We start from the raw sequence: 72089 nt of genomic DNA, 5'->3' as shown, positions 1-72089 counted from the left end.
GAAGAAAAACAAAGGGAAGAAGAAGAAACAGGAGGAATCATCACCTGAAAAATCTTCTGCAAACCCTTCTGGAGATAAGAAACCAAATCGTCCATGTCCTATATGTGATGAGGATCATTGGACAAGAGATTGTCCATATAAAGCTGAGCTTAGAAAATTCTTCAAGAACTCAAAAACTTCGGCGGTATTGACTGATCCGTTTCCAAATCCAGGAACAAATTTGGTTGCTAGTGACAATGCTTCCCCGTCCCAAGTGTTGATGTTGTCGGCTTCAAAACAACAAAATAATGCTTTGATAACAACAAGGAATAAATATTATGGGAATCCACAGCTGTTGAACAACAAGGATAAAGATCAACCTACTAGTTCGACAACAACTTCAACAGAAGTTGTGCCACCCATCATTCCAGAGCTAACAATAAAACCGCCAAAGGGAGTAGTACACAAATCGACATTTAATCCTTGTGCCAGAGCAGCACAGCATTATAATATAGTGGAAGATCTGGCCCAATCACCATCCGTTATGTCGACACTTGAGTTACTGCAAAATTGCCCCTCCCAAAAGCAGGCTTTATTGTCAGCAATAGGTGGGATTGACCCAAAGGATACTAATCTTGTGTCCTTTAATCACAAAGGATATGATCCTCAATTACCAGCTCAACTAGCTTTCCTCATTCAAGTGAAAGCCCTCAACAAAACTGTTCATTGAACAATTATTGATGAGGGGGCATCTACATGTATTATGTCGATGAGTTGCTGGAAAACTTTAGGATCTCCAACCTTGTCGCGATCTTCGACGACATTAAAAGCATTTTATGGATGAACATATACCCCATATGGGATTCTAAGTAACTTGCAAGTTGAACTGGGGGGGAAACAGTAGAAATAGATGTCGAAGTAATCGACGTAAACCTCAATTACAACATCCTACTAGGAAGGCCCTGGATATATGCTATGGCTGCGGTTGTGTCAACTACTTTAGGAAGATTGCATTTCCTTTCCAAGGAGGAATTATAATGATCGCCGACCAACAAACATTTCTCCCCAATAGTTCCCAAGTTATGGGAATCATTCTAATGATCCATGGAAACCCCCATTCTCTTCAAAATATCGGAGTAGGCCTACTAAAAGACCCTATATTAATGGGGACTTTTTCCCTCCCGCCACCAAACAATCTGGAAGAAGTGGCGACGGTAGGAACCTTCAATATGATATCTTCCATTCAAAAGATCTCAGAAAACGATATTAACATGGATCATCTGCAGGTATTGCCTCCAAGCCCAATAGAAATATTGTAGAAATCAATGTTTTTTACATGGGAGGAAAAACCAAATCAACGCTCATCAAGCATTTGGATAGATAGGTCTAAGGAATATGGCACCCCTTCAGATCCTTGGTCGCAAGTGCATTACACCGATGAAGGAATTGTTCAGTCAATGATAATTGAAGGGGCGCCATGGGAAGATTACCACCATCATTCCCATCTTCCGGATTGTCAAGAAGATACTCCTAATGACCTTCATCATCCTTCAGTTTTTGATTTCCTATCAAATACTGTAAACACGGTGGATTCTAAGCGAAACTTGTTTAATATTGAAGAGACTATCGCCATAAATATCTCAACCAAAAAAGATGTTGTAGAGAATATTTATGTCAGCAAATGTTGTTCACCTTCAGAACTGGAAATATATAACGCTCTTTTTCGCGAATTCAGAGATGTCTTTGCTTTTTCATATGATGAAATGCCAGGCATTGACTCGAGTATTGTTGAACACGAAATAAAGATGTATCCAGATGTCAAACCTGTACGACAACGGCTATGGCAAGTGCACCCTAAGAAAGCCGCTGCCATCAAGACAGAAGTTGAGAAAATTCTCCATGCTGGTTTTATTTACCCGGTTCCTCTAACCGATTGGGTATCAAACATTATTCCTGTAATGAAAAAACAAGGAACGATTAGAGTGTGCATCGATTATAGGAATGTAAATCAAGCTTGTCCAAAATACAACTACTCTACACCCTTTATTGACTAGATAATTGATGAATGTGCCGGATGTGAAATATTTTCATTTATGGATGGATTCTCCGGGCATAATCAAATAAATATCCGCCCATAGGACCAGTCAAAGACTGCATTTATTTGTCCGTGGGGCACATTTGCATATCGTAAATTACCCTTTGTTTTAAAGAATGCAGGGGCAACATTTCAGAGGGCGATGAATTATGCCTTCCATGACATCAAAAACATCGTTCAACCATATCACGACGACCTTCCGGCTCATTCGCGAAAGCGGACCAATCATCCGTAGAATTTGAGAGCGATATTTCTATGTTGCCGACACTACAAGATACGACTCAATCCAAACAAATGTGTGTTCTGTGTCAGTTCTGGTCATTTTCTTGGCTTTGTAGTCTCAAGGACGGGATCCGTCTCAACCCTTGTAAGGTTCAGGCAATCATAAATTTTCCTCCACCTTCAAATTTTCTTTAGATTCAGAAACTCCAAGGGAAAGCAAATTTTTTGAGGAGGTTCATTCAAAATTATGCCAAACTTGCTAAAGGTTATACACGTCTATTGAAAAAAGAAGTACCCTTCGTCTAGGATCAGGTCGCGCAAGCATCCTTTGATGCTTTAAAAGAATCCCTAATGAAAGCATCATTAATGTACGCTCCTAATTATCAAAAAGACTTTAACGTGTATCTGGTTGTAGCGGATACAACCATCGCAATGGTTTTAGTTCAAGAAGACAGCGGAATTGAACATCCTATATATTATTTGAGTAGGAACTTAAATGATACAGAAAGCAAGTGTTCCTATGTTGAAAAGCTGGCTCTCGCAGCTGTTCAAGTGATACATTTTGAAAAACTACCATTTTGTCAGATTGCAGCCCCATGACTTATATATTGTCACGACAGTTGCTCGGGGGCAAATATTCAAAATGGATAGCAATTCTTCAAGAGTTTAATATGGAATTTGTAAAATCCAAATCAAAGAAATCCCTGGTTTTCGCGGAATTACTATGCGATCTCCCATCGTCGTCCAACGATGAAACATCTGAAGAAACCATCATGGACGAATCTTTGTTTCTGATATCTTTAAGTAATCCATGGTATGGAGATATAATCATCTTTCTCCAAACCCAAAAATATAGGTCTAATACCTCTCGCTCGAACAAAAACGTATTCGATACCAATCAAAAGACTACATGATCGTCGGTGATACACTTTATCGTCATGGTGTCGATACAGTTTTGAGGAGGTGCCTCGCCCATGAGGAGGCCGAAAAAGTCCTGAATGATTGCCATTCAGGCGCGTGTGGGGGGCATCAATCTGGTTACGCTACGGCCCAACAAATTTTATGAGCAGGATACTTCTGGCCAACAATGTTCAAAGATTGCATAACCGCAGTCAGAAGTTGCCATGCATGTCAAATTTTCGATAACAAAACCAGAAAACCACCCGCACCCGTGAAACCGATAGTTTCTATTGGGCCATTCACCAAATGGGGCATTGATTTCATGACATGTAACCCCACCTCGACTGGGGGGCATGAGTATATCATAGTCGCAGTAGACTATTTTACCAAATGGGCCGAGGTGATGCCTACATTAGATAACACTGGTGAAACAGCTGCCCTTTTATTTTTCAATCATGTAGTCGCCAGATTCGGCATTCCACAGGCTATAGTCACAGATCGTGGATCACATTTTCGCAATCACATGATGGTCGAATTAGCTGCCAAATTGGGGTTGTCCCACAACAGCTCTACTCCATATTACCTGCAGGGCAATGGACAAGTTGAAGCAATCAACAAAGTCCTGAAGCAGATGCTGCAAAGGATGATTGGGGTCCACAAAAGGAGTTGGCACCTGATCCTGTACTTAGCCTTGTGGGCATACTGAACATCGGTAAGGAATGCAACCGGGTTTACACCTTTTCAATTGGTGTATGGCCTAGAAGCAATCTTACCAATTTAGTGTGAAATCTCGTATCTCAAACTCGCAGTCGACCTTCTCCCCAGAACTTCAGAAGAGGAGGCTCGTTTCTTGGAACTAATCCAGTTGGATGAAACCCGTTGTGATGCAGCTTTGGCTAACGAAGCCCATAAGAAATGAGTCAAGGCGCAGTTCGACAAAAATGTCAAACCCCGCATCTTCTTAGAAGGTGACTTGGTCTTACTTTACGACCAGGAATCCGATAAATTGGGAGCAGGTAAGTTCAAGTCATTGTGGATGGGCCCCTATATTGTTAAGCATGTATTAGCAAAAGGATCCTAGGAGTTAATGGATTACGATGGGATTCCACTGGTGCAACCCCGTAACGGGTTGTACCTTAAGCGTTACTACGCATCATTCAATGTAGTAACCCATATGCTTTTGTTACATTTTTGTTTTCGCTAAGGGTAATCGTTTTGGTCAAGTAATCCACTTTTTATATTTATTTCAGATGTCAAACCTATTGGAATCATTTGTTGGATATGCCGACGGAGCGAGTCATAGTTTGCGGAACCTATCTTCTGCGGCCTGGGCCATTTTTTATCTAAGCGGCAAGTTAGTAAGTTTCAGAGGGGTATGTATTGGTCAGTCAATAAATAACATCGCTGAATATAGCGCGTTGATAGAACTTCTCTCTGATGCCATCACACATGGCATAAGCTGACTTGTCATCAGGCTAGACTCACAACTCATCATCCTACAACTCACTGGTATCTACTTCGTCCGAAATCCAACTATCTATCGCATGTTCCTAAGGGTCAAGATTTTGGAAAGGCAATTTGATTTTATTCAATATCAACATATTTCCAGAAACTTAAACACATTAATGGACTCATTGCAAATTATGTGTTAGATAGACATTTGCAACATTTATAAAAAGAAGCATTTCATCAGTATTTGCATCAGGATCATGTAACTTAACCAAAATAAAACTCCGAAAATCAAAAATATATATATACAACTGTTTATGGTTTACACATAATGTTCTGTAACCAAGACAAAATTGTTTAGATGACCCAAAACTCAAAACGCTAGGGGGCACCCTAGTCTAATGATGCTAGTGATAACAAGTCACCGCCTATGCAATCATGCGTAAAATCCTAGCCCATCGACTCAGCACGCCAGTAGTATGTCGCTGCAACCTCAGAGGCAGCTCATCAATCCTCACATCTGGAATACCAAGAGTGAGGCCTTCAACCTGATCCTACAGTGCTGAAAGAGTCTCGACCACATCAACGTCGCGAAGGATAGACCTTCCCACAGCCTCTCCTGCTGGAGCGACATCTGGCACTCTCAGTTGTACTATTGGCTGGACTGGTCCAACATCTGCATGAGTACATGAGTTTTGATTAGTCCTGATAGAAGAAAGCACAAGAAAATTATAAAGAGAAATGATAAATAGAGATATGGTCAGAGAATTTACCGATGACACCCCACTGCCCGCCAGCCAGCAGTACCAAATCCAGGTCACCCCGGAAATCCATATCGGCATATGGATACTCGGAAAAAACCATCTCCTGATGGTTGAACCACTCAAAAAAGGTATCAAAAAAGGAAACCTGGGACTGACTAGCATGTCTAGCCATAAGGTCGACCCATCTCTACATCTGTGGCTCAGTCGGTGGAGGTAAACCAAGTGAAACATATTGCGGCTGCATCAGTGGGATCTTTTCCAAGGCGAAAGTTGTCAAGATAGAACCATATCCAAAGTTCTTCAATCTTCTGTTTTTCACCTTGGTCAATTGTTCTTTCATCACATATTGTACTGCATCACACCAGTTGAACACCTTTGGTTCAATGCATTCCAAGGCGTACTGCATATAAGACCTGTTGGCCACGTGAAGTGCCACACTACCAGCCAGTCTAGCAAAAGTGAACAAAATGGTCCTCAGGGACCTGTCAGTGACATCTCGGATAATTATATTGATGTCCTTACTCGGCTGAGATCCCTCTCTGCAATGCCTGCGAATGTAATCTCTCACAGATTCACCCCCATGGGCCAAGCCTGATAATGAGATAGGGGCACCCCACCTCGATAAGCCGGTCAAAAAATAGATGTCCACAACAGTCAAGGGGATGGACTTGCCCCTAATCTGGAACACCTGGGTGGTAGGATCCCATGCATCGAGAAAATATTGCAACAAGTTGATTTGTTGCCTCATGCTAGAGATGCGGAAAAACTTGAACAGGCCACAGTTCCGCAGTGCATTTACCGTAACCGGATCATGTAAAGCAAGCATGTCCTCTTCTTCATGCTCGCGTTCTCGCCATGTAACAGGCATTTTGCTCCAATGAATCTCTGAAACAAACAAGAGAAGATTCAAGATCCTGATTTGGTGAAAAACAGGCAAAAATTTCCATGAAAAATTGTGCATAAATTTCCCTCTTTGCGCCCATCGCACCCCTAGCAGTGTTCTAGGTGGGATGCATGCTGACTAGCCAATGGCCAAGCCAGCATGCATCGCACCTTTTGATATAGAAGAGGTGTGATGGAGCCAGGGCGAGTTTTTCAAACCCCAAAGGCTCAAAAAAACAACAAAAATTGCTCAGAATTCAAAAAGGAAAGGATGAAATTGAAGAGCTCAGGTTTAGCTCCTACCTGGTCCAGACAGTGCCAAGAATCGTCCACAGAATCTCCCAGAATCAGCTGGTGAAAATCAAGGGGGAAAGCACCTCCAAAGCTCCAACAAACCAAAGTTCAAATGAAATGGTAAAATGAGAGGTAAAAAGCACTTTTAAATTACTTTTCACGTAATTCAAGTAAAATATTAGTGTTTTAACTCATTTTTCAAACATATATTGTGCGTTTGTAACTAGTTTGATGAAGCAATTGAGAAAGCAGTACAAACTTTGAAGGAACAAAGTTTTCAATGGTAAAATCAAGATAATCAATGACCATTATATCGAGCAGTTTTAACACGGAATTCAAGCTCGTTAAAAAATAAACATAAGCAATGAGCAAATGTTCCCCCAGAGTTTAAGCTCATTAAAAAATGAACCAATTTCCGGTAAATAACCATTGTGAATGTATTATCATCAGCCTTTGAAGCCTTGGTCGTGTTCTCATCATCACCTCCACTCTGTATCGGCTGATCATTCACCTCCATTTGATTGTTTACCCTTTTTGAGGAACAGTTGCGAAGAGTGATCCTGTTAGCCATCCTTGTGACATTGCCTTGATTGGAAAGTTCCAAACCTTACCTGGAATTAGCTGCTACCCGAATTTATCACTCGTTCCTCAAAAAAACAAGTCTCCTTTAAGCTCTTTTCAACTGACTCGTAAAATATGAAAATATTGCCGAGCAATTGGCCCCTCCATCTCGTTAAAGTGACCGGAAGTGTTATCCCTCCTTTAGATTTTAATCTTTTTGGACTTGAGGGATTATTACACAAAAAGATCGAGCGCTTGTTTTGTTCGGCTCGTTAAAAGTACCGAAAATTCATCCCTTTTGTATTGTTTTATACTTTTTCGGACTCAAGGGATTATATGACGAAAAAGGATTATTGGAGTTTTCTTTACGTCCCTTTTTCAGACTCTATAAAATTGAAAAGGACCGAGTTATCCTTGTCGTTAAACTCGTTAAAACCAAATAGCGACAAAATTGTCCATATAGACAAGAATGAGTTTCACTATCTCTAGGCTCGTTAAAACTTAGCAATGGGTTTGCCCAAAGGGAAAATTATAGAAAAAGCATATGTTATCCTCCTCAAGCTTGACAAAAATAAAGAGGTATTGGTCAGCAATGACTGGGGAAAAATTGGGAAGAAAACTTGAAGAAACTTTGTTTGTAGCAAGTCGCTCTTGAACATGACACTTTCACTCCGCATCCGAGTCGGGTTGGGTTGTTCTGTTCACTGGTCATATCACCATGGGTCCATCACACCATCCATATTTGGGGTTAATGCTACCAATCCATCATGTCAGTGTCGCCGATATGTTCAAGAGAAGTCGCTCAGAGAATTCACCTGTGTCTCATCCGCTGCAATACATTTACGCTCCATTCTTTCATGACCACCACCTTGAACCTTATATCATCATATCATTTTCACCTCCATTAAAATCATTTGCTCCGTTCCGTGTCATTGATGTGGGATTCACTAAGGCCCTCCTATGACGGATCGCTTCTTGTCGACATCAGCTCATTATCCAAGAAGTCGATCTAGGAACAACCCTTTCAGTACTTTGAAGCTTGCATGCCTCAATGGCATGTTTCTCACTTCTGGCGACAGGTTTACATCAATGGCCTTCGACCGAAAGATTTTGCATGGTGTTCGATGCCAAGTCCATTTATTCACACCACGTGAATTGTACTGTAGTACCTTGAGGGTCATCATCATTATCGGTGATTCCTCTCGCGCCTGTTAACAGTTTACATCATTGGCTAGTAATTAGGCGATGTCTTTCCATGTTCGACTCCAGAACATCTCTCACATGGATCGACTTGTACTTTGAGTGAAGATCGAACGAGATTGAAGACCCCGGATCTAGTTTCATCCATCCGGGCTGCGATATATATTTAGGAAAATAAAGACATCAAATGTACATCATTACTGCACAGATAATCATCCAACCTAAGGGATGATGACTCTACCAGAATCATCAGTCTACACTCAGACGATTGTCTATCTTATGTACATGAAAATGAATTTATAAAGTTGAGCATGGGAATTCCCACCTCAACTAGATCATGAAAATATTATGAATATAATGTATTGTATTGTATCTTATTACAGGTCACCTTCCAGCTTGAAAACACTTCAGATCCTCATGATAAAGCATTTCACCCGACATCAACAGATTAACAACCTCATGCTTTAGGGGGCAACTGTTATAGACATTTTTGGGCACTGCAACCCCAATCATAAATGTCCATAAACCAAGGGCTCTTAAGTCCCTAAAAGTGTTGTTCCAACCTCTAAAATAATGAGATCAACTGATTACATTTTCTCCCAAAAGTTCTCCATGAAAAACTACTCAGAACTGGTCAAAACTGGACCATCTCACCTGCTCCATGGTAAAAGTGCGTTGCATCCCACCTAAATACACACGAGAGGTGCGATACATACTAAAAAGCCCTTCTATGGGGTGCGATGGGCGAGAATGGACAAATGGCTGGGTCAATCTACAAGGTGGAGGATCATGGAATCTTCCAAAAACTTCTCCTGTGACACTTGCCTCTCTGCATTCACCCAACGATGAGTAAGAGATCATCAATCTCCAAGTAGAATCAAGAACTCTCAGAGATAGGACACTAATCAAATCTCAAAAGCTGACTCACCCCCCTTGCAAACATCTATATATGGATCCCTCATCCCAGAGATCCAGAGGCTGGAATTTTGTATCTTGTAAGGAAGTGCTGCTGGTTTCTTGGTATAACATCATAGTGTTGGGTGATCTAATCTTTTCATGAGGTGAAGAAGGGCTTTCTTGCTGAGAGGATGATTGTTTGGTCAATTTAGTGTTATCTAAATTGCTATCATAAATTGTCAACCCGGGGCTCGTAAGCTGATGAAGTGAAGTGTACAATATATACTTAAGCAGCCTTTCCTAGTTCTTTTTGTCATTTTTAGTTTGTGTTTGACTTATCTTCCTAAGATGGAGTGATGGATTTATAAACAAATGAGTGCGTGTGTGTGCATATGGTGGTTTCTAAATGCTTCTAGAACTTTTTAAAGAGAAAGCTTGAAAAGTGACTTGCAATGGAATTGAAACTTCAAATGAAAGCAAAGCATTAAACAAAGTGACTAATGGCACTAGTCCACTATCTATGCTGCTGATAAGAACAAAAATAGCATCTATGTTAACTCAATGGAAAGTGAAAAACACTACTTTAACTGCAAAACTTAAATGACAAATCATAACACTTCATTCTTTCTTAACACTCTGCCTCTAGCTGAAATTGTTCATGTGAAAAACAGTTAAGAAGGAATCAGTAATATGAGTCAAAAAGCTAATCAAACCAAGCTGCCACTCAATGATATTTTGGTCCAATAAAGGTTAGTCAATTATGATGAGAAGACCATCAAAAGGTTAGTAAGCAACTTGTCAAAAACTTGATAAAGTAAACTAGCAATGAAACGAAGTAAGCAAGGTAAAAATCAGCAGCTAAGACAAGACAACTTCAAATACCATCAGTGATAAAAAGAAATAAAAACACACTATCCCCGGCTCCTAACACACCTGCATAAACAAACTGATCAGTTCTGAAAAGTGCTGGAAATGTAAAGGCATGAAATCAAACTGTACATTATTATACATGTTCAAAGAAATGAAAAACTGCAGAAATCAAACTATACATTATTGTACATGTGAAAATGAAAACAAAGAAAGGCAGGAAAATAAAGTTAAATGCTACTGTACATAGGTTGTGGTAGATGGGGGCCCTCCATCCACTCAACCAGCTAAAGATCAGCTACGCAGAGATGAGCAGAAACAGTCTTCTTATATTAAATCAGCATCTCAAAATACAGTCAAAAAGTGCTGTAGAAACAGTCTTTAAAACAGAGTTTGATAACCAAAACAATTACAACAATTACAATATCAAAAAGCTAATCTCTAAGCGTTGGCAAACGCTTTATTTATAGGCACAGAGACAAACTGTCCTCTGCGTAAACTAAGCAACTACAGTCTTAACTAATTAACTACGCAGCAACACGCAGGCAACTCCGTGCACGTTTGGAGGAAACGGTCATTATGGGGAGTAAATCTATGGTTAGATCCTGTCCCTTGCTGTCTTCGTGGCGTGGAGGAAGTGCCAGCTATGGTTCCATGTCTCAGTTGCTCACGCAGAGTCGTGCCACCGTCTGGAACTTAACTGTTTGACCGTGGGTACTCCTGCGTTGACCGGGGGCATACGTGACTGATTTGGCCCAACCGATAGCATACGAACCATGTATACATCCATACCAACGTGCCCATGTGGCCCGTTCCTGGAGAAGACACGTGGAGTATAGAAAACAACAAAAAGGCTGCGGAATCTCTGAACAGCTGCGGAATTGCTGAGTAGCTGCGGAATTGCAGAACAGCTGCGGAATTGCTGAACATGTACCAAAATTCTAAACAAACAGTCAATCATTAGCACAGTCAACAAATCATGTTAAAAAGACATATAATGCAATGAATTGAACAAGTTGATGGAGGAAATGATGTCAGAAGAGAGAAGTGAATAGGGAAAAGCTGTTGGGAGGACAGGTAAATGAGTGCAAGGTTGAGGCTCAACATACCCCCACTGTGAGGGTGTTGCATGTCCTCATGCAACCAAAATTTTGTCATAATCTTTCAGTTCACATGTTCAGATGCCTCTGCCAAGACATCCAACCTTCTCCTTTTCCTTCCTGTTGCCAAATTTGTTCTTGGTTTCCTAACCAAGCACCTGAATTTCAAGTTGACCAAGGCCCTGCTTAATTTCTTGCATTTCCTCTTCAATTTCTTGTTCTTTCTTTGCCAAAGACCCAAATGAAGCATTGTGTTGTCGCAGACCATTTTGTCCACTTTGCTCTGTTGTCTCAATGCTTCGTTTTCCTGTTTGATATGGCGATTGAGGACTTCTAGCTCAAATATTTCTTGCTTCAGAGATTGAACCTGCTGTTCAAGGGGCAAGACAGTGCTAGGACCAGCAACAGATTGCTCTAATGTTTCCAAATAGTCGTATGCCTCCTGCTAGACAGGGTCAATGTCAGGTATTTGTCTTGGCCTAAATTCAAATCCTTGAAAACTGCTTTCTCTCTCTTGTTGGAAAGGACTTTCCTCTCTTGGAGGAATTAGCTCAATATCTAGTTGCATTGGAGTCTTCTCAGGTGTGCCCAAATCAATGAAATGGGACTGTTTCTCTTTAGTCACACTCTTCTTCTCTATAAGTCTACTGCTTCTTCTTACTTGCAGGCTAGTACTTTTTGGTTCTTGCTGTTTTTGCTTTTGTTTCTTTTTGAAGATGGCAGTTTCATGAAGCTGAGCAAGCCTATGAGCTAATGTTTGGGTATCTTCTTCACTTGAGGGTTCAGGTGAAGGGTATGACTCTTGCAAAATGGCTTTCCCTTTATTCCCCTTTTGTCTTTTTGTTCTGCTTCCCTTTTTATTTTCCTTTTGAATAGTTTCTTGAACAGTTTCTTGGGCAATTTCTTGAAGAGTTTTTGTAACAATTTCTTGGGAAGTTTCTTCAACTTCTACAGCAGTGTCTTGGGCAGCAGTCTCTTCTTGGGTAACCATTTCTTTCCCTTTTCTTCTACTTCTTTTTGGCACCCTAGGAGAGCTAGTAGAGGCTTCTGCTGCCTCTTGAAAATGGTTTCTAACAAGGAATTTCTCCCATGTATCCTTTCTAATTTTTAACTGCTCCTCAATCAAGATTTTAATGAGTCCATGGTGATATAGGTGGGGCTCAATGTTTCCCACGTGTTTCTGAACAGTGGCACTCATTTTTCTTAGACTAGCTAGCAAGAAATAAGGAAGATTGATGGTATGTTCACCCATAAAATGCATCATTATCTTTGTATGATAAACATACATTATACCAAATCTGCCTTCACATGTTAAAAATTTCTGAACTAGCAAAAGTAAGGCAGTCCATTCCTTTTTAATGACACTTACATGTATTCCTTTGGTGAAGATAGTGGTATCCATACCTGGATTTTTCAACATGTTCTTCCACTCTTGGCCTTCAACAGTTCGATTTTTGAACCAACGTTCCCCAGTACGAGGCAAAGCAGTTGCTTGAGCCAAGCTGCTCTCTGTGACAGTGAATTGTAGGTCTCCAATCTCCACAGTATTTGTTTTTCCATCAAACAACCGAGCAAAGGCCTTGGTAACTTCCTTGTGATATCCTTTGAACTTCTGAATAAATTTTAACCACTTGGCCTTCTGCAGGGCATTCTTCGTTTGTGGGTAACCGTCTAGAAATTTAGAACCTTCCGGCTCTGCTCTTAATAACTTGCCCATTTCGGTTACCAGCTCTCTTGTTGCTCTGTCAGCGCTGTTTTGAATACTGGAGGAGAGAGCTACACGGGAAAACAGTGCTCAGCAGTGTGTATTACGGCTACAACAGAATGGAATTACGGCTATAACAGAGTGGCCGTGATGCAATTACGAGACTAGTGGTCAAGGTTTTGAGCGGAGAGGTGAGGAAAATAGAACAGAGTATGTTCACGGTGAAACAGAGTAGTGAATGAAACCGAGAGTGAAAAACGATGAAATCGAGGGAGTGAACGGCAATAGAAATGGGGTTATGCATGCGTAGAAGGGTGTTAAAGGATGAAACGGCTGAATCCCATGGACGTCGGGTGGCTGTGTACACCTGGTTGCGGAATGATTAATTGGAGAGCCGTGGTACAACAGTACACGTCACTCTGGTACGAAGAATTAATGAGAGAGAGCAGGCCGTATTAAGTTCAAATCAACAGCAATTAGGGAATTGTTAGGAAGGTGGTGAGGTGGATTACGCAGCATAATGGATGAGGAGTGGACGGGGGTCTTGTCAATCATTACATTACGTGCCTCCTACCATAATCCGAAAACCATACATAAATGATATAACTGTTAGTTAGAAATTTAGAACATACCTTCGTGTATTTGCATTTTGATCCCTTTGCTAATTATGATGCTAACCTTTGATTGATTGCTGCCTTTGTATATGCCATGTGTCCTTTCTCTTTAATGATGCTGGTGCTTTTGACTACAGATTTTCTTTTTGAAACAGAGTTTGTTTTTGTTGCAGGAACATAGTGTATTAGCTGCGGAATCTTGATATCAGCTGCGGAATTGGCTCCTAGCTGTGGAAATTGCAGCAACACTTTTCTGCCTGCACAAAGAGGATTAAAACAACTTGACTGAATGGAATAGTCCTGAGAGGGACTTTATTGGTGAAAATGAGATGGAATGAATGGACTGGAAGAAAATGAAGTGGAATGAAAATGATGAGATGGATGAAATGGAAAGAGAAAGAGAGATTTTTTTTTTTGGAAAATATAAAGTGTCAGGTGACCCTGATTTTCACTTCATATTTTCTGCATAAGACCGCCAATCCAAGATTGGTTTTCAGGCTTATACAAGAGATTTTTTCTTCTTCTTCTTTTTTTTTTTTTTTTTTTTTTTTCAACTGAAAGAAACAAAGATTAGGCTGATGGAGGAGAAGAATTCTTCTGCACTAGCCTCATTGCAGAATCTTCTTGGAACAACTTAACAAATTCCTTCCTTGAGAGTGGCTTGTGGTAGACTTTCAATCGGTGGCCATTCACAATGAGAGGAGTCTGAAGCTCGTCAATGGTCTTCACTCGAACTACTCCATTGTTAAAGACTTCATCAATCTCATATGGCCCAAGCCAATGAGTTTGAAATTTTCCTTTGAAGTCCTTAAACTTGGAATCAAACAATAGTGCCCAATCTCCCTTCTGAAACTTTCTTTCTTTGATGTGTCGATCATGCCATTTAGTTCTTTGGTGCTGAACTAGATCGGTCCTTAGAATTGCATCTTGTCTTATTTCATCTAGCTCATTTAGCTGGTCCATTCTGTGCTTTTGGGCTTCTGATAGGCTCATCCCCAATTGAACTGCCATTTTGAAGGTCTTGATTTGGAACTCAATGGGGAGCAGGACTTCTTTCCCATAAACAAGTTCATAGGGAGAATGTCCTATTGTGTTCCTCCATGTAGTTCTATAGGCCCATAAGGCTTCAGGAAGCCTTTCCGCCCAATCTCTTCTATGAAGATGAACAGTCTTGGTGATAATGCCTTCAAGGACTTTATTTGTAGATTCCACTTGACCATTTGATTGCGGATGGTATGGAGTAGATGTTCTGTGCTTGATTTTGTATTCCTCCATCAGCTTCTCCATCAATTTAGATGTAAATTGGCTTCCCTGATCTGTCACAATTTATCTTGGGACACCAAAACGAGTAAAAATATCCTCAAAAAGAAATTGAACAACTGAATTTTCAGTGGCAGAAGGCAATGCCTTGGCTTCTACCCACTTAGTAACATAATCAGTGCAAACCAATATATACTTCTTTTGCTTAGATGATGGATTAATAGGTCCAACGAAATCTAGAGCCCATTTCTCAAAGGGTTCGATGCATACCTGTGGCTGTAGTGACATTTCATTTGAAAGAGTTGGTCTCCCAACTCTTTGGCAGCTGTCACACCGTCTAACATATTGCTTTGCATCTTTAAAGAGAGAAGGCCAATAATATCCTAAAGAAAGGATTTTATAGGCTGTCCTCTTGTCAGCAAAGTGTCCGCCACACGGTTCATCATGACATGCCTTAAGGATGTCAGGCATTTCATCTTCCCGAACACATCTTCTGATCATACAATCTGGCCCTGTTTTGAACAATTCATTAGAAATCCAAGAATAATGTGAACTCTCCTGAATGATTTTCCTTTTCTCATTAGGAAATAAGTGTAGAGGTAGCTTCCCTGTAACTAGATAATTAGCAATATCTGCATACCAAGGAGTCTTGGTAGTTACTGCAAACAAGTATTCATCTGGAAACTTATCCTCTACAGGAGAATCTTCGTTAGTGTTTTGGATTCTAGACAAGAAATCAGCTACTGTGTTTTGTTTTCCTGGTCTATCTAACACAGTAATGTTGAATTCTTGTAAAAGTAAAAGCCATCTTGTAACTCTGCCATTAGTAATAGGTTTGTTCATGAGATATCTAATTGCAGAGTGATCAGTATGGACAAAAGTTTCATAGCCGGTTATGTAGTGTCTAAACTTGTTGATTGCATGAACAACGGCTAAGAATTCTTTTTCAGTCACAGTGTAATTTAACTCAGTGGGAGTCAAATTTTTACTGGTGTAATAAATGGCATAAGGGACCAAATCCTTTTGTCCCAAAACAGCTCCTAGAGCTGTATCTGAAGCATCAGTAGAAATGTGGAAAGGGAGTTTCCAATTTGGCCCTCTCAAAATGGGTGCTTCAGATATTCTAGTCTTTAAAGTTTCAAATGCAGACTGACATTCAGGATCCCATTTGAATTCACAATCTTTGGTAAGTAATTTGAAGAGAGGAGATGCTATCTTGGTGAAGTTTTCAATAAATCTTCTATAATACCCAGTAAACCCAAGAAAACTTCTAATATCTTTCTGGCAATTTGGAACAAGTAACTTGGAGATAACTTCAACTTTGGATCTATCAACTTTAATTCCATCTCCTGAAATATGATGTCCTAAAACAATCCCTTCAGTAAACATCATAAAACACTTTTCATGACTTAATGAAAGATTTGTTTCTTTACATCTAATTAGGACTTTTTCCAAATTTTCCAATGCTTCTTCAAATGTGTTACCATAAACTGTGAAATCATCCATGTAGACCTCTACACAATCATGAATTAGATCTGAAAAGATTCCTAGTACAGCCCTTTGAAATGTAGCGGGTGCATTGCATAATCCAAAAGGAAGTACTCGGTAAGCAAAAGTTCCCCAAGGACAAGTAAATGTGGTTTTGTCTTGATCTTCAGGTGCTACCTGAATTTGATTGTAACCACTAAAACCATCCAAAAATGAGAAAAACTTTTTACCTGCTAAAGTATCAAATACTTGATCAATAAAGGGCAAAGGAAAGTGATCCTTCAAGGTTGCTTTGTTTAATTCTCTGTAATCAATGCAAACCCTCCATTTACCATTCTTTTTAGGTACTATAACCAAGGGAGAAACCCATTGGCTATCTGAAATAGGGTAAATGAAGTTTACATTGAGTAACTTCTGGAGCTCTTCTTTCACTATCTCCCTAAGATTTGGATTCATCCTTCTTTGAGGTTGTCTGATTGGTCTACTGTTTTCCTCAATGTAGATGTGATGAATGCAAGTCTTAGGGTCAATAACTTTCATGTCGGTATACTCCCATGCAAAAGTAGTAGAATGTCTTTGCAAGACTTTGGTTAGCTCTTCCTGTTGGGATTTTTCCAAGTTTTTGTTAATGTTTAATGTTTTTCCTGGAAAGATCTCAATGGCAGAACTACCAAATTCTTCCATAGAGAAAAGAGACATTTGTCTAGATGATAGACACTCTATGTCAGAATCCAACTGAAATTGTGTAGAGTCATATTCTGAAGATGGTTCAAAATTTTCTAATGTATTCAGAATTTGACTATCTTCACTAATCTCAGAAATGGTAAAGACAGGTTGTATAGTATCTTCATCATCAACCCACTCATTATCTCTTATTTCTGTAATTGCTTTCGCTGGAGGATACAGATTGAACTTCTTTGTTGAATTGCCATCAGAAATATACATATCCCCAGACCTACAACTTATGAAAGCATCAGCTGTGGCCAGCCAAGGTCTTCCTAAAATAAGAGGATGTCCTCCTAGATTGTTCTTGGGAGTTGAAATCATAAAATCAACTGGATATTCCCAAGAGTCTAGGGAGACTGGAATGTCTTCCAATACACCATCAGGTTTAATGATTGATCTATCTGCAAGCTGCAGTAAAGTAGGTGTAAAGAGAAGGTTAGGAAGTTTTAACTGGTCCATGGTCTGTCTACTCATAATGTTGATAGCAGCCCCTAAATCAATCAAAGTATTTGGTATTTCTACCCCATTGATATGTGTTTTGACAATTGGACTACCGGGATCTACATATTTCTGCATGGTAATCTTTCCCATCATAATGTCTGCAATTTTTCCTACCAGGTGGATCCTTCTGGTATCTCTTGGTTTCCTTCCTGGTCTTTTAAGGCTCAACTCCTTTATTGTTTTGGCTAGAATGGGAATTTCTTTAATGGCTTGTAACAAGGGGATCTTGATACAGACATTCTTCAATTCATCTAGAAAATTATAGTCAGGCAACCAAATTTGCTTTTCCACTCCTTTGTCGATTTGTAACCTTTCAGGAAAAGGAGGTGTGGATGAAGATGTAGGTTGCTCAACTATGGGAGTTGTGGGGGTTGATTCTTTTTCTTTTTCTTTTTCTTTTTGAGTGTTTGGGTGTTGAAGGGATGCTTCAGAACCCTTATTAGATCTAAGAGATTCTTCCTCAGAAATGCTTGGTTGTTGAACATTTATAGAAGGTTGATCTAAGATTCTACCTGATCTGAGTTGTACTTCAATGAGAGGAACAATCATATAGGTAGGGAATGGTTGACCTTCCATCATGTAAGCATTTTGAGGGTTCCTATTATTGGGGTTTGGCAATGGCTGAGAAGGAAGTTGATTTGACTTTTGTTGGGATTGGAGCAAGAGTTGAGAATTTTGATTTTGTGGAGAAGGTTGTTGTTTTTGAGGGAATGGTAATGATAGTTGTTGACTTTGATTTGGAAGTTGTGGAGCTTGTTGATTCTGAAAAGATGGAGGATATTGATAGAATTGAGCAAATCTCCCATAAGGATTTTGCATGCTTTGCATCCATGATTGAAAATGATTTTGAGGTTGAGGCCAAGGATTCCAATTTGGTTGGGGTTGAAAATTCATAGAGTTGTTAAACCCTTGATTTTGTTGCCCCTGCAAAGGTCTCCTTGCAACAAAACAGAGAGATTCAAGTGTATTTGGATCTTCTTGAAAGACTGCTTTGAGCCCAGGGATTGAAGGAAAATCCTTGGTCTCATGGTTTTCTGAGCAAATTACACATGTTTCCACAACTTGTGCTTCCAAGGGACATTCCCTTAAAGCATGTTTCTTCCTACATTTCGGGCAAAAGATGGCCAAGGCCTCGGCTTCTGCTTTCTGTTTATTGTGGATCTTAAGGGTGTCTAATTGTTCACTCAGACTCCCTAAGATGTCAGTTTTGAATTCATCAAGCATATTGCCGATCTCAGCCCTACTTACTGATCCAGTTGCAGATTTATTTGCTCTGAGGAGAGAAGGATCTCTAGGCCCTTTTTGAGTTTTTGATTTGCCCCTTGAGAGATGGACACATAATTCTGCTATATCAGAAAGTGGAAGCTGAGATATATCTCCCTTCCCCATCATATTCAAAAGATCTATCCATTCATCTCTAATGGCTTTTAGTAATAGGGCTTTCAAGGTCTCTTCATCCAAGTTACTCATTTTTTCTCTTTTCAAATTATACTGAAATCTTTCAATCAATTCCTCCAAATTCTCATCTTCTCTTTGTACCATTTTAAATACCTCATCCTTGTGATTGGTGGGCATACAATAGTCCAGGTACCTATCCAAAAATTTCTGTTTCATATCATTCCAAGACCTAATGGATTGAGTGACTAACCCCATGAACCATTTCAAAGCTTGTCCTTTCAATGTGGAAGGGAACAATTTGAGTTTTTGAGTGTCATCCAAATAGTCATAAGTTCTACATACGACTTCAAACTCAAATAAGAATGTTTCAGGGTCCTCATTCCTTGATCCATGAAAGTTCGGGAGGACAGATGGTGAGATGTTCTTCATGGTGGCTCGGGAATCCTCATCGACTATAGGGAACCCGAATGAGTTATCCCCATCCCTATTTCCTCCAATATTACCTCTACCTCCTCCATTGTTTCCTCCTCCTCCTCTACCTCTACTTCTACCAAATCCAGGTGCTTCTTCCTCTGCCATGGTAGTTTCCCCAGAGACTTCAGAGTCTTCTGGTTCTTCTACTAAGGGTGTATGAGAAGGATTCCCTCCTTCTTCTTCAGGTGTTTCTACTTCTTCAATTATAATTTGCCTCTCTGGAGAAAGAAGGAAAGGATCTCTTTCAGACTCGATGGAAGGTATGGGAGAGTCGACTCCTGCTTCTTGAATTCCGGGAACCCTAGGGCTAGGAGTGTCAGTTGGAGATAAGGGAGGTGTCTCTTGTCTATCCCTTGAAGTAGATGGACTTGTAAAAATCGAACTCTTGGCTCTAGCTAAAAACCTTCCCTAGAATCTCTAGCTCTATGCATGTCATTTTTTATTTTTTCTTCAAGTCAGGCTAATAATTCTTTTTCTGATCTTCCAGGTCACTCTAGGTGCAAGAGGAGAGCATACTTTGAGAAGTTATCAATTTCCCTTTCTTGAAATTTTCTTAATTTTTTTTTAGAATTGGCTACCTAATTTCACTTCCCCGGCAACGGCGCCAAAATGTTTGGTCAATTTAGTGTTATCTAAAGTGCTATCATAAATTGTCAACCCGGGGCTCGTAAGCTGATGAAGTGAAGTGTACAATATATACTTAAGTAGCCTTTCCTAGTTCTTTTTGTCGTTTTTAGTTTGTGTTTGACTTATCTTCCTAAGATGGAGTGATGGATTTACAAACAAATGAGTGTGTGTGTGTGCATATGGTGGTTTCTAAATGCTTCTAGAACTTTTTAAAGAGAAAGCTTGAAAAGTGACTTGCAATGGAATTGAAACTTCAAATGAAAGCAAAGCATTAAACAAAGTGACTAATGGCACTAGTCCACTATCTATGCTGCTGATAAGAACAAAAATAGCATCTATGTTAACTCAATGGAAAGTGAAAAACACTACTTTAACTGCAAAACTTAAATGACAAATCATAACACTTCATTCTTTCTTAACACTCTGCCTCTAGCTGAAATTGTTCATGTGAAAAACAGTTAAGAAGGAATCAGTAATATGAGTCAAAAAGCTAATCAAACCAAGCTGCCACTCAATGATATTTTGGTCCAATAAAGGTTAGTCAATTATGATGAGAAGACCATCAAAAGGTTAGTAAGCAACTTGTCAAAAACTTGATAAAGTAAACTAGCAATGAAACGAAGTAAGCAAGGTAAAAATCAGCAGCTAAGACAAGACAACTTCAAATACCATCAGTGATAAAAAGAAATAAAAACACACTATCTCGGGCTCCTAACACACCTGCATAAACAAACTGATCAGTTCTGAAAAGTGTTGGAAATGTAAAGGCATGAAATCAAACTGTACATTATTATACATGTTCAAAGAAATGAAAAACTGTAGAAATCAAACTATACATTATTGTACATGTGAAAATGAAAACAAAGAAAGGTAGGAAAATAAAGTTAAATGCTACTGTACATAGGTTGTGGTAGATGGGGGCCCTCCATCCACTCAACTAGCTAAAGATCAGCTACGCAGAGATGAGCAGAAACAGTCTTCTTATATTAAATCAGCATGTCAAAATACAGTCAAAAAGTGCTATAGAAACAGTCTTTAAAACAGAGTTTGATAACCAAAACAATTACAGCAATTACAATATCAAAAAGCTAATCTCTAAGCGTTGGCAAACGCTTTATTTATAGGCATAGAGACAAACTGTCCTCTGCGTAAACTAAGCAACTACAGTCTTAACTAATTAACTACGCAGCAACACGCAGGCAACTCCGTGCACGTTTGGAGGAAACGGTCATTATTGGGAGTAAATCTATGGTTAGATCCTGTCCCTTGCTGTCTTCGTGGCGTGGAGGAAGTGCCAGTTGTGGTTCCGTGTCTCAGTTGCTCACGCAGAGTCGTGCCACCGTCTAATACACTTGAAATACACTGGAACTTAACTGTTTGACCGTGGGTACTCCTGCATTGACCGGGGGCATATGTGACTGATTTGGCCCAACCAATAGCATACGAACCACGTATACATCCATACCAACGTGCCCATGTGGCTCATTCCTGGAGAAGAGACGTGGAGTATAGCAAACAACAAAAAGGCTGCGGAATCTCTGAACAGCTGCGGAATTGCTGAGTAGCTGCGGAATTGCAGAACAGCTGCGGAATTGCTGAACATGTACCAAAATTCTAAACAAACAGTCAATCATTAGCACAGTCAACAAATCATGTTAAAAATACATATAATGCAATGAATTGAACAAGTTGATGGAGGAAATGATGTCAGAAGAGAGAAGTGAATAGGGAAAAGCTGTTGGGAGGACAGGTAAATGAGTGCAAGGTTGAGGCTCAACAATGATGCCGGGTCAAAACAATTGGTTGTAATCCTCTTTGCTCTTCTTGATTATTAATAAAGCTATTCACGTTTTCCTCCACATTCTTGTATGATTGATGATATATGAATTTGTGTGGTCAATATATATCTGGTCCTATATTGCTTATGATAGTAGATCTATGTTCTTGGGTAGTGTTATGTTGCTTTGATTCTACAGGTGCTTTTTGAAGCTGGGTAGACGAGGAAGCGAGTGGCAAAGATCTATCAGAAGGGAGAGGAATCAATCAAGGAACCAAGCGCAAGACAGAGGTTGGTCTCCTTCTTTCCCCTCTTATCTACTTCTCATAAAGGAAAACGAAAGTGGTTTTAGTTTGTTTGTTTCTAAGGTAGCTACCAGCCTTAGTGGGACTAGTAGCTCTTCATAGACACTAGATTTCCCGATAACACCTGGGCCCACTCTTCCATTGCGGGTCAAGTTGTACGAGATATGAAAACTCAAGCATGCAAATGTCGAAACAGGGGAGATTAAGAAATATCCTTTCGATGTCTAAAGCTTCAATCATATGACCTGCATTGTATCATGAAAGATCACTATGCGAGAGTACAGTTTTAGTGGATTCACAAGGCATGCCATTGGGTAGAGGAAGGCCCATGAAGATATTGCTATAGCTTCACTAGGCCCAATGAGTTGGTCTGCATCATTGTGGAATGGTTAACGAAGCAGCATCTAGGAGAGCACCACCACCACCACTAGCAGACGTAAACATATCGACATGTGACAAAGGCAAGAGGAATATTTTGACAGTGTAGAGGAAAAAAAAAGCTGCAAGTTTAGAGCAGGCCCACTTGTATAAAAAAAAAATTGTAAATAGAGGCGAAGAGGAAATAATGCAATAAGAGTAACACACAAAGGCATAGAGAAAAATGGAGAATGGAGGAAATAGAGAAGGAGTTGCATGAGTTGAAGGAGAAAATCCATAAGTAATAGGAGTTGTGCAGATAGGAGAAGGTAGCACAACAAGAATAGGTACAACAGGGGGCACAACATGTACAGACAGATGAAACTATGCTCGTACAGGTAGTGGACTCATCCAAATAGCTAGCACCAAATGTTGGGTCCCTATAATACTAGTGATTACCCCATTAATATTGTAGTTGTATCCCTTATTAATATTGTTGTGCCCCTATTATCCCCATATTGTTATTACTGTGCCCCATAGAATCCCTCTATTGTTATTTTTGTGGCTTTATATTATTATTGTTAGGTCCGCTGGGTTATATTGTGACTCCTTAGACTCCTATATATGGAAAGGAGGTTTTGTCATTTGAATCATCTAAGAATTGTTCATTTATGTAATGTAAAGGAGGTTTCCTCCTCGAAGAGGCTGAATTCTAAGGCGTTGATCTATCTTTCTATCTTTTCTTGAGCTGCTTTCATAACATTTGGTATCGGAGCTTTGGATTCTAGGGTTTCGCTGCTCCAAACAGGTCATTGTGGAATTTTCGCTATAAATTTTTTTCTGCGACGTTTCAGAAGCAAAAAAAACTCATTTGAGAAGAAATCGCGTTGAATCTCGGGTCCGAATTTCAGAGTTGTTCGCGCTATATTTGCGGAGATATGATCTGAGGAAGTTGGTCTTCTTGTAGACTCTTGAATTTCATTCCAAACAGGTGACCTGGGGAAAATTGTCATAACTTTCTCTCTGAGCATCTGATTAAAATTTCGTAAGAAGGTACAGAAACAGGATGGATTGTAGTTTCTTGTATATATTTTTCAGAGCCAAAGGTCGAAACAGTGACTCATGGCACGTCGTACAAGTTCGCTCTACTGAACTAGTCTATAATCAGGTCACCGTGAGAGGTTTTTCATAACTCTTCCTTGGGGAATCCAATTTGGATTAGAATGGTGGCATTGGAAAGAGGACATAGAGGGCTACTAGAGGTCACAATTTCAGAACTGGATGATCTGAAAGTACAGAGATACATCAGAGGTAATATCAAGCTCCTACAAAGTGAAAAAAGGTGTGTAGATTCTTTTAAATTTTTGCTTAAGATTGGTTTGAAAAATTATTTTGAAGGAATTCAAAGGGCATAGTAGAGCATTATTATTGGTAACGGATGCCCCGAGGAAAGAAAATGCAAACACCTAGTAAGCAACCTGAAACCCCTAGCATGACTCATGAAGAAGAGGAAGAAATGCTACATGATATATCAAAATTACAAAAACAAGTGCAACAAATGTCATGCTCACAAAAGCTAACAGAAGCTAAGATAAATGGCATGGAATCTAAGATAAATGGCATGGAAGCTAAGATGGAAAATTTGAAGATAGATTTGAAGAGAGATTTGAAGAGAGAAATGGCAGATTTGAATACAGACATGGGAGATTTGAAGACAGATTTGACAAATTTTCTACAAGAAATACTTACTAATGGTGAAAAGGTTGTAAAGGAAACTCAAGATGCGAACAAAAGAAATGTTAATCACGATTTCATAGACTCTAATGTGGGATCGAAGACTCGCCATATTCCAAAAATCGATATGAGGAAGTTTGATGGCAAGGATCCCGCAACATGGATATTACAGATGGAGCAATTTTTCGACCTCAATAATGTGCAAAACACACAAAAGGTACGTATTGCAACTTTATATTTGGAACCAAATAATTTTGTATGTTATTAATGGCTTTGCTCTCGTAAACAAATTATCACTTGGGAAATTTTTACGGAAGAATTGACAGCACATTATGAGGATACAAAAAGCAACACTTTTTTTAGCCAATTGATAAGTCTCAAACAAAAGGGTTCAATAATGGAGCACATTGAGGAGTTCCAAAAATTGAACATAAGGAAAAAAATATTCCAAAGGAGCATAGGATTGATGTGTTCATAGGGTCTTTAAAGGATAATATCCAACATGATGTTCACCTTTAGGAACCTGATTCATTAGAGAAGGCATTCAGGTTAGCAAGAAAAATGGAAATCAAAATTATGGCAACTAGGAAGCATACCACTCACAACTATACAAATGGAAGTGTTTGTGCCCCTAGTCTTCCACAACCCATAAGGTTGACACCACAAAAATTGGAAGAAAAAAGAGCAAAAGGGCTTTGTTACAGCTGTGATAGAAAATACACTAAAGGTCATAAGTGTGCTGAGAATAAATTATTCTACATAGATTGCGAAGAGGAAGAAGAAAAGGAGCAAGAAAGGTCAAAAGAAGAGGATATACTCTAGGAACAAAGCATAGATAAAGAAGAAATGAATGTGACCATATCTTGTAATGCATTGGCTGGAATTACCAGTCTTCAAACCATCAAGATAGAAGGACAAATCAAGAAGAAAAAGGTAATAGTGTTGATTGATTCAGGAAGTACCCACAATTTTATTGATTGTAAGGTAGCAAAAGAATTGAATTGCTTCTTATATCTAGCACCAGCGTGTCAAGTGATGGTTGCAAATGTAGGAACAATAAATTTCTCTAGAAAGTGCCATAATATCAAGCTATCAATGGGAGAATATGTATTGACTAGCCCAATGCTTTCCATTCCAATGGGAGGTGCTGATGTTGTACTAGGAGTCCAATGGCTACAATCCTTGGGTATAATAGCTTTTAATTTTCAAGAACTTTTCATGAAGTTTTCTGTGGAAAGAAAGGAAGTTGAATTAAGGGGTATTGCAGGGAAACCGGGAAAGATAATCAGCTCTAACGGTATGACAAATATTCTAAAAAAGGAACAAAGGGGTGTAATTGCACAATTATGTTCGCTATATGTTTCCACATTGGAATCATCTATTTCTCCAAATCTCCAAAAAGTCTTGAACAATCATTCCAAGGTATTTGAGACTACCAAAGGTCTCCCACCTAGTCATGATCATGATCATGCTATTCATTTGATTCCAGGAAGTGTTCCTCCAAACATCAGGCCGTACAGATATCCCTATGCCCAAAAGAGTGAAATTGAATATATGGTTGTAGAAATGATAGAGGCTGGTATAATTCAACCGAGTCAAATTTATTTCTCTACTCCAGTAGTATTAGTGCACAAGAAGGATGGATCATTGCGCATGTGTATGGATTATAGGGAGCTCAACAAGCTCACTATTAAAGATAAGTTTCCCATTCCTATCATTGATGAATTACTGGATGAATTGCATGGATCAATTTACTTCACCAAGTGGATCTTCATTCAGGATATCAACAAATCAGAATGAAGACTGAAGACATTCCGAAAACAACATTTAGAACTCATAAGGGACATTATGAATATTTGGTCATGCCTTTTGGCCTTACCAATGCACCTTCAACATTTCAAGGTTTGATGAATTCCATTTTCAAACCATTCCTTAGAAAATTTGTGTTAGTATTTTTTGATGATATACTAATCTACAGCAAGTCTTGGAAGGATCATGTTGAACATGTTGATAGGGTGCTACAACTATTGGAGGAGAAACAATTATATGCAAAAAGATCCAAATGTTTCTTTGGAGTACAAGAGGTGGAATATCTACGATCATATTGTATCTCATGAAGGAGTTAATGTAGACCCTAGCAAAATTAAAGCCATTAAGGAATGGAAAATCCTCACCTCCATAAAGCATTTGCGAGGATTTCTCGGGTTGACAGGGTATTATCGCAAGCTTGTTAAGAATTATGGGAGAATAGCAGCACCTCTAACAACATTATTGAAGAAAGATGAATTTTCATGGAGTCCAGAAGCAACAAAGGCCTTCGAACATCTTAAAGAGGCAATGTGCCAAGCACTGGTCTTAGCTACACTAGACTTCACAAAAACCTTTATTGTGGAATGTGATGCTTCAGGAAATGGAATTGGTGTTGTTTTAATGCAAGATGAAAGACCCATTTCTTTCGAAAGTCGTCCAATCAAGGGAAAGTTTTTACACAAAGCTATTTATGAAAAGGAAATGTTGGCAATACTCCATGCACTTAAGAAATGGCGACCCTACCTAATGGGAAGACACTTCAAGGTAAAAACAGATCATGATAGCCTTAAATACTTTTTAGAACAAAAATTATCCTCTGAAGAGAAACAAAGTGGGTCACAAAGATGTTGGGTTATGACTTTGAAATCATCTACAAAAAAGTGAAGCAAAATGTGGTGGTAGATGCACTCTCAAGAAAGGATGAGGACGTGGAAGCATTGTTGTGCGCCATTTCTATTATCCAACTAGATTTGATAAACGAAGTAAGGGAGGAATGGAAGAATGATGAAGAAGTGTGGGCACTTATTCGAAAGTTACAACAAGATTCCAATATGTCTGATACATTTAGCTGGAAAAATGATTCTTTATGGTACAAAGATCGCTTATACCTCTGTAAGAATTCCCAACTAAAACAAAAGATTCTTATGGAATTGCACACTTCTCCCTTAGGAGGGCACTCAGGATTTTTAAAAACTTACCACAAGGTTAAGAAGGAAATTTTTTGGGATGGCCTTAAATCAAATATTCAAAAGTTTGTGGCGGAATGTTTGGTTTGCCAACAAAATAAAGTTGAAACAATTAAGACCCCGGGTCTATTACAACCTTTATCCATTCCAAGCCAATGTTGGGAGGAGGTTTCAATGGATTTTATCACAGGTTTACCCAAGTATGAGGGAAAGAGTGTCATCATGGTGGTAGTTGACAGACTTATCAAGTATGCACACTTTTGTGCATTATCACATCCATTTAAAGCCAATACAGTATCTACTGCATTTATGGAAACAATTCAAAAGATACATGGAAACCCAAAGATTATTGTAAGTGACAGAGATCCCATTTTCACTGGAAATTTTTGGACATAATTATTTTCTTGTCTTGGTACTCAGTTAGCTCATAGCTCATCTTATCATCCTCAATCTGATGGGAAAATTGAGATAGTAAAAAAATGTTTGGAAGGATATCTTCGTTGCTTTGTATCTGATAAACAGACACAATGGGTCAAATGGTTACCTCTAGCTGAATGGTGGTATAACACTTCCTTCCATACAGCAACAAAAATGACCCCATTTATGGCACTTTATGGATATCAGCCACCATCCATCACATCATATTTAAGAGAAAATTCTAAGGTTCAAGTAGTGGAACATCACATCGAACATCAACAAAAAGTCCTCCAACTCTTAAAGGATAACCTCGTGTTGGCACAAAATAGAATGAAACAACATGCAGATCATCATCGCAATGAAAGAAGTTTTGATGTAGGTGATTGGGTATTTCTACAGCTACAACCATATAAGCAAATGTCCCTCAAGAAAGCTAAGAAGGATAATAAATTATCACCAAATTATTATGGTTCGTAAAAGGTGTTGCAAAAGATTGGTACTATGGCATACAAATTGGAGCTTCCTGCAGCTTCTCAATTGCACCTAGTTTTCCATGTTTCATGTTTAAAGAAGGTTATAAGTGACAAGCTCCCAGTTCAAACAATATTTATAGAACTTGACGAGGAAGGAAAAATTATATTGGAACCGGAAGCAGTCACAGAAACAAGAACTCGACAGCTACGAAATCGATCAATTTCGGAGTATCTTATCAAGTGGAAGAACTTATCCGCTGAAGATTCCACATGGGAGGATGAGAATTTTATACAGAAGCATCCATAACTACTCAAGCGTTGAGGACAACACTTTTTTGAAGGAGAAGGGCATGTTGGGTCCCTATAATACTAGTGATTACCCCATTAATATTGTAGTTGCATCCCTTATTAATATTGTTGTGCCCCTATTATCCCCATATTTTTATTACTGTGCCCCATAGAATCCCTCTATTGTTATTTTTGTGGCTTTATATTATTATTGTTAGGTCGTCTGGGTTATATTGTGACTCCTTAGACTCCTATATATAGAAAGGAGGCTTTGTCATTTGAATCATCTAAGAATTGTTCATTTATGTAATGTAAAGGAGGTTGCCCCCTCAAAGAGGCTGAATTCTAAGGCTTTGATCTATCTTTCTATCTTTTCTTGAGTTGATTTCATAACACCAAACAGATAGGGTGAGCAGTTGCGGGAGCAGGACTTTGCTCAAGAGATTGAACAAGCACTTGAGAAGATGGATACAGATATGGAGCACCAAGAGTTAGAGCAAGACATCGAACTCATGCCTTACCACCAAGAGGTCGACCTACTAGCTTCACCGGATCTAGAAGCAAAGCAAGTCTCAAGTGACCAAAGAGACACTAAGATCCCTGAAGACAATATGGAAGAAGATATGCACAAAATGTCATTTGATGAGTCACAACATAGAGTTGTGCAACCTCGCAGAGTATCTACTCTGGATAACACATCTCTTGCGCAGTTTGAGGAGAGAGTGATCGTTTGTAACGTGCACAAGCATCCAACAACATTGGTTGATGCTACTAGAGCATATGTCGAATCCACTAGCTTGAGCGTTCACTTCTTGATAGTTAAGAACTAGTGAATGGCTATGAAGTTATAGATGGCCAAGCAAGGAGGAGAACTGGTTAAAGCGTCTGCCCAAGAAAAGTTGAAGAAGGCAATATTGGATGAAGTATTGTCCCTTGAGATAGTCATGTGGGCATTGTGTTCCAGGTTTGGTACCGTGCATAAGGCAGTTGTCCATCTCAACGGTTGGCAACAATGATGTACTAGGAGAGAATGTATCTTGTCAAATGTGCATACTATTGTTGACTACATGAAAACATGGACAATGAGATACAAGGGAGACCCATAACACTTGCCCGAGATGATGAAGCCGAGAGCGGTCGAGTTGAAGGAACGCATCTAGGGTCAAACCCAGAGTCAGCCAAGCTTCTAATAGGAGTATCTCAGAGAAATCTTGGAGAGTATTGTAATGAGCCTTGGCTTCTCCACTGTGCAGAGCTAGTATATTTATTTGGAGGAGCAGGAGGTAGTGGATGTAACGTTCCGCTGTCAGAACTAGTGGTTGGTCATGGTTGTATTGTATGACTGGAACTTTCACTTCTTTATATAACATAGCCAAAACGTTTTATGCATATGTTGTACTGTATTTCAGCTATCTTGTTTACTCTAAATGATATATGTATATGCTTTCTTACGCATGTATGTATAGCTATTTCTGTATATGTATGTATCAATCTTACTAAAATGTGTTGTTGGTTTAACCATCACTTTGGATTTCTAGCTCACTTGCCTTCCATTTTGTGATGCATCTTCGCTCGTGCGTTCCCTTACTAATTTCGTGCTTTCACAAGTTTCCAAGGGGCACACTCACCTCACCCTCTTTGTGTTAGAACCACTCATGCACCTTCCTTGACTTGCTGCATATGTCACACCATTGCTACCAACAGGGACATCTTACTTGCCTCTACGCACAATTGCATCAAGGAGATACCATGTGACCCACTAATGGGACTCCTACACCAAACAGTTTGAGGTCTAGTTGGGACTTCTTACTGGGGAGATCCCCTAACATGTTGGTAGGTCCAGCACCGTCAACAACATAGTAGGTGAGGGAGGCAACATTGATAAAGTGGAATAATTACACAGTCAATTTAATTTAATGCACAAGATAAGGTATCCAAGTGAAGTGTGCTCTCTCCAAGGTATACACGTCATGAGACCAATCTTCACTGGTGGTGCACTCTCTAAGCATGGATTGCAAGTGTCAAGTGCTCTTCATCATAAGGCTTCTTTCCTTCCAACGCAATCATCCCATGCTCCTCAACACATGTATCTTGGGTCCATAATCAATCTCATGTAATGTGCTCTCAACCCTGCAAGCATCTATAATAAATCCCACATATTTTGTTTTGTTGTCTACATGTTATGTATTGCATGGTCCTGAATCCCTCCTTTGGCCTAGGGCTTTTGGCAAAGGAATTGATCATAGTGAAAGGTTGGTGATTTATAAGGGTGCTATGACCGTTGGGAGTACAAAATAACTCAAGTTACACATAAATAAACAAATCAACACAAGAAATGCAAATTGACATATTAACATAACAATATCCAAGTAAGTTATTGGAAGTCAACTAATTATACCTTATTCTCCATCTAGATAACAAAATCGGGCCACTTTCTTTTGTGTATCATATCAAATTGCAATTGTGATGAATAATGGCCATATTATTGGTCCTGTCAAAACATGGAAGATGGAAATGTTAAACTAATTAATACCCAATCATTTACTTTTTTGTACAAGTTAAAAAATAAATAAATAAAAAAAACAAATATTAAATATATTTACAAATTTGCATGTTAAGGCTTCTAAATCTGTTTGGCCACTGTGATGTGTGGCATGATATTTGGCAAGCTCAGCCTTTGAGGCCTTGTCTTGAAACATACACTAATTCAATTTAATTGTGCACCAGTAAAATATAAAAATCATTTAATAAATTTGAAATAATCTTATGACCAAATTTAAATACATGTATCTCTCCTCATCTGACTTCCTTCGTGCATCTACTCTACCATATGCTTTCACGAGCTCTTTCCATACTTTCACGCTTACATCAATTAGCCTTCTTTTGGCCCTCAGCTTGGGAGGAAACTGTTTTAACTTTTTTCGTTTGGTTGCAATGAAATCTCTTGTAGTTTTTTGTCATTTGTTTTTTTACTTTCTTTATTGACCAACCTGTCCCAAATTTAGTATCCATGTCATCAATGACTTCCTCTTGAAGGTGCATGGGTATCTTTGATACTGAAAGATGTAGATTCTATTTGAAGCATTGAAGGCATGATTCCTTTAACCTACGATTTAACACTTTCCCCACATCTATCATTATGATTTCCCTGGAGACAACATCATATTCTACCTCGGTTTCATATGTACCAATGCAAGATGCATAAGTACCTATACTGGTGGGGGAATAAATATTTGTCCCAAGAGTGAGTGGGACATTAGACGTCTTTGTTCCTTGTTCCACATTCTAATAGGTTATTGTTATTGCTTTTTTCCTAGATATTTTTCTCGATCCAAGAGTTGATGGGGAATCAATTGATTCCCTTTGAAAGAGTTGCTTTGGTTGGTCTATTTCAATGCCTTTAGTACGTTCTTCCACGTATTTGACAAGCATGGAAAATTCCATACCTTATACTTTATTCATTGCTTCTATCCCCAATATAGAAGCCATTACGTCTTCCAGTTTCTCACTGTCATGTCCCTATATATTTATAATGCATTTTTTATTTTAAAATTAGAAATTAAAAAAGAAACCCTAATATATTCTTTTATAAATTTGAAACTAGAAACTAAAAAATACAATTCAAACAAGCAATAGAAACATGTGAAAATATATCAATTGAGTATGAAATACCTCTTTCTTGCAAGAATCGGATCCCTTTGCTCATTTCCCTGTGTTGTTGCTTGACATTTTTTGGTGTCCCATGGAATTTTGTTTTCCTCCACACTGTGGAAAATCCCTTCTCTTTGCTCCCTACATTTTTCTCCCTTCCCTCTAACTATTTTAAATAATAATAATGCAAAATGGATGGATAGGGGTTTGATTTAAGTCTCTGGTAGAGGGTGAATGAGATGCACAAATTGGTTTCATGACTGCTAGAGGTTGAATCACACCCACAAATCAATTTTTTTTTATTGAAATCCATAACATGGGAGGAGAGGTTCATCAATATCTCTGCCCACCATCAATAGAGATCTAATTGATTATTCATTTGCTTTCATAGCCTCAATGCATTGCTCCAACAATGGTTTGCTCCAATTTTGCACGAAACTTTAAAGCTCCCTCTATTTGCAATTAGTGAGTATTCGAATGGAAATATGGTGAATTTACTACATTGTTTTGGTTGAATAGTTGGGATACAAAATATGTTTATCCATTGTGGGTGACAATTATAGATTTGTAGGTTTTTTTTTGTATTCATTGTCATCTCTGCAATTTGCAATGTCGATGTGGGAGGCTTCCATGTTATTATCACTTTTTATGAGGTTTAATTGAGTACCGATATTGGATGTGAAATGTGCATAGGCACAAGGGATAATAATAATAATAATAAATAATACGCTTCTCAACCACATTTTTAATGTGGTTGTGCTAGTTGAATACCAATATTGGATGTGCAATGTACATAGGCACATGGGATAAGCTGGAATGTTGGTTGATGTAAAGACCTATAAATGGTGTTTTGACCTTGCAATGAGGGGTGTTTTATGTCATATTTTCCTTGCCCAGTAATGATTTTGGTGTGATTTCAAACTTTCTAATTTTATTTTAATATTCAATGAATCATAATGTAACAATCTACTAGTTATAGTCACACATACATTTTTACCTTTAAAGATTGTGTTGCTTAGTGATTATGTATACATGTGACACAAACATTTTCGATCCTGCCACTCACTCTTTACTCCTTTATAGGGTGGATGGTAGTGTTGAAAATATATCTCATCCACAAGTTAACTTATACTAATTATTATATTATATATTGAGTTCATTTAGAAGACTTAAAACTCAAAATTTGAAAATAATATATTCTCTAACATATAGGGTTAAAGGATTTTTTTTTTTTAAATATACAAAAATAAAGATATTTAGCGGTTTAAAATTATGGATGAAGAATTTGAATTAAGTTAAATGAAAAAAAAAAAAGTAGTCCATTAGTTTTCATAATCCTTGTCTAAGATTTATAAGAGTTGTGTCATGTCACCATATTAGGAGTATGAATTTACAAAAAGGCTATATATTTAAAATAGGGGCATTTTAGTTAGCAAGGTGCAATGAAAACCAGCTGAGCTTAAATCAATTATGTGTTTTGCAAATTCGATGGAGCAATAACGAAGTGTATAGATGTTATACGACTAATTTCATTGTTGTTTATTACATGATCTAGAGAAGGCCATGGGCAAAGGACTTGGACAATGTAGACCTACTAAATCAATGAGAGGAAAGTGTGTGGCCATAGAATCAAATATAGAATCTGCAGATACAATAAAGGTAAGAAGACAAAGAAACCTCAAGTAAAGGAGGTTGGTGTTTATGAATTCATAAACGCTTCATTCTAGTTAAGATGAGTATGAATTCATGGCTTCATTCTAGTTAAGTGTATGTTACATACATGATATATTTCTTGTTATGTGATGTGCTCTTGTTGTTGATCTTGTTCATGTTTTTCAAGCTCTTGGATGATTTGTATGATTTCATGTGCTAATATTTGTTATTGTAGCTAAGTATGAGAGGGAAGCAAGCCTTCTTGATGAACATCTGATGAAACTAATGAAAAAATGAACAAATTAAGCATTCATGACTTATAGGTACCATAGTCACAAAGTGTTTGTCTAAATGATTAGCATATGTTGGGAAAGTTTGAACAAGAATAGAGCTCGTAATAGAGCATATAGACACATAGACATTGTTGACATAGTTCTAGAGAATTGTGGGAAGTTGGCATGTAGGAAATCCCTAAAATTCTGGAACAAAGTCCATAGCCACATGCACAAAAAGAGGAAATATCGGCCACAACCACATGAAGGATGGGTTATGTGTGCGTTTGTAGCCCTTTGACCGCACTAGCAGGCCTGTATGCATGTGGTTGGGGTGTAAACTAGGTCAACTGATGGTTTGGTCTCAGGAAAAATGATTACCAGGTAAAGTTTGGCAGATAACAATGTGATCATGCACCCTTGGGTGTTTTGCAGTAATTTTTGAGTATGTGGACCCCATTTCCATGATTGAATCTTGGAAGTTGGGTCATGCATTGTAACTCTCAACTCATGTTTACCATAGTATGTAAAAGTGGGTGAATGTGGGGTGGGGTGTTACAGGAATGCCCTCATAGTCTAGCACTTGGATGTGGGTTATTTCTCCATACTAGATTGAAATGGAATTAGGGAGCCCATAGACTAGGTTCAAACCGACCAAGATATTGGCCATGGCCATATACCCAGTTTTTTATAGGATAGTTTAGCCTCATAATAGAATCCCAATATATTCCCAATTTTGCAGATAACATCTTATGATCAGAATTGCAAACACAATGTTAGACGACGAACCCATATTGACACCATCGAAAGTCTTTCATACTAAGCATTAAATTCTATAGTCCATATTTTAACAAAAAGGGCCTGTGAAACCCACTGCCATCTAGAAAGCAAGATATTTTCCACATCCTCTTTCTTTTCCAACTGCTAACACAGTCAACATTTTTCTAAAATGAAACACTAAGGTGAGTAACCAAGGAGCTTTGTGATTTTTTTTCGTCTAAGATCTCATTACCATAATAACCATGTGCTTACTAGCAAAACGACCTACCACCACCATTTTTTCCATCCTAGAAATGTCATTTAATTGTACACCTAACTTGATAACAAGGTTTGTATAGAGCGTCTTTCGTTTTACACATTTTCCATGAGGGTTTGTCGATCCTTTGCCTACTAGCTGGAGGTTCATTGTCTGATAGGAAGACAACAAAGTGCCATACTACATCTCCCATGTCAAAAAGGGGCTCAAGAAACTATAGGGAGGAAGGGAGGAGCAACTTGTAGTGATCGGGGACAGGCAACATAGGATAACAGGGTGGACAAGATCCGAGGTCATGAAGGAAGGCAAGTTATTATGAACACAACTTGTTGTAGAATTCTCATCAAGGACATGTTTTTGGGAGACCGCATAAGGACAAGGGTGATGGAGAGCATCAGATGAAATGTTTGTGACGACCAAATCACGACACATCACAACTACAACAAGGCCTGAAACATGCACCTGGGACGTGTGGCGCTCTGTGTTGTCTGTGTCTAGATGATCGAGTGAGCTTGACATGAAGGAGAGGCCTAGTGGTTCTGGAGCACATGAGAGCTCCTTAAGCCGCGTTCAAATTTTCACCCCCAAAGAGGTTAGTTAAACAATCCACTAAATCATCCTCCATGTAGAGGAGAAAGCAAACCCTGACTACAAACCATGTATATTTTATATATCAAATATGCCTTAAATATCATGTATCTATTATATAATGAGTATATATTATTTAAATAATTTATTTTAAATAAAATTATGTTTTAAATAATATAATATGCTTAAGGCACAAAAGATAAGGTTGTGAATCAATTACTTTAACTAGTTAAGAAACATATTATATTACATTAATACAAAAATAATTTCTGAATACTATAATATTATTGAATTGAGGCTTATGTGATCCATATGAAGTTTATGAGAGATTTTTCGGCGTAAATCACAAGAAATTTCATTTGTCGACGCGTTTCGAACCAACCAGTGTGGTTCGTCGTCAGGACAAGTTGAAGAATCAGATCTAGCTTAGATCTGATTCTTCAACTTGTCTTGATGATGAACAACACTGGTTGGTTCGAAACGTGTCGAAAAATGAAATTTCTTGTGATTTACGCCAAAAAATCTCTCATATACTATAATATTACTTTAAAAAATAATCTCTTAATACTATAATATTATTTTAAATCTTTAAAAGGTTACATTTAAACTTAATGATTTATATACATATATCATTAAAATAATTTTGTATTGGTATATATAGATTAATTTATTGATTTTATAAATAAATATATATAATTTATATATTTCTCTATATCTTTTTAAATAAATCCTTATTTATAAATATATATTATATTTCATAAAATAAAAATAAAAAATTAAATAAATATTTTATAAATAAAATCTATATATTTTAAAAGTTACTTATATTTCTCCCGCTTTATATTTTTTCCCTTTTTTAAATTATACTCAACTATTATAAAATAATATATCATTAAGATTTTGCTTGCAGCTTTAATATTACCGTCAAATTATAAGTCAAAAAATTCCCTTTTTTTCAAAATTATGCCACTAAGATTATGCATCCATCTTTAATATTAATTTATTTTTGAACATCTAAAAGAACCTCGTGTATACCTTAATGTCATGAAAACTTGAATTTAAATATTATGTATTAGAAACTTGAACGGTAGAATATTCCTAAAATATATCCAAGCATATACATAATGTACCTCATGCATTCTATTAGTGAAAGCTTAATGTCTAAGAAATGCACCCATATATACATAACATGCAGAGGCTAGATACATTATATGTGGCAGAGGAATTATATGGACGAATGTATGTGAGAGTTTACCTTATTGAATTATCAGGGGGGAAATATTTTTATTTTTCGTTTTGATGGTTTATGTTTAATTTGTTTTTATTAAATATTTTGATTTTTTATTAATAAATTTTGTTTTAATTTTTTTATTATTTTAAATTTTATTTATTATACTGAGGGTATGATATAATTTATTTAGTTTTGTTTTTGATTGAGTATTAATTTGTTGTTGAACAAAAAAGTATGACATTTATTCATAGTTTAATTTTAGGAATTTATTTTTGTTATTTTATTATTATTATATAAATGTATTTATTTGAAAAGTGATTGGTTGAGGTTTTATTATAGGTTGTTTAGTAATTTGAATTTCTATTAGTTATTAATTTTTTGTTTTTTGTTTTATTTATTTTTTATTGAATTTTTTCTTTTTTCTTTTTCTTTTTTCTATTATTTCTATTTTCATGAATTATAAAATTTTCAATTTAAAATGACTTATTATTATATTAAAAATATATTTTAATAAATTTAATTATAAACAATTATATATATTAATAAAAATAAAAACACACACATAAACATATGTATGTTAATATAAACAATAATAGTTAATCATAATGCTTAATTTTTGGTTATGGCATTCAACAATACAATATTTTATTAGTTGTTTTATTTTTGTGATGAAATTTGTCTTTATTATTTTTGTATTTAATTAAGCTATATTTAAGCTAAGTGACATGTACTAACTACTATGTAACCCTTGTTGATTTCAAATTTGATTAATTAATTGATTTTTTTTGTGGGAGAGTGATTTTTTTAAAATATTTCTTATTAAAATTATAGTAACTCAATCATTATTTTATAACAAAAAAAACAATTCTGGGCACCAATAAATGACACAAAATTGAAATTTTAATATATTACAAAATTTAAAAAAATATATTAAGTAAATATTTAGTTATTAAATATATTATTTTAATTTTTACCATAAATTGAAATTATTATTATTATTATTATTTCACACATTAATTTTCTTTTTTTTCTAATCTAATTATTATTGAGCAACAACTATTTTAATTCTAAACAACTATTTTAATTCTAAATCACAATTTTAATTTTAAAAGACATATATATAGGACTATATAACTTTGGTTATAATCAATTTAATACAAATATTTAAAAAAACTATGACATGAATTAATTGAGACAAGTTGCATACATTTACCAATGAGGCTTAAACTAGTTGATTCGTGTAAGAGTTAGTCTCCACTAAATTTTAAATTCATATTTTATAAAAAGAAATTGAGAATAAAAACTATTTTTAAAAGAATTAAAACTATCCCATAAAATATTCAAACTCAATTGAGTTTGACACAATCTAATAGCATCTCACTGGTGGACGTATCAAACTTCCATCTAACATTGAAATTAACCATAACCTAAATAAAAAACACAATTATATATATTCCAAATATCCTAAACTTTGAAGTTCTTATTTTTTACTCTATTTAAAAAATTTCTTTATAGTACTCGTCTCTTACTTCATTTAGCCACCTTTCTTTATGACAAGTCGAAAATCGTTTAACTAAAACTTGACTTCCCACTCAAAGCACATATTCATAACCTTAAAATTATAAGCAACTTATACGTTTAAAACAAATCTGATAATAAAGAGAATAATTATAACTAAGCAAATTCCTCATTATAAACCAATCGTTTAGACTCTATGTCCTCCATTGTATGAAGACCCTGAATAAGTTATGATTCAGCCAATTTCTTCATTATAAATCAATCGTTTAGACTTTGTCTTCATAGTATGAAGATCGCTAATAAGTTATGTGAGGGTTAACTTTTATTGATTTACATAATTATGATATGCATTTATATTATTAAAAAATTGTTTATATATTTTATAGATTTACATAATTATGATAGGCATATATATTATTATAAAAAATTATTTATATATATAGTTTAAGGAATGAAAGTAATATTTTTTAATGGGTGACTTTAATGCTCGAACTTTAAGCAATCAAGCTATTCTTTTAAGCAATCGTTCCAATCTTAATTTTTTTTGGTTAGACGAAGACCTTATTCTGGCTAGCGGGTACAAAAGGAGTTCTCAAGACCTCGGGGAGAATTTGTTTGGGTCAGAGCTAGTCAAGCTCTGTAGTGCTCAAGATCTCATAATTTGCAACGGTCTAAAGAAGTGGCCCAATTCTAGCGAGATGACGTGCATCAATGGGCTTGGTAGCAACGTCGTAGACTAACTTATTTCTGATCTCCCTTTATACAACGAAATAATAAATTTTGACACCTTAAACGACCACGAGCTTGACTCTGATCATAGGCCTTTACTTATAACTCTAAATTTTGTCATGCATAGAGATTTCATAGAAGATAATCCTTATAGCCAAAAGAACTTAATCTTTGATAGAAAAAAAACGATCTATTTCTAAATGAATTAAAAACTAATTTGCTCCATTTATCTAGTATAGACAACATAAAAGACCTCTATCATAAATTTACAACAACCCTCTCATATTCTATTAACAATTTCTCAATTGAAGTTTCAAGTAATAAAGGAAATAGCAAAACCAACCCATGGTATGACAAAGATTGTAAAAGTGCGAGGAGAGCAATTAAAAGGAAGCTGTTGATGAACCTCTTAAAATTGGCAAGATAAAAATATACAAAGCCCTAACTAAAAGGAAAAAAAGGAAGTATATTCGTAAAAGACAAGAGAATCTCTCACACCTCTCTAAGGTAGCTCTTAAGAAATTCAGAAGGCAAATTCTAACTAGGAAAACTAAAGATAATAATAAAATTACTTTACATGACTGGAATTCCTATCTTAAAAAGTTTTATGAATGTCCAAATGTCATGGATAACTTTGAAACCCTACTCACAACAAAAGAAGTTTTCTCATTAGAAGACATTGATTTTGGGGTTAAATGCCTGGAAAATGGGAAAGATAAGGACATTGAGGGTTACCAGGCAGAAATCTTAAAAATTGGAGGTCGTGTCCTCATTCCCCACATCCACAAGATTTTCAATCAAGCGGTCAAGCAAGGGTTCCCTAAACCATGGGCTCAGAGTCTCATTATCCCTATTTTTAAAAGTGGGGATACAAATAACCCCTCTAATTATCGGACAATTATGATCAACCCTCTCTTAGCCAAGTTATATGGTATTATTTTGGAAAAGAAGTTTGTTGGGATCATGATTGTCGTCACACCAAAACCCGCAGGTGTTAGTAAACGAACGCATCGCCGGAGTTAACGGATCCTCGAGAGATGGTTAGTCCATGTCACAAAACACACAGGGAGCACTGGATTATCCAATGCCCAACAATCTCCCCCCTAGGGCGAGCCGGGTGTGATTCGAACTCGACACCTTTGGCTCTGATACCACTTGTTGGGATCATGATTGTCATTACACCAAAACCCACAGGTGTTAGTAAATGAATGCATCACCAGAGTTAATGGATCCTCGAGAGGCAGTTAGTCCATGTCACGAAACACAGGGGGAGCACTGGATTATCCAATGCCCAAAAAAGTTGAGCATATGGCTTGAAAGTGAAGGTAAGCGAGCTAAAGGCCAAGCGGGTTTTAGAAGGCAACGCTCAACAATGGACCACCTCATTATGCTTAGGATCATTCTGGATGAATGTCGCAATGATGAATCCAATCTCTTTTGTTGCTTTGTGTACTTTAGAAAGGCTTTCGATACGATTCCTAGAAACAGCCTATGGAATAGATTAGAAAAGCTAAGGGTTCCTTTCAAGTTGAGAGTTGCTGCTATAAGGTTATACGAGAATGTAATTGCCAAGTTAAAGAGCAATGAGGGGTGTTCAAAAGATATTAAGTGTAATATCGGAGTTAAACAAGGTTGCCCCCTCTCCCCTACCCTATTTTGCATTTACATCGACAAGCTAGAAGGTTGTTTAGAGGAAGCAGGTTGTGCTGGCATGATCTTAGCTGGGATAGTCATCATCCTTCTTCTCTATGCTAACGATATTGTTCTTCACGCAAGGTGCCCTTATGATCTTGATAAGGGCAAACTTAGTATCCTTAAGGATTTATGCTCTACCATGGGTATGACTGTTAACATTGACAAAACAAAAGTTATGATTATCAAATCCAAGAAGGACACTTACGCTAATTTTATGTATGACAATAGTAACTTGGAGGAAGTGTCTTCATACAAGTACCTAGGAATTGATATTTATTACAAGCTCAACTGGAACTATAGCATTGAGAAAAGGATTAATGAGGGTGGAAAGCTTATTTTGGTCTTGAAAATAATTGTAAAACGACAAACCTTGTAATGTGGGATAGAAAGAAGTTCCTCTTTGAAATTTCAGTCACTCCTGTTATCTTATATGGATGTGAGGTTTGGGGTTGCAGCATCTCTAGAGAATCCTAGAGAAATATTGAGCAAATCCAGAAGTGTTTTATAACATATAATCTCAAAATTAAAATCAATACACCCTATCCTATTTTCATTATAGAAGTGGGTCTTTCCCTTATCAAGAGCCTAGCTATGACTAGGCTTCTGTTGTACAAGCACAAACTCAATAACATAGGAGACCATAGACTTCCTAAGCTAGCTTTAAATTCCAGCCAAAACCACCTAAGGCTCAAACGAGGTTGATATAAAGACACCAGGGCCTAGTTAACCCATTGGGAGATAGACGAGAATGTTGCATTGCAAAACATTAATAACATTACAAATATTGTTACTTCTAATTTCAAAGAAAAAATGTGGTGTGAGAAAGATTTAGTAGCTAAAAGAAAATTAAGATATTATAAGGAGGTCATCAACCCCACCCTGGAAGATCAAAAGTATCTCTCCGTTTCAATTGGCTCAAAGAAGAAAATTAATATAGCCAAGATTAGAACGAACTCTCATGAGCTCCATAGTGAAACGGGTCATTGGGCAGTTCCTAAAACACCATGGATGGAAAGGATCTAGCATCTCTATGAGAATATGAACATCGAGGATGAAAATCACTTGCTCTTAGAGTGCCCCACGTACAACCACATTAGATCTCAGTTTCATAATCTTTGTTGCAATACTAACCTTCCTAGCCTTTTACGATGTCAAAATTATAATGAGCTCGGGAGGCTTCTCTCCAAGCTTTTTGAGCATAGGAATAAAATCTTAAATCAAGCTAAATAATTCATTTCTTTAGGTCCCATAAACCAAATTTTGGTCTCAGTGGATGTTAACCACCACCATCATCATCATCATCATCATCATCATCATATGTCGTGTTTGGTCATTAGACAGATAATGTAGGATGCCACAATTTCATGACAATAAATGGAGTTAAGGATAAGCATGACATACACGCTATAATGTTATCATGTATTATGACGAGACACATTGCATTAGGTTGTTGTCTACTTCAAGTAATGTCACTCCTATAATATAGGATTACAAATAAGATTTCAACTTTATTATATAAGAAAAATATGTATTCGGCCTAAATGTTAGTGCTCTCAAGCCACATAGTTCCAATACATCATAACAAAAAAATGAATATATATATATATATATATATATATATATATATATATATATATATTTCTATTTTAATTTAAACTTGTAGGACATGGACCATATTTTGAGATTCTTTTATCACCATTTAATGATATTTGTGGATTTTTAAAATTGTGTAAGTTTATTATTCTTATATATAATTTTATTATGATGTGATATTGGTTTATATATTTTTTAAAATATAATAATAATTATAAATAATTATTTGAAATTGAGAAATAGGAACATTATATTTTTTGAGAAATTTGATTGATAAAAATTATCGCTTTAAATTATACAATATGTTATGGTAAAATTATCAATTCTTCTTACACTATATCTAATTAATTTTTTTTGTTATAGTCTGATGGTGGTATATGAATTTGTGTTTATTATCATAACTATGCTAGTCATCACATATTTACAAACCAATTATTGTAGTTTATGTATATGCTCTTTTCCTCCTTTTAATGAATACATATTGTTAAAGGTGTCATCACCTCATGCGCCACCACTATTGTCACCTCCACCTCTAATCTAATTTGTTACTCAATTATAACAATGGTTATTGAAGTTATGGTAGTAACGACTTCTCCTTATCCAAACTAAACATATTTATTCATAATTTTGTTTTTTTGTCTCTTTAAGTTAGTACCTTTTGTAGTTAAAGCAACACCTCCATGGGTAACATTCTTAAAATAAACCATGTCAATGCAACTCCAAATATAACATATTTACTCACAACCCATAAAAAACATTCTTTGCCATGGTTAGAGACTTTCACAACAAACTTACTTGATGCATGGCCTTTCATGCTCCCATATGGAAAGAGTATCCACTTGTTATATCATTAGTTTTCAAATCTTCTTTTAGTGTCATCCTTCTTGATCTTGCTAGCCCTTAACAATGGGCAAGCACATTTAAATCAACTTGCCAAACACCCAAATGCCTTTTATTATTTGTTAATAGAAATTTCTCATTTTCTTTTCTGTAGGGACACCCAAACAAGCCATTGGAGCTTGATGACTATCCCAATACAAGGTTAAGTATCCCTTCTCATTTTTAAGTTGTCATGTGTGAGATGTTTGACTAATTCAAAACCATGGACACTATGGGTGCTCAAGAACAAGATCTTTGATCACAACTACCTTTGAAAATGAGCTCTTACTCTATAATGCTCTTTTTTGTAATAACATAAACTTCTTAATGCTCTTTTTTGTAATAACAAAAACATTCTTAGCCAATTCACTTCAAATTTTCTATTTCCTTATGTCAAAAGCATGCACTATTATGTTTGCATTTTTTTATTATAGTAATGTCCCTTTTAAATTGGAACCAAAAACTTATTTCCCCTCAAATCTCCATCCTATTATTAAAAACTATTTATATCTATCTAAATCTTTTTATAGTAATGTCCCTTTTAAGTTGGAACCAAAAACTTATTTCCCCTCAAATCTCCATATTATTAAAAACTATTTATATCTATCTAAATCTATTTCCAAAATTTAAATTAATTAACTAAATTATTATTACAACCCCTCATTTAAAAAAATTAAAACTAAATTAATTAATTAATTTTAAAACAAATTATTGTAAATTTTCAACTTTCTGTCCCAAATATAGTCTTTCAATCTTTTTCTGAAAAAGATCATTTGCTAAACCACAACTCAACCCATCTATTTTATTTAACATTAAACATATATAAACACATGATATCTATTTTTTAAATTTAATATTAAACCTATATAAACACATAACATCTTCCAATTTAATTTGTAAAACAAATCAGACAAGGCCATTCATGCTTTTGAAGTGGTAAAAAAATTGCGATCATAATAATTAAAGAAACAAAACAACAATGTTAAATCATAAAGTTTCTGGAAAGTATAATGATAAAAAACCTATATGATATGATAAACACCATATATTTAAAGAAACGTAACAACAATGTTAGATCATAAAGTCTCTGGAAAGGAAAGTATAAGTATATGCGATTATAATGATAAAAAATCTATATTAAGTTAATTATTGGTTTATTTTCTTTCCATCTTATTCAATATCATATTATATTATTCTTATGAAATAGGAAGAAAATAAGCAAGCTAATGATTAACTAACTTAAAACATGGTGTTTAATATGAGCTACATCTCTCTTCTCTTCAGTGATCAAATCATGATATTCAATATCATATTATATTATTCTTATGAAATAGGAAGAAAATAAGCAAGCTAATGATTAACTAACTTAAAACATGGTGTTTAATATAGCTACATCTCTCTCTTCAGTGATCAAATCATGATATTCAATATTATATTATATTATTCTCTTCAGTGATCAAATCATGATATTCAATATTATATTATATTATTCTTATGAAATAAGAAGAAAATAAGCAAGCTAATGATTAACTAACTTAAAACATGGTGTTTAATATGGGCTACATCTCTCTTCAGTGATCAAATCATGATATTCAATATCATATTATATTATTCTTATGAAATAGGAAGAAAATAAGCAAGCTAATGATTAACTCACTTAAAACATGGTGTTTAATATGGGCTACATCTCTCTCTTCTCTTCAGTGATCAAATCATGATATTCAATATCATATTATATTATTCTTATGAAATAGGAAAAAAATAAGCAAGCTAATGATTAACTAACTTAAAACATGGTGTTTAATATGGGCTACATCTCTCTCTTCTCTTCAGTGATCAAATCATGATAATGAAGGAGTGGAAGTGGTAGTGGTGATGAGTCGAGTCGTTTCAATTGTGCTTGGACCTACCTACACTATATCTCTTTTGCGTGCGAATCATAACACTAAGTTTATTATACAGGAGAGGAAATGGAAATTTCATATAGGTTTATAAGGATTTATTGAGGTCACCTTTGAAATAGTAGCAGGAGCACTTTCCATCATCTATATCTATGAGAAACAGACCAACCAGCTCACCAGCTCTCTGGCTACGAATATAGTTCTCAGGCCGCATGGCGTCAACAAGGATTGACATTATGATTTATTCGACTCACACCAGTCATTCAGCAGATATCCGTCGCTCCCTAAAACCCAAAGTGTCCACACAAATTACTTTGAAAAACGCTTTTGTTCATTGAGTTGCAAAGGCATACAGTGGCTAAGTACTTTGCAATAATCTGGAGATCAAGAATTTTATGAGACTGAATCCCGGAATCATCTTGCAGGTAGGTAGAGTATAAACTGACATGAGCTTCTGCTTTGCAAAAGAGGAAACACGCCCAAAGCTGGAATATGCCTGCAGTATTAATGGCGGACCATTACCTCGACTATTTGTCAGAGTTATTTCATTGTCCATACAGATGATTACGTCCACAGATTGCAGTGGCAGTAGAGTTTATGAGATCGATCATCTTCTCATCTAGCTTCGTTGCATATAAATGCCGATGAATGGGCTAGTTTTGTATTGGAATTAATTAGCCTCAGGTATTAAAAAAGAAATATTTTGTAGTTTCCCCAAATTATGATCAGAAAAAAATTTCGTATCTTGATGCAGAAGAAATATGATCAGCCATAATCATTGATCCATTAAGTTGGCGTTTGCATAGAGGGCAGGAAGAATTGATCTTCAACCACTGATCGACACAACCCACATGGAATAGGTGTGTACAAGGAAGCTCCTTCAGAAGCTCATTGTCTTTGTATCTTGTGAGGCAAATGCAGCATTCCTGCCCAACAACACAAGACAATAATAATACATGATCTCAGAACCAGGAACAATGAAAATAAAGGTATTGACCAAGTGATTTCATTGATTGAACTTCAAGAATACTCACTGCATCCTCGGCTGAAACAGATCTCTTCCTTCCTGCTGTGTCCAATATTATATATCCACCACCAACATAATTTGGATCATTCTCCTGATCTGATTCTGTAATTTGTTCTTTCTTTCTCTTAACATCAGACATGGACTTGAATCTATGAGTGGGTAGAGATGCAATGTCATAAGTGGAAGCTCCTTTTTCCTTTGCCTGGGAGCTCATATCGTACCCCAATAAAGTGCTTATACAAGGCATACAGCAACACAGCACTGCAAATAAAATGAAAGGGAGCGCATAGCCAATGCAACTTAAAGCAAGGAGTGCAATGCATAACCTGCAATATTAAGGAAAGATAAAACAAAACTTAATGCCAAAAGAGGCCCCAAAATAGTTTAGACAAGGACTGGGCTTATGTTTTGGAAATTTGGTTCAATGCAGCTCTCTCTTGTACCTGTATAGGCTTGGAGCATTCTCAGCAAATTCACGCCTCGTGCCAAATACCCATACATTCCCTATGACAAACCATACGGCGAAGAAGAAGTCTAATGACATTCTGCACCGTTCCATGAAGAGAGAAATCCTGCAAATTGATCCGAGACCAGAACAAGCTACTTAGTCTCAATGTTTCAGGTTAACTTTGGTGAAATCAAAGAGAGCTGCAAATATGGAAGTCGGAAAATTTTATTCATACGCCATCCAACTTATCTGTGATTGATAAAAAGAAAGGGAAAAAAACTCTGACCATATACTCATAATATGGCCTTCAATCTTCATGCCATCCAGTAATTGAGTAAATTATAATCAAACAGGTGGATATCATTGTCTGTTACTGCAATTCAGTAAACAGGTAGACTCATTGTCTATTACTCTGATATTTTCAGGATCTGGGTGAGAATATGAAGTTTTATAAATGAGATCAGGTCAATGATTATGTATACATTATTTTCGTGGATGAATATTACATTGCAAATTAGAGGCAAATCAAATGGACTGATCTTTCAGAATATATAAAGAATAACTGCATTTTACTACATTGCAAAGTGACTTTTGAGCCCAAGTAAGATCTTTATTTGTCTTAACATATTAGATCGACTGTCTGAAAAATTTCAAATGTTTTGGCCTCAGATTTTAGGAATATTTTGCAGAAAATTTCCAAGATGTTTGAGGCCGGGAAAATTAAATCAATACCTGGATTCACCATTGATAATGCCTCCATTGGAGCTGTTAATTGTTGCAGGGTCCGTCCCAGCAGTTCTCCCAGCATAGTCGTGCGGCCTTACATGAGAGCTTGCAGAACTGAAGTTGAGACGACGGGTATTGGTATTTGGATCAGGATGAGAATTATGGAGACATGGATGCTTGTAGCGCCAATAGAGTAACGGAAGGCTGACACAGCACCCAAAAGCATATCCTACAACCCACAAACGAAGAGGCGATACGGGCTTTTCGTGTCTGGAAAGCACCAGAATAACCAGAGCCGAAACAATCTGGGCCAGGACCATAACCACCTCGAAGCAAATCCATGCCCCCGAATTCAAAGGATTCAATCTCACATCCGACCTTTCCCTGCCATTTTGATAATAGAAAATCCTTCTAATCAGACAGAACCATCTAGCCCTGGAAAGCCTCCTCACAATCCTAGGAAAAATTCTATCCTCATGAAGTACATTACCTTGGGCCCTCTGTTGCTGCAGGTCTGGCCTATCTTGGTCATCTTCGCTTACAATGAGTCCGTTTACATGGCTAATCTGAGCCGAAGAAGCAACCGATTCAGGCTGGATCGCCAAAGAATGCTGCTGCAATTCTTGTGGGTAAAACGAATTCATCACTATGAAGGGCTTGAGCTGCACTGATCAACACTGCAGCAAGAAAACAGATTGGGCTACACATGATTCCCCATTACATAGATTCCTCCAAATATTCTTGCCCACTACTCTCAAGTCCATGAATTCTAACCAAACCAGAAACAGAAGCACAGCATTAAATCACAACACTTGCGTGCTCTTAACAATACCCAACTCAACACGATTCATGTGGATTGTTGCAGGGGTTGAGCAATCAACTCCACCTACACCTGCCATGAAAACGAGATTTATATCATTTGTCCCCACGTGAACCGATATTTCTAATACCATTATCATCCACCTGCAGTTTTCTCGCTATTGCAAGCAAAGTAATAAGCGGAATTCTCTCAATCACGCATTCCAACCGCTGTTTCTGATGTGAAAGGCCGAAAAAACAGTGCCATCACAAACAAAAACACAATACCCATCAGCATCTCAGGATATCATTCATACAAATTCAAATTCAAATCCCAAAGTATACCATAATTCAAACCAGGGCTCTAAACAAGAACAAGAACTTGCCCTCCCATACAATAAATCTTTGTTAATCAATTAAGATTACAAGAATCATGGAGTTGCTTGCTTAGGAAGGGCGAGGTTGTGAGGCTGAGTGGAGATGGAATATGATGTCGTGCTTCCTCTCCTGGCACCCCCCTCCCCTTGTAGTACACTACACACCACTACACTATTTGGTAAAGTTTATATCATTCATGTTCTCTTCCCGAGAAGTCAACAATAGAGCCTCAATTCACCCATGTCTTTGCTTCTATGCTTTGGGATCATGGGACAATGTTGGCCTAGCATTTTCAATCAGCTTGTTTACACAAATCACTTTTACACATACATACATACATTACATGGCCATGTTACGTGAGAACACACATATATGGGACCCTTTTAACTTTTATGTTTTCCTTTTATATTCCTTCATGGCCACACTCATTATTTTAAGGGCATGGTGTACAATCAACTTAGACATGTTTAGTCAATTCACTCTTTTTTTATTGGATTCAATTATTTTCAAATGTGGGCATAATTAATCACCATGGCCCTACATGTGCTTTCTCGTTTAGGCTTTTACTCATAAGGCTTTACCTAATTACCTACCCAACTGTAGCGGTGCTCCATCTAAATAAGCCCACCCATGCTCCACCTAAAGAAGCCCACCCATGCTCCACCTAAATAAAGCTTCATTAAATTAACTTTTGTTAAGTTAATATGGTATGGTCATGACACAGAGCCCTTGCCAACCACTACTTGCAGCTTTTTATTTAGTGGCCAGACATGATCATTTCTTCAAACATAATTATAGGCCCAAATGTCATATGAACATGAACATTGGTGTCCCCATATTGCAGGTAGATCTCAATTATAAATTATCATTTACATTTAATGTAAATGCATTTTTTATTAGTTTGTTTAAAAGTATGAAAAATCATTATGGTATTAATATCTATGCAGTATTAGGTTTTATTTTTTTAATTTCCCTATCAATCATATGGATTCAATTGACCTAAAACTGAATAATATAATATCAATTTTAAATGGGATACTCAATCAATATATTCATTTAAAACAAATTAATATTTTTAGATTAATATTTTTAATTAAAATTATCAATTTGAAAAGGGGATATTTAATCAATATATTCATTTAAAATAAATTAATATTTTTAATTAAAATTACACATTTAAAATTGTGATTATGTAAAACTATAAAAGATATAGTAATGGGTAATTTAAATAGTTTAAATGAAGAGAAATTTATAATTTTCTCTATATTTACACAAAGTTAAGAATGATTATTATTTTGAGAATTAGAACGTTCTTCATGTTTGTTAGCTTGAATAATTATGTAAGATGATTAAGTGCCTTGTTAGTAAAAATGAGAATGTTGTGAATGATTGATAACTTGGACATTTATGTAGATCTCTTAGTTGTAAACTAAATAACATTAGACAACATCATTGGAGAGCTTTAAGTGGTATTTTAATGGGCAACCATGCTAACAAAGGACAATAATAATTGTACAATGAGAAGCATAGAACCATATCTCAAAAGGTTGATGAAGATTCAAAAGTTACAACATGACTAGGGAGAAAAATCAGCATTTCAATTCTTTAGAAGTATGGTGTTGATTAGTATCCTATGTGAATGTTAACCTCTTACTATTCACGCATAGTTGAGAGTATAGAGAATGCATCATGTGGGAGAAGCCAAAGACAAATGATTTTTAGAATTTAGTTGAGACTAAAAAGATTTTGAACTCTATAAGATTTGTTAAGACCATTGGGGTTTCATCTTGTGGACCAAGATCTTATCACATTAATTCGTAAACGGGGTTTTCAAATTACAAAGATAAAGTCAACATATTGTAGGTATTTTTTGGGTGGGGTAGGACGATGTGTGGATTGGGTGGGCATGGGGGGTGGGAGGGCATAAAAGCCAAATTCTTTTTGACTTCCAGTGTTGATGATGAAATAGAGAGGTTATTGACAGATCCACATCCATTTGTGGAAAAAATACTATCTCTTTATCTAATTTAACTTTGCTTAACAACAGAGCCAAGTCTAGGTGCACTATGATGAATATAATACTACAGGATTTAGGTGTAGGGATGGAAATCTAATTGCTCATCATGGCATTCCCATGTTACAATCTTGTGCAAAAGAATTTCTGCTTTAGGTTAAAATATATTACATAGTCCATATTGTGTCTTATCATGATTAGAATTATTGTGAGTATTGAACCACATACGAATGTCTTTTTACTTCTTCTTTTGGTCCTTACTCGTCTAGATTTCTTTTTTTTGGATGACAAGTATTAGATTTTGAGGAGTTGTTTATACTTCAACAAGCCTACTTATTTTGGACTACATTCCTCTATTGCTATTGCCTATGCCACACTACTAGTCACAACAATCACAAGAAGGATTGGTGTTATTCTTGGACCTGAAAATATGCTCAATAGTAAATACATTGCACAAAATCTATGAGTATCTCTATGTGTATTTATAGACAAGAACTCTAACATGTACTACTGTAAAGAAATCAAGTACTTAAGGAGTAGATTTATTTTATCTTTTTTACTATGAGGTTGTGGAACTCATTTATGTATATTCAAGGCATGGTGTTGGCGCATTTCTTGCCATTTCATGTACATATCATCTTGATATATTAATGAGTAGTTCTTGTCACACATTGGATGTGTGAAACTAGATTGAATGGTAGTAGTCTCATCATGCTATATACATTTCAAACTATGAGATTCCCACCAATATTGGGAAAATTTAGGAATCTTCATTGTTTAAATCTTAATATTCTCTCAATCATTGAGGTTCTATGGATAAAAGTACGTTTACATGATGGTAAACCAATCATTGAGGGATTTTGCGCCATTCTTTCCTTCAAACAATAGAATACAATCATTGATCTTGAGCTTGTCGAGGGGCTTTTGAACACCAATTGAAACCAATCCATGATGGTTGGATGCTATAAGAATGGTCTAGGGCACTATTGTCCCAAATATATAAATGAACTAGTTCTGTGTCTTTTTAGGCTACCTTTGAAAATCGTCATGGATCATGCTCTTCATAATATTATGTAGGTATGATTAAACCTAAGGAAGTTCGTTCTATAATATATGGATGTGCCAAGTATATCAAAGGGTGATTTAGGGGAGTTGAAATGATCCACATTCCTTTGGTGCTCTAAGAATGTCTAGATGGGCATTCATTTTCCTTGGCTCTTAAGAATCACTTCACAAAAATAATCACTTCCTTTAGAATTATTATTCATAAAGCATGTCGATGATTTTATAAAATACCAGCCAAAAAGTAATATTATCTGGGTATTGTACCTTTCCTTTGATCCCTTTGAGGTTACTATGAGATAATTCACATATAAAAAACATCATGCACTAGCCATGACAGAGCATGGACTATCCTTGAGTGACATTTTTGCTCCTTTCTAACCACATAAATTCCTTGCATGGATCTTTCCTAGTGCTCCATTTTGTTATTAAATGGATTTTAGACCCCATTGTATTTTTTGTATCTCCCACACGGTGTATTATAATTGGTTTGAAGAATCTATCCCTTTGCGGTTACTCTCAATCACCTCCTTTATAGGCTATTTTATAGCCTTTGATTGTGTATTAATTAATGGCCCCAACCATTTTGGGTTTAATGCACCCTATTCCATCGTGCACAAATTTTAAACCCACAACAATCATAGGGTGCCAAGTATCCCTTATACCTATCCACTTCTAAAAGGGTTAAATATCATTACCTTTTCCAAGGAGGTATGCCCCAACCATAAATATTAAAAATAACCAATGGTTGAGATTTGTGTAAGTCATAAGACCCCTCCCTCCTACATTAGTAGATAGGTTTAAAACCCATGCTAGCAAAAGCACGTCATGTGTTTCTCCACTAGTCTAACCAGGATATAAATTATTAATTAGGAGGTGATCTCCATCATCAATCTTATTTAATCCAATAACCCTTATTGGATTTTATTCCAATTGACTCTTTTTCCATGTAATAACTTTCATATAAGAATTCCTAGGATTTCTTCCCTACTATCAATCTAAAACATGATTGATGGTTATGATTCTTATGAATTCAATTGTTGACACTTAAGCTTTGGGAGTAGTTAAATCCATGTAAATATTGTAAATAGGAAACTAAAGAGAATTGGAAGACGAAGAGACATTGGAAGATGAAATCCAGTAGTCTCCCTCTCCATCTATATATTCATGTTCCATCTTAATGCAATACACAATTCAATTCATGGAGTTAGCTCCTGGCCTAACATGGTATCGAAGCCAGCTCCAAAAATTATTTATTTTTGTTGTAACTCATGCCCTTGTCTTCCATTATTCTTTGTCCTCTGCCTCTCTCCTTTGATAGAAAATATGTCTGACTCTTGATTCCCTGCTTTGTTGCAACCCAAGCTCTCTCAATGCAATTTTCTTCATTGATTGACCTCATCCCAGGAACAAAGTACAGAGGCTAATCCATGGCTTTATCTTTGTTTGTACATTCACTTGTTTCATCACTATAAAGAGCATTTTTTCCATAAGTGAACACTCCCCTTCCCCGTTGCTTAGAAGTTCGAGATTGATTGTGTAGAGAGATTTTTGATACTTCTACAGTCATTTGTGAATGACTTGTTGGTTCTGGAGTTTGATCTGCTATAGCCTCCCAGTATTCGTCTAAGGAGGTAGACGGTTCGCTAGTTGCAGATTCTTTTGAGTTTTCAGACAATCTCTTTCCATTTTCCTCTTCTCTGAGATTCGAAGAATAGTTGGGTTGTTGTTGCTGGTCTCTGTGTTTAATGAGCAGAGCCTTGGTGAAGAAAGAATCAACCTTGATGGAGGAGTTGAGACTGGCATATAATTTCCCAATATTGTTCAAAGCAATTGTGAGGGAAGGCTTTCGATCTTTGCAATGACATCCTACATAATTTTAATGGCCACCATGAGTGCCTTGGTATAGTCTTGTGGTGTTGTGTGGTCATGCTGACTAGTGAGAGTGTTTCATTCAAACGGTTGCTTGAATTGTGCCTTGAAAATTATTGACATGGTGTGTACTTTAACCATTTTTTGAAGACCCAATATTATAAATCGTGAAGCCATGTTCCATTAATTTCTTAAAGGGTGCATATATATAAACATTGAGTTTTTAAGATGTATGGTCATTATGAATGGTGGGATAATTAATGACTCATAGGTGATGGTTTACAATGTTTTATGTCCCTTTTTAAGACCATAAAGTGTATGAATAGAATGGTGTATTTTTTTTAGGTGTGAATGGTGTATCGTTTAAAGAAGTGATTGGTGTATTTTTTAAAGATGTGAGTGATATATTTTTTAAAGGAGGTGAGTTTTGTTTGAAGGAGGTGTGAGTGGTATGGTGCTTTATGATAGTATATATTTGAAGATATATTTTAGAGTTTGTAGTTTTTGAAGATATAATTGTATGCCAATTAATCAGTTGCAAAGACACATTAGTTTTATTGCAAGTATTTTGGGCCTAGTTTAAATTTTATAATGCATTCACTCATCTCCATTGTGGGAGTAGTTCTCTCTAGAAAAGAGAACTACCATGAATGGTCCTGGAAGATAAAACAGACCCTCGTTTACAATGAGTTGTGGAAAGGGGTTTGTGAAGGAGAAGGAGATAATGCATCTGAAAAACCCACTTCAGATAAGGAGCTTGCCATTTGGGAAAATAAGAACAACAAGGCCAATGCCTTGATTGCAGCATTAGTAAATGAATAGGCAAGTCACCATATGATACGGATTTAAATGGGAACGCAATAGATTACAGAGATAACCATAAATACAGAGATGCGATAACCATATACACAAAGATGCAGCGGAAATAATACTTCATTTCATTACTGTAAAATACTGAAATATGCTTACAAACATAAATGGAAAGAAACCAGCTAGGGCGATGGTAGCTTATCTCTGAGAAGAGATGTGGCGGCTACATGCCTCTGAACTGTTCCGAACTGTGTTACAATGAGGCTCGAAGGCCTATTTATTGTTGAGAACAATGAAAAACCCTCAACATTCCAAAACCTAACCCTAGGAGATGAAACGCCAAACTGTGGGCCCCGTTTGGGTAAATTGGTACATCAACATCCCGGGGTCGTAACTTTGGCATACGATCTCCGTTTGACGCGTACAATAGCTCGTTAAAAAGATCTATCCGAGCACTACCACTTTGGGAAGGGCAACATCGGTCCATGGACCCATGTTGCCCCCAGATTTCCCAAAAAACGTCGTTTAGGGCCTCAAAACGGCTCCAGAAGTTCAGGACCCGAAAAACTGCTAAAAATAGTAAACTGTGCTACAATTTAGGAACCTGAAAAGACTGAAAGAGATAGTTGTGGGGGTCCAAATGGGTTGGTGGGTGGCCACCAACATCCACCTGGATCATTCCTCCCCCCTTAGGAAGCAATGGTCCCCATTGCGTTGAGTTCCTCCATCTGCTGAACTTGTCCTGCAATCTCTGATGTGTCCAGTGATGGTGGGAAGCATGGTCGACGATGGTCCACATTGAACATTTGGTGCAGGCGAAGGAATGGAGGAATGATGTGCTCCAAAGCATTGTTCCCCATAGCCTTGGTACTGCCGTAAGGACCATGTCGGAGTGATCTGAGCTTCTGATGGGTTCTGGTAAGGCGTTCTTTCTGTCGATGCAGCCAGACTTTGTTGCCCACCTGAAACTTGTGTGGTACCCATGTGGGTGAGGAGAAGTTGTTCCTGTGTTTTTTCATGACCGTATCCCTTTGCTGCTGCTGCTGCATGGAGGAACCCTTTGCAGGGGTCATTAATGTAGCAACGATCTTCCCCTTACTTTGGGAATGAACCAGACAGATGAATTTCCTGGTCTGTGATATGAGCTTGCTGCCTTTTTTGGTAGTGATCAAAGATGTGGCAGTAGGTGGGGCTACCTCTGGTATCCTGTATAATGAATTATTCAAAGAAATAATGACAGCACGAGGCCTTGACTCATACACAGCATGTCGCCTCCACAAGTATGGCTGGCCTAATAATACATCACAAACATCCAGAGGTGTAACATCACACAATACCTCGTCTGTGAAGGGTTTGATGTTGTAGGGAAGGCGACACTGCTGGCGAACTTTGAGATCTCGTCTTTCATGAAGCCACCCGATACTGTATGGCTGCGGGTGTGGTGTAGTCGGTAGGCCCAACCGCTTCACGACCTCTGCTGAAACCAGGTTCTTTTGGCTACCACTATCGACAATGAATCGCAGCGGTGAACCCTTCACCCACATCTGTGAGTGGAAAAGACGCTCTCCCTCCTCTGGATCTTCGGGCTCATTTTTCTGGATCTTGGCGGTGGCAACAATGGCGCTGGGATCCGCATCAATTATCTGCTTCCCTTTGCCATTCCCCTTGTCGAGTTCTGGCTCAGGGTCGGAACATGCATCTGATTCGGAAGCCTTCAACTCGGCCACCAATGACTGCTTGGTCCGACACTCACTTGTGTTATGAGTGGGACTCTTGTGGAACTCACACCACTTTCCTGTGTCCTTCTTCGGCTTCATGGTGTTGTTCTTTTCTTGCGGCTTCGACGGGTTGTCTTGGGTCACCCCGCCTTGGCTTTGACCTTTGGGCTTCGGATTTGCAGATCCAAAGTCTCGCTTCTTCTGTTTGAACTTTTGCTCGATTTTGACAGCGTATCGGTATGCTGTGTCGAGTGAGGGGATGTTCAAGAACCCCATCTCTTCCTGGATGTATTTGTGCAGGCAGCCACGGTATTTGAGTACCAGATGCAGCTCAGAATCTTTGATACCCAACTGTGTGCGAAGGGTATGAAAAATGTTTGTGAAATCCGGCACATCTTGGTCTCGTCCCTGCCGCAGTGTGGTCCATTTGATGTATTTGTCCTCATAGCTTCCGACAGGGTAGTACTGCTCCTTGATGGCATCCCGGAAGTCATTCCAAGTGGGTGCGGCTGAAAATAGTGAGCCTGTACTTTCATCCTTCTGCTCGCAGTAGGTTTCCCACCAGTCCTTGACGTGGGGGGCTGCTTTGAGAAGAGCGAAAACAATCTTTTCCCGACTTGAAAATTCGTGAACAGAAAAATACCCATTTAGCAGATTTAACCATTTATCTACGGCATCAGCGTCTATTTGACCCTCGAATATGGGGATTTCAAAATTAACTTGTACCTTGAAGGGTGTGGCATTTCCAGAGTCGATGTTGGAAGCCGATGCGTTGCCTCTGGGTAGCCGTTGAAGGATTTGCGCAAAGCTATCCATCATCGCGTTCCTTTGCCGCTCGAGCGCTTCTTCGAGCAAGATTTTGATAGGATCTCCTGCCCCCTCGTCTTTCTTCTCATCCGCCATGGGAGGCCGTCGGGATTTGCGAGGCTGGTCTTGCAAAGGTTCGACCAGTTCAAGCCCTAACTCCTTATATCCCGACCTCGTTGGGGACATGCAAAGAAAAACAGAGAAAAAGCAGACCGCTCTGATACCACTGATCCGGATTTAAATGGGAACGCAATAGATTACAGAGATAACCATAAATACAGAGATGCGATAACCATATACACAAAGATGCAGCGGAAATAATACTTCATTTCATTACTGTAAAATACTGAAATATGCTTACAAACATAAATGGAAAGAAACCAGCTAGGGCGATGGTAGCTTATCTCTGAGAAGAGATGTGGCGGCTACATGCCTCTGAACTGTTCCGAACTGTGTTACAATGAGGCTCGAAGGCCTATTTATTGTTGAGAACAATGAAAAACCCTCAACATTCCAAAACCTAACCCTAGGAGATGAAACGCCAAACTGTGGGCCCTGTTTGGGTAAATTGGTACATCAACTTCCCGGGGTCGTAACTTTGGCATACGATCTCCATTTGACGCGTACAATAGCTCGTTAGAAAGATCTATCCGAGCACTACCACTTTGGGAAGGGCAACATCAGTCCATGGACCCATGTTGCCCCCAGATTTCCCAAAAAACGTCGTTTAGGGCCTCAAAACGGCTCCGGAAGTTCAGGACCCGAAAAACTGCTAAAAATAGTAAACTATGCTACAATTTAGGAACCTGAAAAGACTGAAAGAGATAGTTGTGGGGGTCCAAATGGGTTGGTGGGTGGCCACCAACATCCACCTGGATCATTCCTCCCCCCTTAGGAAGCAATGGTCCCCATTGCGTTGAGTTCCTCCATCTGCTGAACTTGTCCTGCAATCTCTGATGTGTCCAGTGATGGTGGGAAGCATGGTCGACGATGGTCCACATTGAACATTTGGTGCAGGGGAAGGAATGGAGGAATGATGTGCTCCAAAGCATTGTTCCCCATAGCCTTGGTACTGCCATAAGGACCATGTCGGAGTGATCTGAGCTTCTGATGGGTTCTGGTAAGGCGTTCTTTCTGTCGATGCAACCAGACTTTGTTGCCCACCTGAAACTTTTGTGGTACCCATGTGGGTGAGGAGAAGTTGTTCCTGTGTTTTTTCATGACCGTATCCATTTGCTGCTGCTGCTACATGGAGGAACCCTTTGCAGGGGTCATGGATGTAGCAACGATCTTCCCCTTACTTTGGGAGTGAACCAGACAGATGAATTTCCTGGTCTGTGATATGAGCTTGCTGCCTTTTTTGGTAGTGATCAAAGATGTGGCAGTAGGTGGGGCTACCTCTGGTATCCTGTATAATGAATTCTTCAAAGAAATAATGACAGCACGAGGCCTTGACTCATACACAGCATGTCGCCTCCACAAGTATGGCTGGCCTAATAATACATCACAAACATCTAGAGGTGTAACATCACACAATACCTCGTCTGTGAAGGGTTTGATGTTGTAGGGAAGGCGGCACTGCTGGCGAACTTTGAGATCTCGTCCTTCATGAAGCCACCCGATACTGTATGGCTGCGGGTGTGGTGTAGTCGGTAGGCCCAACCGCTTCACGACCTCTGCTGAAACCAGGTTCTTTTGGCTACCACTGTCGACAATGAATCGCAGCGGTGAACCCTTCACCCACATCTGTGAGTGGAAAAGACGCTCTCCCTCCTCTAGATCTTCGGGCTCATTTTTCTGGATCTTGGCGGTGGCAACAATGGCGCTGGGATCCGCATCAATTATCTGCTTCCCTTTGCCATTCCCCTTGTCGAGTTCTGGCTCAGGGTCGGAACATGCATCTGATTCGGAAGCCTTCAACTCGGCCACCAATGACTGCTTGGTCCGACACTCACTTGTGTTATGAGTGGGACTCTTGTGGAACTCACACCACTTTCCTGTGTCCTTCTTCGGCTTCATGGTGTTGTTCTTTTCTTGCGGCTTCGACGGGTTGTCTTGGGTCACCCCGCCTTGGCTTTGACCTTTGGGCTTCGGATTTGCAGATCCAAAGTCTCGCTTCTTCTGTTTGAACTTTTGCTCGATTTTGACAGCGTATCGGTATGCTGTGCCGAGTGAGGGGATGTTCAAGAACCCCATCTCTTCCTGGATGTATTTGTGCAGGCAGCCACGGTATTTGAGTACCAGATGCAGCTCAGAATCTTTGATACCCAACTGTGTGCGAAGGGTATGAAAAATGTTTGTGAAATCTGGCACATCTTGGTCTCGTCGCTGCCGCAGTGTGGTCCATTTGATGTATTTGTCCTCATAGCTTCCGACAGGGTAGTACTGCTCCTTGATGGCATCCCAGAAGTCATTCCAAGTGGGTGCGGCTGAAAATAGTGAGCCTGTACTTTCATCCTTCTGCTCGCAGTAGGTTTCCCACCAGTCCTTGACGTGGGGGGCTGCTTTGAGAAGAGCGAAAACAATCTTTTCCCGACTTGAAAATTCGTGAACAGAAAAATACCCATCTAGCAGATTTAACCATTTATCTACGGCATCTGCGTCTATTTGACCCTCGAATATGGGGATTTCAAAATTAACTTGTACCTTGAAGGGTGTGGCATTTCCAGAGTCGCTGTTGGAAGCCGATGCGTTGCCTCTGGGTAGCCGCTGAAGGATTTGCGCAAAGCTATCCATCATCGCGTTCCTTTGCCGCTCGAGCGCTTCTTCGAGCAAGATTTTGATAGGATCTCCTGCCCCCTCGTCTTTCTTCTCATCCGCCATGGGAGGCCGTCGGGATTTGCGAGGCTGGTCTTGCAAAGGTTCGACCAGTTCAAGCCCTAACTCCTTATATCCCGACCTCATTGGGAACATGCAAAGAAAAACAGAGAAAAAGCAGACCGCTCTGATACCACTGATCCGGATTTAAATGGGAACGCAATAGATTACAGAGATAACCATAAATACAGAGATGCGATAACCATATACACAAAGATGCAGCGGAAATAATACTTCATTTCATTACTGTAAAATACTGAAATATGCTTACAAACAGAAATGGAAAGAAACCAGCTAGGGCGATGGTAGCTTATCTCTGAGAAGAGATGTGGCGGCTACATGCCTCTGAACTGTTCCGAACTGTGTTACAATGAGGCTCGAAGGCCTATTTATTGTTGAGAACAATGAAAAACCCTCAACATTCCAAAACCTAACCCTAGGAGATGAAACGCCAAACTGTGGGCCCTGTTTGGGTAAATTGGTACATCAACTTCCCGGGGTCGTAACTTTGGCATACGATCTCCGTTTGACGCGTACAATAGCTCGTTAGAAAGATCTATCCGAGCACTAGCACTTTGGGAAGGGCAACATCAGCCCATGGACCCATGTTGCCCCCAGATTTCCCAAAAAACGTCGTTTAGGGCCTCAAAACGGCTCCGGAAGTTCAGGACCCGAAAAACTGCTAAAAATAGTAAACTGTGCTACAATTTAGGAACCTGAAAAGACTGAAAGAGATAGTTGTGGGGGTCCAAATGGGTTGGTGGGTGGCCACCAACATCCACCTGGATCATTCCTCCCCCCTTAGGAAGCAATGGTCCCCATTGCGTTGAGTTCCTCCATCTGCTGAACTTGTCCTGCAATCTCTGATGTGTCCAGTGATGGTGGGAAGCATGGTCGACGATGGTCCACATTGAACATTTGGTGCAGGCGAAGGAATGGAGGAATGATGTGCTCCAAAGCATTGTTCCCCATAGCCTTGGTACTGCCGTAAGGACCATGTCGGAGTGATCTGAGCTTCTGATGGGTTCTGGTAAGGCGTTCTTTCTGTCGATGCAACCAGACTTTGTTGCCCACCTGAAACTTGTGTGGTACCCATGTGGGTGACGAGAAGTTGTTCCTGTGTTTTTTCATGACCGTATCCCTTTGCTGCTGCTGCTGCATGGAGGAACCCTTTGCAGGGGTCATGGATGTAGCAACGATCTTCCCCTTACTTTGGGAGTGAACCAGACAGATGAATTTCCTGGTCTGTGATATGAGCTTGCTGCCTTTTTTGGTAGTGATCAAAGATGTGGCAGTAGGTGGGGCTACCTCTGGTATCCTGTATAATGAATTATTCAAAGAAATAATGACAGCACGAGGCCTTGACTCATACACAGCATGTCGCCTCCACAAGTATGGCTGGCCTAATAATACATCACAAACATCCAGAGGTGTAACATCACACAATACCTCGTCTGTGAAGGGTTTGATGTTGTAGGGAAGGCGGCACTGCTGGCGAACTTTGAGATCTCGTCCTTCATGAAGCCACCCGATACTGTATGGCTGCGGGTGTGGTGTAGTCGGTAGGCCCAACCGCTTCACGACCTCTGCTGAAACTAGGTTCTTTTGGCTACCACTGTCGACAATGAATCGCAGCGGTGAACCCTTCACCCACATCTGTGAGTGGAAAAGACGCTCTCCCTCCTCTGGATCTTCGGGCTCATTTTTCTGGATCTTGGCGGTGGCAACAATGGCGCTGGGATCCGCATCAATTATCTGCTTCCCTTTGCCATTCCCCTTGTCGAGTTCTGGCTCAGGGTCGGAACATGCATCTGATTCGGAAGCCTTCAACTCGGCCACCAATGACTGCTTGGTCCGACACTCACTTGTGTTATGAGTGGGACTCTTGTGGAACTCACACCACTTTCCTGTGTCCTTCTTCGGCTTCATGGTGTTGTTCTTTTCTTACGGCTTCGACGGGTTGTCTTGGGTCAGCCCGCCTTGGCTTTGACCTTTGGGCTTCGGATTTGCAGATCCAAAGTCTCGCTTCTTCTGTTTGAACTTTTGCTCGATTTTGACAGCGTATCGGTATGCTGTGCCGAGTGAGGGGATGTTCAAGAACCCAATCTCTTCCTGGATGTATTTGTGCAGGCAGCCACGGTATTTGAGTACCAGATGCAGCTCAGAATCTTTGATACCCAACTGTGTGCGAAGGGTATGAAAAATGTTTGTGAAATCCGGCACATCTTGGTCTCGTCCCTGCCGCAGTGTGGTCCATTTGATGTATTTGTCCTCATAGCTTCCGACAGGGTAGTACTGCTCCTTGATGGCATCCCGGAAGTCATTCCAAGTGGGTGCGGCTGAAAATAGTGAGCCTGTACTTTCATCCTTCTGCTCGCAGTAGGTTTCCCTCCAGTCCTTGACGTGGGGGGCTGCTTTGAGAAGAGCGAAAACAATCTTTTCCCGACTTGAAAATTCGTGAACAGAAAAATACCCATCTAGCAGATTTAACCATTTATCTACGGCATCTGCGTCTATTTGACCCTCGAATATGGGGATTTCAAAATTAACTTGTACCTTGAAGGGTGTGGCATTTCCAGAGTCGATGTTGGAAGCCGATGCGTTGCCTCTGGGTAGCCGCTGAAGGATTTGCGCAAAGCTATCCATCATCGCGTTCCTTTGCCGCTCGAGCGCTTCTTCGAGCAAGATTTTGATAGGATCTCCTGCCCCCTCGTCTTTCTTCTCATCCGCCATGGGAGGCCGTCGGGATTTGCGAGGCTGGTCTTGCAAAGGTTCGACCAGTTCAAGCCCTAACTCCTTATATCCCGACCTCGTTGGGGACATGCAAAGAAAAACAGAGAAAAAGCAGACCGCTCTGATACCACTGATCCGGATTTAAATGGGAACGCAATAGATTACAGAGATAACCATAAATACAGAGATGCGATAACCATATACACAAAGATGCAGCGGAAATAATACTTCATTTCATTACTGTAAAATACTGAAATATGCTTACAAACAGAAATGGAAAGAAACCAGCTAGGGCGATGGTAGCTTATCTCTGAGAAGAGATGTGGCGGCTACATGCCTCTGAACTGTTCCGAACTGTGTTACAATGAGTCTCGAAGGCCTATTTATTGTTGAGAACAATGAAAAACCCTCAACATTCCAAAACCTAACCCTAGGAGATGAAACGCCAAACTGTGGGCCCTGTTTGGGTAAATTGGTACATCAACTTCCCGGGGTCGTAACTTTGGCATACGATCTCCGTTTGACGCGTACAATAGCACGTTAGAAAGATCTATCCGAGCACTACCACTTTGGGAAGGGCAACATCAGTCCATCGACCCATGTTGCCCCCAGATTTCCGAAAAAACGTCGTTTAGGGCCTCAAAACGGCTCCGGAAGTTCAAGACCCGAAAAACTGCTAAAAATAGTAAACTGTGCTACAATTTAGGAACCTGAAAAGACTAAAAGAGATAGTTGTGGGGGTCCAAATGGGTTGGTGGGTGGCCACCAACATCCACCTGGATCATTCCTCCCCCCTTAGGAAGCAATGGTCCCCATTGCGTTGAGTTCCTCCATCTGCTGAACTTGTTCTGCAATCTCTGATGTGTCCAGTGATGGTGGGAAGCATGGTCGACGATGGTCCACATTGAACATTTGGTGCAGGCGAAGGAATGGAGGAATGATGTGCTCCAAAGCATTGTTCCCCATAGCCTTGGTACTGCCATAAGGACCATGTCGGAGTGATCTGAGCTTCTGATGGGTTCTGGTAAGGCGTTCTTTCTGTCGATGCAACCAGACTTTGTTGCCCACCTGAAACTTGTGTGGTACCCATGTGGGTGAGGAGAAGTTGTTCCTGTGTTTTTTCATGACCGTATCCCTTTGCTGCTGCTGCTGCATGGAGGAACCCTTTGCAGGGGTCATGGATGTAGCAACGATCTTCCCCTTACTTTGGGAGTGAACCAGACAGATGAATTTCCTGGTCTGTGATATGAGCTTGCTGCCTTTTTTGGTAGTGATCAAAGATGTGGCAGTAGGTGGGGCTACCTCTGGTATCCTGTATAATGAATTATTCAAAGAAATAATGATAGCACGAGGCCTTGACTCATACACAGCATGTCGCCTCCACAAGTATGGCTGGCCTAATAATACATCACAAACATCCAGAGGTGTAACATCACACAATACCTCGTCTGTGAAGGGTTTGATGTTGTAGGGAAGGCGGCACTGCTGGCGAACTTTGAGATCTCGTCCTTCATGAAGCCACCCGATACTGTATGGCTGCGGGTGTGGTGTAGTCGGTAGGCCCAACCGCTTCACGACCTCTGCTGAAACCAGGTTCTTTTGGCTACCACTGTCGACAATGAATCGCAGCGGTGAACCCTTCACCCACATCTGCGAGTGGAAAAGACGCTCTCCCTCCTCTGGATCTTCGGGCTCATTTTTCTGGATCTTGGCGGTGGCAACAATGGCGCTGGGATCCGCATCAATTATCTGCTTCCCTTTGCCATTCCCCTTGTCGAGTTCTGGCTCAGGGTCGGAACATGCATCTGATTCGGAAGCCTTCAACTCGGCCACCAATGACTGCTTGGTCCGACACTCACTTGTGTTATGAGTGGGACTCTTGTGGAACTCACACCACTTTCCTGTGTCCTTCTTTGGCTTCATGGTGTTGTTCTTTTCTTGCGGCTTCGACGGATTGTCTTGGGTCACCCTGCCTTGGCTTTGACCTTTGGGCTTCGGATTTGCAGATCCAAAGTCTCGCTTCTTCTGTTTGAACTTTTGCTCGATTTTGACAGCGTATCAGTATGTTGTGCCGAGTGAGGGGATGTTCAAGAACCCCATCTCTTCCTGGATGTATTTGTGCAGGCAGCCACGGTATTTGAGTACTAGATGCAGCTCAGAATCTTTGATACCCAACTGTGTGCGAAGGATATGAAAAATGTTTGTGAAATCCGGCACATCTTGGTCTCGTCCCTGCCGCAGTGTGGTCCATTTGATGTATTTGTCCTCATAGCTTCCGACAGGGTAGTACTGCTCCTTGATGGCATCCCGGAAGTCATTCCAAGTGGGTGCGGCTGAAAATAGTGAGCCTGTACTTTCATCCTTCTGCTCGCAGTAGGTTTCCCACCAGTCCTTGACGTGGGGGGCTGCTTTGAGAAGAGCGAAAACAATCTTTTCCCGACTTGAAAATTCGTGAACAGAAAAATACCCATCTAGCAGATTTAACCATTTATCTACGGCATCTGCGTCTATTTGACCCTCGAATATGGGGATTTCAAAATTAACTTGTACCTTGAAGGGTGTGGCATTTCCAGAGTCGCTGTTGGAAGCCGATGCGTTGCCTCTGGGTAGCCGCTGAAGGATTTGCGCAAAGCTATCCATCATCGCGTTCCTTTGCCGCTCGAGCGCTTCTTCGAGCAAGATTTTGATAGGATCTCCTGCCCCCTCGTCTTTCTTCTCATCCGCCATGGGAGGCCGTCGGGATTTGCGAGGCTAGTCTTGCAAAGGTTCGACCAGTTCAAGCCCTAACTCCTTATATCCCGACCTCGTTGGGGACATGCAAAGAAAAACAGAGAAAAAGCAGACCGCTCTGATACCACTGATCCGGATTTAAATGGGAACGCAATAGATTACAGAGATAACCATAAATACAGAGATGCGATAACCATATACACAAAGATGCAGCGGAAATAATACTTCATTTCATTACTGTAAAATACTGAAATATGCTTACAAACAGAAATGGAAAGAAACCAGCTAGGGTGATGGTAGCTTATCTCTGAGAAGAGATGTGGCGGCTACATGCCTCTGAACTGTTCCGAACTGTGTTACAATGAGGCTCGAAGGCCTATTTATTGTTGAGAACAATGAAAAACCCTCAACATTCCAAAACCTAACCCTAGGAGATGAAACGCCAAACTGTGGGCCCTGTTTGGGTAAATTGGTACATCAACTTCCCGGGGTCGTAACTTTGGCATACGATCTCCGTTTGACGCGTACAATAGCTCGTTAGAAAGATCTATCCGAGCACTACCACTTTGGGAAGGGCAACATCAGTCCATGGACCCATGTCGCCCCCAGATTTCCCAAAAAACGTCGTTTAGGGCCTCAAAACGGCTCCGGAAGTTCAGGACCCGAAAAAGTGCTAAAAATAGTAAACTGTGCTAAAATTTAGGAACCTGAAAAGACTGAAAGAGATAGTTGTGGGGGTCCAAATGGGTTGGTGGGTGGCCACCAACATCCACCTGGATCATTCCTCCCCCCTTAGGAAGCAATGGTCCCCATTGCGTTGAGTTCCTCCATCTGCTGAACTTGTCCTGCAATCTCTGATGTGTCCAGTGATGGTGGGAAGCATGGTCGACGATGGTCCACATTGAACATTTGGTGCAGGCGAAGGAATGGAGGAATGATGTGCTCCAAAGCATTGTTCCCCATAGCCTTGGTACTGCCGTAAGGACCATGTTGGAGTGATCTGAGCTTCTGATGGGTTCTGGTAAGGCGTTCTTTCTGTCGATGCAACCAGACTTTGTTGCCCACCTGAAACTTGTGTGGTACCCATGTGGGTGAGGAGAAGTTGTTCCTGTGTTTTTTCATGACCGTATCCCTTTGCTGCTGCTGCTGCATGGAGGAACCCTTTGCAGGGGTCATGGATGTAGCAACGATCTTCCCCTTACTTTGGGAGTGAACCAGACAGATGAATTTCCTGGTCTGTGATATGAGCTTGCTGCCTTTTTTGGTAGTGATCAAAGATGTGGCAGTAGGTGGGGCTACCTCTGGTATCCTGTATAATGAATTATTCAAAGAAATAATGACAACACGAGGCCTTGACTCATACACAGCATGTCGCCTCCACAAGTATGGCTGGCCTAATAATACATCACAAACATCCAGAGGTGTAACATCACACAATACCTCGTCTGTGAAGGGTTTGATGTTGTAGGGAAGGCGGCACTACTGGCGAACTTTGAGATCTCGTCCTTCATGAAGCCACCCGATACTGTATGGCTGCGGGTGTGGTGTAGTCGGTAGGCCCAACCGCTTCACGACCTCTGCTGAAACCAGGTTCTTTTGGCTACCACTGTCGATAATGAATCGCAGCGGTGAACCCTTCACCCACATCTGCGAGTGGAAAAGACGCTCTCCCTCCTCTGGATCTTCGGGCTCATTTTTCTGGATCTTGGCGGTGGCAACAATGGCGCTGGGATCCGCATCAATTATCTGCTTCCCTTTGCCATTCCCCTTGTCGAGTTCTGGCTCAGGGTCGGAACATGCATCTGATTCGGAAGCCTTCAACTCGGCCACCAATGACTGCTTGGTCCGACACTCACTTGTGTTATGAGTGGGACTCTTGTGGAACTCACACCACTTTCCTGTGTCCTTATTCGGCTTCATGGTGTTGTTCTTTTCTTGCGGCTTCGACGGGTTGTCTTGGGTCACCCCGCCTTGGCTTTGACCTTTGGGCTTCGGATTTGCAGATCCAAAGTCTCGCTTCTTCTGTTTGAACTTTTGCTCGATTTTGACAGCGTATCGGTATGCTGTGCCGAGTGAGGGGATGTTCAAGAACCCCATCTCTTCCTGGATGTATTTGTGCAGGCAGCCACGGTATTTGAGTACCAGATGCAGCTCAGAATTTTTGATACCCAACTGTGTGCGAAGGGTATGAAAAATGTTTGTGAAATCCGGCACATCTTGGTCTCGTCCCTGCCGCAGTGTGGTCCATTTGATGTATTTGTCCTCATAGCTTCCGACAGGGTAGTACTGCTCCTTGATGGCATCCCGGAAGTCATTCCAAGTGGGTGCGGCTGAAAATAGTGAGCCTGTACTTTCATCCTTCTGCTCGCAGTAGGTTTCCCACCAGTCCTTGACGTGGGGGGCTGCTTTGAGAAGAGCGAAAACCATCTTTTCCCGACTTGAAAATTCGTGAACAGAAAAATACCCATCTAGCAGATTTAACCATTTATCTACGGCATCTGCGTCTATTTGACCCTCGAATATGGGGATTTCAAAATTAACTTGTACCTTGAAGGGTGTGGCATTTCCAGAGTCGCTGTTGGAAGCCGATGCGTTGCCTCTGGGTAGCCGCTGAAGGATTTGCGCAAAGCTATCCATCATCGCGTTCCTTTGCCGCTCGAGCGCTTCTTCGAGCAAGATTTTGATAGGATCTCCTGCCCCCTCGTCTTTCTTCTCATCCGCCATGGGAGGCCGTCGGAATTTGCGAGGCTGGTCTTGCAAAGGTTTGACCAGTTCAAGCCCTAACTCCTTATATCCCGACCTCGTTGGGGACATGCAAAGAAAAACAGAGAAAAAACAGACCGCTCTGATACCACTGATCCGGATTTAAATGGGAACGCAATAGATTACAGAGATAACCATAAATACAGAGATGCGATAACCATATACACAAAGATGCAGCGGAAATAATACTTCATTTCATTACTGTAAAATACTGAAATATGCTTACAAACAGAAATGGAAAGAAACCAGCTAGGGCAATGGTAGCTTATCTCTGAGAAGAGATGTGGTGGCTACATGCCTCTGAACTGTTCCGAACTGTGTTACAATGAGGCTCGAAGGCCTATTTATTGTTGAGAACAATGAAAAACCCTCAACATTCCAAAACCTAACCCTAGGAGATGAAACGCCAAACTGTGGGCCCTGTTTGGGTAAATTGGTACATCAACTTCCCGGGGTCGTAACTTTGGCATACGATCTCCGTTTGACGCGTACAATAGCTCGTTAGAAAGATCTATCCGAGCACTACCACTTTGGGAAGGGCAACATCAGTCCATGGACCCATGTTGCCCCCAGATTTCCCAAAAAACGTCGTTTAGGGCCTCAAAACGGCTCCGGAAGTTCAGGACCCGAAAAACTGCTAAAAATAGTAAATTGTGCTACAATTTAGGAACCTGAAAAGACTGAAAGAGATAGTTGTGGGGGTCCAAATGGGTTGGTGGGTGGCCACCAACATCCACCTGGATCATTCCTCCCCCCTTAGGAAGCAATGGTCCCCATTGCGTTGAGTTCCTCCATCTGCTGAACTTGTTCTGCAATCTCTGATGTGTCCAGTGATGGTGGGAAGCATGGTCGACGATGGTCCACATTGAACATTTGGTGCAGGCGAAGGAATGGAGGAATGATGTGCTCCAAAGCATTGTTCCCCATAGCCTTGGTACTGCCGTAAGGACCATGTCGGAGTGATCTGAGCTTCTGATGGGTTCTGGTAAGGCGTTCTTTCTGTCGATGCAACCAGACTTTGTTGCCCACCTGAAACTTGTGTGGTACCCATGTGGGTGAGGAGAAGTTGTTCCTGTGTTTTTTCATGACCGTATCCCTTTGCTACTGCTGCTGCATGGAGGAACCCTTTGCAGGGGTCATGGATGTAGCAACGATCTTCCCCTTACTTTGGGAGTGAAGCAGACAGATGAATTTCCTGGTCTGTGATATGAGCTTGCTGCCTTTTTTGGTAGTGATCAAAGATGTGGCAGTAGGTGGGGCTACCTCTGGTATCCTGTATAATGAATTATTCAAAGAAATAATGACAGCACGAGGCCTTGACTCATACACAGCATGTTGCCTCCACAAGTATGGCTGGCCTAATAATACATCACAAACATCCAGAGGTGTAACATCACACAATACCTCGTCTGTGAAGGGTTTGATGTTGTAGGGAAGGCGGCACTGCTGGCGAACTTTGAGATCTCGTCCTTCATGAAGCCACCCGATACTGTATGGCTGCGGGTGTGGTGTAGTCGGTAGGCCCAACCGCTTCACGACCTCTGCTGAAACCAGGTTCTTTTGGCTACCACTGTCGACAATGAATCGCAGCGGTGAACCCTTCACCCACATCTGCGAGTGGAAAAGACGCTCTCCCTCCTCTGGATCTTCGGGCTCATTTTTCTGGATCTTGGCGGTGGCAACAATGGCGCTGGGATCCGCATCAATTATCTGCTTCCCTTTGCCATTCCCCTTGTCGAGTTCTGGCTCAGGGTCGGAACATGCATCTGATTCGGAAGCCTTCAACTCGGCCACCAATGACTGCTTGGTCCGACACTCACTTGTGTTATGAGTGGGACTCTTGTGGAACTCACACCACTTTCCTGTGTCCTTCTTTGGCTTCATGGTGTTGTTCTTTTCTTGCGGCTTCGACGGATTGTCTTGGGTCACCCTGCCTTGGCTTTGACCTTTGGGCTTCGGATTTGCAGATCCAAAGTCTCGCTTCTTCTGTTTGAACTTTTGCTCGATTTTGACAGCGTATCGGTATGCTGTGCCGAGTGAGGGGATGTTCAAGAACCCCATCTCTTCCTGGATGTATTTGTGCAGGCAGCCACGGTATTTGAGTACTAGATGCAGCTCAGAATCTTTGATACCCAACTGTGTGCGAAGGATATGAAAAATGTTTGTGAAATCCGGCACATCTTGGTCTCGTCCCTGCCGCAGTGTGGTCCATTTGATGTATTTGTCCTCATAGCTTCCGACAGGGTAGTACTGCTCCTTGATGGCATCCCGGAAGTCATTCCAAGTGGGTGCGGCTGAAAATAGTGAGCCTGTACTTTCATCCTTCTGCTCGCAGTAGGTTTCCCACCAGTCCTTGACGTGGGGGGCTGCTTTGAGAAGAGCGAAAACAATCTTTTCCCGACTTGAAAATTCGTGAACAGAAAAATACCCATCTAGCAGATTTAACCATTTATCTACGGCATCTGCGTCTATTTGACCCTCGAATATGGGGATTTCAAAATTAACTTGTACCTTGAAGGGTGTGGCATTTCCAGAGTCGCTGTTGGAAGCCGATGCGTTGCCTCTGGGTAGCCGCTGAAGGATTTGCGCAAAGCTATCCATCATCGCGTTCCTTTGCCGCTCGAGCGCTTCTTCGAGCAAGATTTTGATAGGATCTCCTGCCCCCTCGTCTTTCTTCTCATCCGCCATGGGAGGCCGTCGGGATTTGCGAGGCTGGTCTTGCAAAGGTTCGACCAGTTCAAGCCCTAACTCCTTATATCCCGACCTCGTTGGGGACATGCAAAGAAAAACAGAGAAAAACAGACCGCTCTGATACCACTGATCCGGATTTAAATGGGAACGCAATAGATTACAGAGATAACCATAAATACAGAGATGCGATAACCATATACACAAAGATGCAGCGGAAATAATACTTCATTTCATTACTGTAAAATACTGAAATATGCTTACAAACAGAAATGGAAAGAAACCAGCTAGGGCGATGGTAGCTTATCTCTGAGAAGAGATGTGGCGGCTACATGCCTCTGAACTGTTCCGAACTGTGTTACAATGAGGCTCGAAGGCCTATTTATTGTTGAGAACAATGAAAAACCCTCAACATTCCAAAACCTAACCCTAGGAGATGAAACGCCAAACTGTGGGCCCTGTTTGGGTAAATTGGTACATCAACTTCCCGGGGTCGTAACTTTGGCATACGATCTCCGTTTGACGCGTACAATAGCTCGTTAGAAAGATCTATCCGAGCACTACCACTTTGGGAAGGGCAAAATCAGTCCATGGACCCATGTTGCCCCCAGATTTCCCAAAAAACGTCGTTTAGGGCCTCAAAACGGCTCCGGAAGTTCAGGACCCGAAAAACTGCTAAAAATAGTAAACTGTGCTACAATTTAGGAACCTGAAAAGACTGAAAGAGATAGTTGTGGGGGTCCAAATGGGTTGGTGGGTGGCCACGAACATCCACCTGGATCATTCCTCCCCCCTTAGGAAGCAATGGTCCCCATTGCGTTGAGTTCCTCCATCTGCTGAACTTGTCCTGCAATCTCTGATGTGTCCAGTGATGGTGGGAAGCATGGTCGACGATGGTCCACATTGAACATTTGGTGCAGGCGAAGGAATGGAGGAATGATGTGCTCCAAAGCATTGTTCCCCATAGCCTTGGTACTGCCGTAAGGACCATGTCGGAGTGATCTGAGCTTCTGATGGGTTCTGGTAAGGCGTTCTTTCTGTCGATGCAACCAGACTTTGTTGCCCACCTGAAACTTGTGTGGTACCCATGTGGGTGAGGAGAAGTTGTTCCTGTGTTTTTTCATGACCGTATCCCTTTGCTGCTGCTGCTGCATGGAGGAACCCTTTGCAGGGGTCATGGATGTAGCAACGATCTTCCCCTTACTTTGGGAGTGAACCAGACAGATGAATTTCCTGGTCTGTGATATGAGCTTGCTGCCTTTTTTGGTAGTGATCAAAGATGTGGCAGTAGGTGGGGCTACCTCTGGTATCCTGTATAATGAATTATTCAAAGAAATAATGACAGCACGAGGCCTTGACTCATACACAGCATGTCGCCTCCACAAGTATGGCTGGCCTAATAATACATCACAAACATCCACTGGTGTAACATCACACAATACCTCGTCTGTGAAGGGTTTGATGTTGTAGGGAAGGCGGCACTGCTGGCGAACTTTGAGATCTCGTCCTTCATGAAGCCACCCGATACTGTATGGCTGCGGGTGTGGTGTAGTCGGTAGGCCCAACTGCTTCACGACCTCTGCTGAAACCAGGTTCTTTTGG

At 39.4% G+C, this 72089-nt stretch overlaps 1 protein-coding gene across 2 annotated transcripts; it reads right to left on the bottom strand.

The window, feature by feature from the left end:
• Window positions 1-44899: 44899 nt before the first annotated feature.
• LOC149228718 (E3 ubiquitin-protein ligase At1g12760-like) lies at window positions 44900-48606 on the bottom strand. 2 transcript variants are annotated; one of them, XM_089378345.1, is made up of 5 exons: window positions 47788-47925; window positions 47304-47681; window positions 46567-46695; window positions 46131-46449; window positions 44900-46022 (listed from the first exon to the last, which is right to left on the bottom strand). In XM_089378345.1, exons 2-5 carry the CDS (start codon window positions 47615-47617, stop codon window positions 45822-45824), a joined length of 963 nt encoding a protein of 320 aa, XP_089234471.1. In that variant the 5' UTR covers window positions 47618-47681; window positions 47788-47925; the 3' UTR covers window positions 44900-45821. The 2 variants fall into 2 exon arrangements, with proteins under 2 accessions (XP_089234471.1, XP_089234470.1); XM_089378344.1 differs by having other exon boundaries at window positions 47304-48606.
• Window positions 48607-72089: the final 23483 nt, after the last annotated feature.

Source organism: Pinus tabuliformis, chromosome J (genome assembly GCF_031772625.1).
Source record: "Pinus tabuliformis cultivar Carrire ecotype Pingquan chromosome J, CPIR1, whole genome shotgun sequence".
NCBI classification, from domain to species: domain Eukaryota; kingdom Viridiplantae; phylum Streptophyta; class Pinopsida; order Pinales; family Pinaceae; genus Pinus; species Pinus tabuliformis.
Note: the sequence above shows the minus strand (reverse complement) of the source record. Positions and strands in the feature narration are given on the sequence as shown.

Coding starts and splice junctions, on each gene's coding strand:
- LOC149228718 (XM_089378344.1), bottom strand. CDS start 47,941: ATGAATTCGTTTTACCCACAAGAATTGCAGCAGCATTCTTTGGCGATC. Junction 46,450..46,566: donor AATGCTCCAAGCCTATACAG/GTACAAGAGAGA, acceptor TTAATATTGCAG/GTTATGCATTGCACTCCTTG. Junction 46,023..46,130: donor CTGTTTCAGCCGAGGATGCA/GTGAGTATTCTT, acceptor GTTGTTGGGCAG/GAATGCTGCATTTGCCTCAC.